The sequence below is a fragment of the Pseudochaenichthys georgianus genome, chromosome 6, assembly GCF_902827115.2.
Source record: "Pseudochaenichthys georgianus chromosome 6, fPseGeo1.2, whole genome shotgun sequence".
Taxonomy (NCBI): Eukaryota; Metazoa; Chordata; class Actinopteri; order Perciformes; family Channichthyidae; genus Pseudochaenichthys; species Pseudochaenichthys georgianus.
This window is the reverse complement of record NC_047508.1, coordinates 43747564-43809026: the sequence shown is the minus strand read 5'-3', so window position 1 is coordinate 43809026 and position 61463 is coordinate 43747564. Positions and strand designations below refer to the sequence as shown.

General features: G+C 41.6%; 5 protein-coding genes across 6 annotated transcripts in view; 2 read left to right on the top strand and 3 right to left on the bottom strand.

Annotated features, from left to right (window-relative positions):
* Nucleotides 1-1929: 1929 nt before the first annotated feature.
* LOC117448364 (peroxisomal succinyl-coenzyme A thioesterase-like) lies at nt 1930-31796 on the bottom strand. 2 transcript variants are annotated; one of them, XM_034085649.2, is made up of 12 exons: nt 31581-31796; nt 29829-29928; nt 9626-9827; nt 8234-8333; nt 7964-8154; nt 6711-6880; nt 6357-6476; nt 4879-4961; nt 4655-4748; nt 4056-4136; nt 3314-3458; nt 1930-2767 (listed from the first exon to the last, which is right to left on the bottom strand). In XM_034085649.2, the coding sequence occupies exons 3-12, from the start codon at nt 9819-9821 to the stop codon at nt 2634-2636; spliced, it is 1314 nt and encodes a 437-aa protein (XP_033941540.1). In that variant the 5' UTR covers nt 9822-9827; nt 29829-29928; nt 31581-31796; the 3' UTR covers nt 1930-2633. The 2 variants fall into 2 exon arrangements, with proteins under 2 accessions (XP_033941540.1, XP_033941541.1); XM_034085650.2 differs by lacking the exon at nt 31581-31796 and having other exon boundaries at nt 9626-9822; nt 29829-30036.
* Nucleotides 31797-33405: 1609 nt separating this feature from the next.
* Nucleotides 33406-34707, bottom strand: LOC139434036 (trichohyalin-like). Its single transcript, XM_071203418.1, has one exon. It carries the CDS (start codon nt 34705-34707, stop codon nt 33406-33408), a length of 1302 nt encoding a protein of 433 aa, XP_071059519.1.
* Nucleotides 34708-44510: 9803 nt separating this feature from the next.
* On the bottom strand, nt 44511-48275 carry kbtbd13b (kelch repeat and BTB domain containing 13b). The gene has a single exon (XM_034085647.2). The coding sequence runs from the start codon at nt 48039-48041 to the stop codon at nt 46623-46625; it is 1419 nt and encodes a 472-aa protein (XP_033941538.1). The 5' UTR covers nt 48042-48275; the 3' UTR covers nt 44511-46622.
* A 2532-nt stretch (nt 48276-50807) lies between these two features.
* LOC117448376 (serine/threonine-protein kinase pim-3-like) lies at nt 50808-56538 on the top strand. Its single transcript, XM_034085664.2, has 6 exons — nt 50808-51042; nt 52143-52252; nt 53214-53264; nt 54002-54365; nt 54836-55012; nt 55156-56538. Exons 1-6 carry the CDS (start codon nt 50970-50972, stop codon nt 55329-55331), a joined length of 951 nt encoding a protein of 316 aa, XP_033941555.1. The 5' UTR covers nt 50808-50969; the 3' UTR covers nt 55332-56538.
* A 3330-nt stretch (nt 56539-59868) lies between these two features.
* The window catches only part of ftsj1 (FtsJ RNA 2'-O-methyltransferase 1), a 12245-nt gene continuing 10650 nt past the window's right edge, over nt 59869-61463 (top strand). Inside the window, exons 1-2 of the mRNA XM_034085661.2 lie at nt 59869-59918; nt 60597-60726. Coding sequence (XP_033941552.1) covers nt 60606-60726 — 121 coding nt within the window. The 5' untranslated portion in view covers nt 59869-59918; nt 60597-60605. The remainder of the gene's footprint in view (nt 59919-60596; nt 60727-61463) is intronic.

Below are 61463 nucleotides of genomic sequence, written 5' to 3'. Positions count from 1 at the left end.
ATTACAAAATAATAAACAAAAGACATTTAAGAATAGATACATAAAAAATCAAAGATAATGACTGAAATAAATAAATCAACACAGCAGGTACAGAATACATGAATAAAAGGCATACTGCAGTGTGAGTATGAACAGCTCAATTAAAAGCAGCGGCAAATAGATACGTTTTTAGTCTGGTTTTGAAAATAGGAATTGTTTCAGCGGACGTGCACGATTAGGGCAGTTTGTTCCAGATTGTCGGAGCATAATAACCAAATGCTGCTTTTCCATGTTTATTTCTTATTCTTGGAACAAAGAGCAGACCCGACCCAGAGGACCTGAGACTCCTGGATGGTTCATAGTGATGCAGGAGATCGTTGATATCGCTAGAGAGAGCTTTGCCTTCTGACTTAGCTCTGATTTGCAGATATTACAATAAAAAACAATATCATACAGAAGCCTGTTGTCTTCTTACTTTGCAAAAACTGAATTCTGACTCCAATAGCTTCCGGACAAGTGTTATAATAAAATACAGTATTTACCTCTGAAATGCAGAGCAGTATGAGTGTAAAAGACACTGTGGTTCAGTGAAATCATTTAACTTAAGTATAGTATCCGAATGCTTCCTCTACCACAGTACTTAAGTTTAAAATACTCCATGTTCGGCATAGTGGTCCCCCTTTCAGAAGGGGCAAACGGCTACAATAAAATCAAGATTCTAGAGCTCTGCAGTCACAACTAAAAAGTCCACAAAAAGTGTCATTTCACACTTTCTTAAAACTTAAATAAACACTAACTGACCTTTCAAGCTTGTGTTCAAGTGTGCCGTCTTGGTTGGTTTGATCTCCTCTTGGTTCTGAAGTCATCTAAACATCTGCAAACGAAGCATTTACCTAATCAAACTTTGCAAGAACAGGTTAATATTTTGTGGAACTTGAATCTCCTCCCACAGCAACATCACTCGATCAAAGGTGGAGGGAATGTACCATTTGTAAATAATGGGATGAGGTCAATCATTATGATCCTTGTAATACACTAAACTTTCGCATACTGAATGAAGCATGTGGATTAACACAAGACAATTATAGAATGGTGTAGTGATTTTACTGCCACAGTACTTTGTTAGGGTGTTTTATGAAAATAAACCAGAGCCAGAAAGACAGAGGGGCAGGCTGGAGTTGAGAACTATTTCTAGCAGGATAGAGGCTACCAGGTTTTGTGTTAAATTATGAAATATAAAAAAATCCGTTATCTGCCCAGTTATGGAAATTATTAGACAAGGCTTAGCGTTAGCAAACAAGGGAGATAACGGATCAAACTGTTCCTGTACAAACAGGAGTTGGTCGGATTCTCTGTCACAGTAAGCAGCGCAGGTTGGACACAAATGCAGGAGACAGGAACTGTTAACAGAAAATACCTTATTGCAAGCTAGTTCCAGGCGAGATAAAATAGAACAGAAATTCAATTAATCTACATAAAAAACTGCAAATCCCTCTCTGTCTCTGTTCCCAACGGCGTCCACCAGGGCTCTGTACTTGGTCCACTTGTGTTCACCATCTACATCCACCATCTTGGACAGATTCTCCGTTACAACGACCTCCAGTTTCACTGTTATGCAGACGACACACATCCAGAAGGAGCTCAACGTAGAGCCACTGCTCCGTTGTGTCTGAAGGGGCCAATTGGATCCAGCCTCTGATTAGGCTGCTTCTGGAGGCCCTAAATTGAAGGTTTTTCTTGAGTTTTTTTGTAGTTTGGATGAAAATTGCATGGAATCTCCGCAGCCTACGGCCTGGGGGCACTGCCGATTTTAATGAATCACATGGTTGGACACCATGACCCTGTGGACGACAGGCTTAAGGCTGACCAGACGGGCGAAGACGCTCTGAAGGACGGGTAGGAGGACAAAGGTCGTGACAAGAGGGTGGACCAAAATGCAGGAGACAGGAATTTTAAAACAGAAAATATTTTTATTTTACTCTTGGTCAGAACGAGGCAAAACAGAAAATAACTTCTCGGAAATACAGAAATTCCAACAATGGCTAATAATTATCTGGATTTTACGACGTGTTCATGCACAACAGTAAATTAAAATGTCAGAGAGGATTAATGAGTCAGGTAGATTAAAATATATTAAACTAGAGTCCCCCTCTGCCCCTACTCTCTCTATAATGGAGGTTGTATTTTGGACTCTATTTGAACAAGGGTGATGGAATCCACCCTAAAATCACCCACTGGCTATATAAATAAACTTAAATATTACCACAAGTTATTAATACATTGTACTGATTCAACCAGTAAGCTGTAATCAACTTGATTATAAAGAATAATAATTACAATTAAAGGTAACTTTTCTGGCATGAAAAACAAATGCAGGCATGGAGTCTGTTTCTCTGGCCACCACGGTGACTGAGATAGATGAGCTGTGTTTTCCTGTAAGAAAAACATGAATTCCCCCCATCATGATTAAGCATGAGGAAAAAAACAGAGCGGACTGTTACTTCCTGAATCCAAGGCGCCAGAAGTCCCAGTTAGTGTGATTATTAGTTGTTGTCTTGGTTACAGGGAAAGGGAAGTTTGGGGCTCTCTGCTGGAACTGCTACCCCCGCGACCAGACCACCGATGAGTAGGAGAAGATGGATGGATGGTCTTGGTTACAAGTTGGAAAATGAAGCACCATGTTTCATGCCGCCGTACAGATTCTCCCTCAGAAAGACCAGCGTCTTCCTCCAGGCATCTTCCTGAGCGCGAGAATGTGCCACCAGCTCTCCGCCCCACAGAGCCATCACTGCAAAGACAACAAGCCAAACTATAGCAGTCAAAACTCAAAGTCCTAAATGTAAGCACCCTAACTTTGATTCACTGAGAAATACAGTACTGCAATATCACCTGGTACAAGTGTTAGTCAACAGCTTTAAAATCAAAACAGCTCCACTTGTTAAAAATATGCTCAAAGATTGTTGGTCAACCCTGTCAGAGACTCTATGACTCAGCCTTTCATAACAACTTAATAAGGCTGTCCAACAACATCACCTCGGACCCAAACCATGTTCTGAACAGAGCATATGAACTGCTTCCATCTAATGGGAAATACAGGGTCCCTCAATTCAATAAAGTCAGACTGAAGCATTCTTTTTGCACCAGTCAATCCTCTCAGTAAATACAGAGCCAGATCAAATGCACGCTGAAGGGTCTTTGAGCATGTTTTCTCTCACTGATTGTGCTTTCATGCATTGTGTCTTGATATGTGTCTGTTGATGTGACACATGGAGCTGCTGTGATGCAAGTCACATTTCAGACTTGATCTGACCATTCAAGTATTATCGTATCCTACCCTTGGTTGGTGGGTTAGAGACCGTTTTGAAGGTGCTGGCTCGGGCGAACGGCGTGAATGGAGGTTCGATCAGGTGACCGGCGTTCTTATAGGAGAGGACAGTCAGAAGGTGGCTGTTCCCCGCCCGCTCCATCATCTCTTTCATCTGCAAAACAGGAAGTTAAACACATAATAATCTCATATGTCTTAGATATGTCTTTTACTTCTTCTATTGTTTCTGTTGCCATCATCTGTTAACTGTATATCTCGGGCCACACTGTCTCCAATGACCATCAATAATATAATGATAAGCTTCAAATAAATAAAAAAGTTATTAATATGCGTTTTAGACTGCAAAAAGTTGCATGTGCTCACTGTTAAATAATAATGATGACCCGCAATTAAAAGCAAGTACTATGATAGCGTATAGAGCCGTGCAAGTCCACAAAATAGTCCTGCAAATATTTCAGTCCGCTCACAATGCCCTGTTTTGAACGAGATCTTAGTGAAATATTATGCCAGCTTCATAAGAAAACAAAAAACATTTCGTCCGAGAAGAGAAAAACATAAATGGGTTTAAATTTGGTTGAAAAAAAAGAATAAAAACTATTACACCAGTTTGATCCTTGATATACATATATATGTGTTTTAAAACAGAATGAGATTTAATCAAATGTACATGGCAAGGATACAAAAATGGGTTGTTCATGTATCATGTAGTTATCCATGTTTTCGGTGTTTCATGTCATGTTGAATAACTCACGTCCATTGCAGACTCGTAGGAGGGCCAGTTCTGATCATCCTCACCAACAACGAGCAGCAGAGGACACTGCAGTCGTCCCATCTGCTCAGAGACACACAGCAGCAGCGTTTCAGATTGTAAATATAGAAGTATAACATTATCTACATAGCTTTAGCCCTTTTGTGCTTTCTGGGATTTTCCCTTTCCTGTAGGGTGTTATAAAGGTTTTTGTGCATGTTGATGGTCTGCAAAGGCTACATTCCCAAAGTGTATTTCCCACACACTCCACAGAGCAGACTGGGCTCTGGTTTCAGACAGAGGGTGAAAATAGGTGCTGCAGCACAGGCAGTATGAGAAAAATAAAGAGCTTTTTGAACATTAAAGCATGGAGACATGTCCCAGTAGAGACACTACATACTGATATACACCTGAACATCAGCAGGAGAGGACTCTTTAAAGTAGAGACACTACATACTGATATACACCTGAACATCAGCAGGAGAGGACTCTTTAAAGTAGAGACAATATATACTGATATGAACCTGAAAATGAACACAAAAAGGCCCTTTTATATAGTATACAGTTTGTAAAAAAATAACAGAACAATTGGTGGTACTCACCTCCACTTTTAGTGAGGGGTCTGTGGGGATGGGCAGCATCAAATCTCTCCAGATCACTTGGTTATTCTCGTCAAAGCGAGTCTTATAAGCGTTTCTGATTTAAAAAACAAAATAAGTTGTCTTGATGGTGGCAATATGAAAATATGATAGGCTCATTAAAATCTGCAGGTCATTCTCTAGAGAAAAAGAAAGGCATGAAGATAACAGAAAGCAGATTAACTTACCCGTGAAAGTAAGTCAGTATTTGTTCAACACTTGCACCAATCGGCTGCACATGACTCCCACTGATACACACTGCACAGCTGAGCTAGGAGACAGACATACAGACAGACAGACAGACAGACAGACAGACAGACAGACAGACAGACAGACAGACAGACAGACAGACAGACAGACAGACAGACAGACAGACAGACAGACAGACAGACAGACACACACACACACACACAGACAGACAGACAGACAGACAGACACACACACACACACAGACAGACAGACAGACAGACAGACAGACAGACACACACACACACACACACACACAGGTCAGACAGCTGCACAGAATCAGGAAATCGGTAGGATAATACATGATGGTTCTGATCTCTTGCGGGTACTACGAGAAACTTTTTATCCACGGAGCGACCTCCAGACCTGGTGGACTACATTTTTGTTCGGTCCTTAGGAGGACCCTCTAGGGCAGTGTTTCTCAAACTTTTTCAAACCAAGGACCACTTAACCAATAAAAAAACACTCGCGGACCACCTAACTCCACAAATATCCCAAAACACATCGTTTTTCTAGAACAGATTATAAATCGCCTGCAAATGGTACAAACAAGTGACAACATGTGTGACGAAGGTGTTGCCCTGGGCTTTATCATGCAATAGAAAGTGAAACTTAAGCTCATTCCATTGCGGAGATATTCCCGCGAGAGTGCGGAAAACTTAAATGTATTTATTTATTTCAAATGTGAAATGTTACCAATATACTCACGGACCACTAGGGGGCGCTCACTTTGAGAAGCACTGAGCTAGGCCTTATTCCACCGTACAGTTTTTACTAATTTGTGGCACTTCCATTCAGGTTGTTGTTGAGACGTTGAAGCAGCATATGGACCAAATGGAGCCAGCCTAGCGAAGGGTGCAGTTGGGCAAAGGGGGCTAAGTTATTTGGGCTAGCACATGGGGGGCGGGCAGGTGCAGCCACAGGTTGAAAAGACCTACGGCATATCAGCCTGCCCGATGCTCAAACCAAAAGAAAAGAGGTCAGGATGTTTATAGAGCTGGCTGGCTACTACAGAACACAAACTAGTGTAATTCCAGTGTTTTCTTAACTGACCTCAATGGGTTCCTCAGATCCGGTCAAGTGAACAGAGCTGTGTCAGATGGCATTTGAGAGGGCCTTTTACCCATTTCCCACAAAAATGTGTTCTGTTCCAGTTCCGCGTTGAGGCTAGAGTTAGTTTGCACTTGGTTCAACCCTTAGCTTCAACCATAAAGTCAAAGACCCCATAAAGTGACAAGTGAAGAAAAACGTTTTAAAAGATAGTGTTGTCAAACAATAATCTTAGCATGTCCGTGGTAGAGACAAGCTCTTATGGTTGACGTACATTGATGGTATGCAGTTTCTGTGAAATGAACAGACTAAATACAACAACTTGTAAAGATCTGCACTAATATGATGAAAGTCACTAAGCTGGTCCTACCTTTACAACCTGGGAGTAAACAGCCATTCCCAGAGTGACAGTGGTGCCAAAGGAAAGACCCAACATTGCGATCCTGCTGCCGAGGATCTGAGGGTGTTGCTCCAGAACTCTATAGGCCGTCTGCAGAAGGGAAATATGTCAACAATACATTCATACATTGTTGATGTAGAACTGTATGCTTTAAATGACATGTATATACACGGATTTCCCTCACTGTTGTTGAGGATAAAGCTTTTGTACATCTTATTAAGAGTAAATATAACGTTCAGATGGACACGCAACTGCAATGAGATGTTCATGTTCTTGGGAGTTTAAAAAAAACTGTATTTTACCGTAGAAGCTCATCTGGTTTACCTCAAAGTAATCATTGTCCACAATTTTCCCAGTTTCCTTAGTGATTTGAGGTGTCAGGTAGTCGAGGGCCATCGAGGCGATGCCATGGGAGGCCAGCAGCGCTGCCCGGTACTCCACCAACTTCCCTCCGCCCCCCCAAAGGTCCAAGAGTCCGGGGAAAGGTCCAGGTCCTTCAGACGAGTCAAGACACCAAAGACAAATCAGAATGGATACAATATAATCTTCATTCTTCGGACAATGATACGATATTTGCTGATATCACAAAGACTTCCACGATAGAATTTGATTCAATTCAGGGCCTTGAACCTTGTCCCCTCTAAACTCCCCCCAGAGGACACTTCCCTTAAAGGTCCCCTATTATACTGTTTTTCATCAATATATTATGTGTCTCAGATATATCCAGAACCTGTCTCTGATTGGCTGAAACACCAAACAGATCATTGCAGCATTACCCATAATCCCCTCTGTTTCAGCCCTGTTTCCAAAGTGCTGATTCTCTGTCTGTTACTTTAGATGAAAACAAGGAGCCCCTCCCCACGCCCCTCTGAGAGACATTTGGTTAAAAAGATCTCAATGGTGCTCTAGAGGAGATTCAGGTGATTCATGATTATGACATCATAAAGTGGCCAAAATCTGATCAGCTCATTTTCAGACAGGTTTTTATAGAAATGGATCAAAAAGAGAGAGAATCTTTGTTCCTGAAACTTTCAGAGTCTCTTTCCACAGAGGGGACACATGTTGATGTAGAAGAGACATGAAGAAGAGGGGACACATGTTGATGTAGAAGAGACATGAAGAAGAGGGGACACATGTTGATGTAGAAGAGACATGAAGAAGAGGGGACACATGTTGATGTAGAAGAGACATGAAGAAGAGGGGACACATGTTGATGTAGAAGAGACATGAAGAAGAGGGGACACATGTTGATGTAGAAGAGACATGAAGAAGAGGGGACACATGTTGATGTAGAAGAGACATGAAGAAGAGGGGACACATGTTGATGTAGAAGAGACATGAAGAAGAGGGGACACATGTTGATGTAGAAGAGACATGGAGAAGAGGGGACACATGTTGATGTAGAAGAGACATGAAGAAGATGGGACACATGTTGATGTAGAAGAGACATGAAGAAGAGGGGACACATGTTGATGTAGAAGAGACATGAAGAAGAGGGGACACATGTTGATGTAGAAGAGACATGAAGAAGTGGATTTTGCATAGTAGGTGACCTTTAAACTATCCCCCAGTCCTACCTGAGGGCAGGAAGAGGGTCGCAGTGAGTTTGCTCTCTGTTATCGGGACTCTTCGAACGCCGGGCGCCATGTACCATCGCTCTACCACCACACTGGCCAGCAGCACCTGATCCAAGAAGCCCCCCATCTGGTGACCCTGGTACACCGAGATTGTGACTACCATGGGAGTCTGGACGTTCATCTTTCTCATTCTGAGGGATGAGGAGAAAGAGTCAACTCTAATACTGAGTCTGTATTGATAGGTATTATTTGGTACCAATGTTGGCCTACCGGAGCCCAGATTTGCTGCCTGGAACTGGTCTGAGGCTCCACAGCAGACCCATCTGTTCAACCCCAGAATATGTCCCGTCCAGACTGGGATCCTCTGAAACTGTATCGTAAAAGTGCATTAAATAAACTATAGGGAATGGGAATTTTGATGCATTCTTGGGCGAAATGGCCATCTTTTTAGGGCTTCTGTTTTTCAGAGAATATTAGCAGCCATCAATATCAACCACCTTTCACCGGTCATCTGTCAGCTGTTTTGAATCCAAAACAAATAAAGTAGGCGCCAAAGATAAATACCCTCACAGAAAGAAGCACCCAACAGAGGCAGAGGAGCATTATATTACAGGTAAATTAACGACATTGAGAAGAAAGGTCCGATCACAGTATCTGGTGTTTGGAAATCTTTGGAGGACCATGTCCAATTGACAACAGGTGGGTACAGGACCTACAGACCCAATGACAGCTTTCATCTGTACAAAGATGGCTAATGCTAACCGAATGGTAAAAAAATAGTTTGTTTATCACGCACAAATTATCCATCGGTACATTTGTGTACACTTTGACATTACATGTTTAAAAGCGTATCCCCTGTGTAGTGGTTTTTCCAACTGAGGTTCTGCAATTCATTTTGACACTTGAAGTTAAAAGTCATCAGTTGGCTGCGACCCAACGCATTCAGTGTCTTTTGCTGATGTTTACTACCTCCCCGTCGTTAAGGTTCCATGTTGGAGAAAAAAATGAAATGTAATCTCATGGTACTTTTTATTGTTTAGGTCGTTGGTCTTGGGATTGATTGTAACCTCCATCAACAGTGCTTACTGACCATGGCAAAACGATTTAAGCTGAACTGGTTAACGCTTTTCCGCTCTCCTTACAGGTTAGCACAAAGATAACGGACGCTGAAGTCCTCCAAAGATTGCCGACTCACTGTTGATAACTTCCCATTACACAAACTTGACCAACATTTTTTGAGGGCTGTTAGAAAAATATCACTCATCACTGGCTTGAGCTTCAATCTCAGGATCCATTTATTTGTGATCCTCTCCAGAATGGAAGTAGTCATCACATACAGAGCATCAACTAGTTCCTGAACAGTGTCCTTCACATGCTGATACACAAGAGAGGGAGTCACACAGTCACAAGATGGAGGAATAGAAAGCAGTATTCAATGTTTACTTCAGATTAGCTCCACGTCAGAAATGAGCATGCTTGATGTCTCTCTCCATAGAGGCTGAATCATCATGCTAATCACATAGCTATCATATGCCTCAAACAGTCTCTACTAGCTAATCATACATCCTGTCATGTACACAGCTACAGTTGGGATACCTTTGTTAGCATGTGGACTCTGATATTGGAAGAGTACATTCAGTACTTTCCCAACAAGGGTCTTACCGTTCACAGTCCCGGTGGCGTTGGCAGTGTAGTGAGCAAAAGCCTCCCAGCTGTGTCCGTCTTCACACTGGTGGAGGGCGTGGATGGTCAGCTGGAACCCAGGGAGGAGGTTCTGGACCAAGACGGTGAACTTCTCATCCACAAGCCCTCTGGACGGCTGGACCGACAGCTTCACACGAAGCGGCTTCATGCTCATTCTGAACTGAGCCGACAGACAAAATAACCAGAAAATGTTACTAAAGATGTCAGAAAGGACAGATGCCACTTTTGATTCCAATTATTAATTTGTATCTATGTATATATCTATCTATCTATCCATCCATCCATCCATCTAGCCAGCATATACTTTAAATCCAGATACCTTAACTCCAGTTGTCAATCAAATGTTAAGCTTCTGTTGCAAAAAGGAACAGTATTTATATATTGATTGCATTTGAGTAAGGAAACACTAAAGTGAAGCACAAATACCTCAATTTTAAATAAAGTAAAGATCATTAGGATTATTAATGAGTATGATTTGCAGCATCTGATATTTAAGAAGTGTGTTACATTTGAAATGGCAGAAAGTCTTGTTGCAATTTCCAGATATTAAAAGAGGTCCTTTGAGTTTCTCTGGTAATTATCAATAGTAGCAGTTAAGGGAATACTGTTCAAACAATACTTGTGTTTGTGTTTTATATTGATTTCTCTGTTTTATCCTATCATAAAGGGGAGGACTAAAAGGGCTATAAACAAGGGCTGTTTAGAGTAAACAGGGTTTTATTGCCCTATGGGGGAGGTGTAGGTATGCAGGACAGGCTGCTAGGTGGGGGAAGAGTATATTCTGCTTAAAATCTCTAGCATGTCATGTTTCAGGGAAGTCTACATATCTTGAATAGTATATGTGTGGGTTTAATTACTTTGTATTCTGTGTAACCAGAAGTTGGAGATATGAGAGATGACATATTTGTGTTATCTTTGGAAGCAAAGAAATATCCTTTAAGACACATCTGAGGTATCTGGAATGTGGGGGGGGGGGGGGGTGGAGGCTGAGTAAACTCCACCCCTTCCTGTTTCTGTTGGTATGAAAGCTTATTCAGCTTTTTGTTCTGCCTCTCTCTTCTCGCGCCGCCCGGACCGGAAGGTCGTGGCAGCCCGTGAACAAGGGCCAGGAGTAGGCATATTCCTGACATTACGCATATGATATGATATGGCTTTGTATGGTAATGTATTGATTGTATTGCATTGTTATATTACCATTAAAGTAGATTATTGTTTTAACGGATACTTGTATGTTCTGGATTCCTTCCTGTATGATAACCAGCTTGTTAGGGACGCGCGGAGATTTGGAAAGCGGACCAGTTGTCCCTTAAAATCTCTATCAAATGGTGACCCGACGTGTCTGATAACAAAGCTGAGGAAGAATCCAGACGACCGGAATGGGTCGGGAACAAACGCTTTTAAACATCTCAGACAATCAGCAGGGCCCTGCAACTACAAATAAGGTATAGATGCTAAAACTTTAGGATTGTCTGTAGGCGTTTCACAGTGTTTTTAAAGTTTAAATGGAATATACAATGCATATTTTACTATGTTAGGAAAGTTATATACAAAACGTGAACGTTGATGAACGTTGATCGCCAGGTAGACAGAAAGTCCGGCGTAACGTAAATAGAGCAGTTTGGCGTGGATCCACAGATATACTTATTCCTGAGTGGCGTGGAAACGGTGCAGTTTGTGGGTTGCGAGGTTATATTCCTGCACGACAAAACCTGGAAACTCGATATTTTAGATCGGGTTGCCGTTTAAAACTGGGGTTAAATAACAGACCAAGGCTGAAAGCTAAAAGCCAGAGGTCTGTTATATGTTGAATCGGGGAAAGAGAACGCGAACCTCACCGAAATTGTGACGGGACCGGCTCTCGTTTCCCTTTGTCTGTAAACTTAATTTGAAAAGCTAACGTGTGATATAGGGCTCGCTAAGACCTGGGTTTTATGCCCCATGGAATGGTCACATTCTTCATGGGTGTCGAAGCATCATTCGCGGTCTTGCTTGTCTGTTGAAATAAACATCACATTATCAAGCTGGACAAACTGTACGGGGAATAAATCTGTGTGATTTTTACCTAAAATACCTGTGTGAGCGATTGTCTGTGGAACTCAGACAATGCACTCAGAAGAGTGAAGCTCATTTGTGCTCTGCTGCTGCCATCTAGTGGCTGAAAGGGGGTTACACACCCTGGACATTTTTTACAAGGGAAGCACGTTAATAGTAACAATGACAATAGCCCAGTATATTAATACAAGTGAACACATATTAATTAAATCAGATAAATAAAAGCGAAGTGAATATGGAACGTCAGAATGGTTAAGACAATTCTGAAATTCCAGGGAGTTACCGGGAGCAATGGGAACAGATTAAGAGATTGATTTTAAGTGGAATCAAACCGGGGGCTAAAGAAAAGGCTTGTACATTTAAATAAATAAGAAACATTGCATTGTGAATTTTGTACTATTCGTCATTAACTGATCATTTTACTCAAATATATTTCAGAGGAACTTAATTGCATACAGTAACGTTGAGGGAAAGTAGAAAGTAGTTTGCTAAGTATATGTAGTACATGCAGGTTAAAGATTCAAATTGAATATAATAGTGGATTATTCCACCTACATTACACATAGAAAGATGAGAATTTGTTAAATATTAGATAACGAACTCACTGTAAGAAATATATATTGTAATGTTATTTAGGAGTTGTATTGATCTGTTTCTTGATTGTTCTGTCTGTTGGTTGTCATTGTTGATTAGTAAAGACCTTGTTTTATGTTGGTAAATGTTTTGGTATACCAATAGTTTGTTGATAGTTGTTGAAAGAAGCCCCCCTTCTCTTGAAAAGGCTGAGAGCTCCAGCCGGAGCCAGTATTTGTACTTTCTGATTCTGTAGAAGAGTAGACCCTTTGTTTCAATCAGAAAAAGAGCAAGCTATTCATCATAATTGTATTTTTAGGTTATGAATAAAACAAAAAGTAGTAGCCTAAGTGATAAGCAGAAGGGTTTTTGAACGCTTGTCAGTCAGAAGGAATCTATTAATGTTTATATGACTGTTCACATTACGGTGTATATTTCCGGAACGGCCTTTCACAATAAAAGCCAAAGGCCGCTGTTCGCCAGAGATGCCTTCACAATAAAACAGTAATTAGCTTAACAATATATTTAACTTATATTACGTCCTTAAATATTGATTTTAATTCATTACAGTTTTCAAATACGGCACGGATTGAATACAGTTATTTGTGTATTCTGTAACCTCAGCATGCTTGTAACACAACTTAGATAAACAATTTGAAAATGAATAGAATTAACCAAGTAGATAAAAGATTAGTATAGTGGTTAAGGAGGGTGTCTTTGTTTTGCCTATTAACTTAGAACTGAAGTAATAAAGAATAGGCAGACTACTATCATTAGTTTGTTTTAACATTCACATGTTTCAGCATTCCTGACCTCAGCCGTTTTATTTTGTAACCCGTTGGGAGAGAGATTTAAATTGAGTTTTTCTCAGTAGCTGAATGTGATTACAGCAGCATTGGATAGTTCTGCACCACCTTTTGGGTTCTCTGAATCAGTGTGTTGGTGAAGAGTTGCTCACTGCGAACAGAAGAAGTGTGCAAAGAACGCATCTCTGAGGAGATAATTGACATTATGCTTGTGCCTCGTTGTCAAGGCAACAGTGGTGTGAAGAGGTACTGCGGTTTTGGGGGATTTCTGCCGTACAGAGGACAACGTGTGTCTGCCAAGTGATTCCTTCCCTCATCTCAAAGCCAGGGAGAGTTTCCTTGGAGCCCACTGACCAGGGCCGGTCCTAGCTTTTTGGGGACCCTGCCACTGACTACAGCTGCATCACTGACTGTGCTCATTATGACAAGATCTTGAGACATGCTTGTCTCAGATTGTTCTGGAGGAATGATGCAATGATTTTACGGCATAATTGTGCAAGAGTTTCCCAGGGGGTGGTGTAGAAACCTTAATGCTTAGTGTTTAGATAAGAGGCTGTTTGTTCAAATGATGGTCTGGAATGCTGAAAAGATTAAAGTTGAATATTTTTGGTTAGCAAACAAGACATCTGATTATTATGTCACACATAATAATCTTGTTATAGAAACTAGCTATGGGTAAAACATGTGGTTGTTATACCATTGTTATCATGAACAAAAGATAAATAAGGAAATAGTATCTGCTTAAAGATGAATGGATTTCATATCCTAGAGGGGATTAGTTATTGTGAATACTCCACAAGGTATCTACTAATGTATTGTAAAGAACTTGAATTGACTTGATAAATAAGTGAAGATAAGAAGATGTATTGACCATAAATTAGTCAATTGGTAAATAAAAAATAGCGGTAAAGAGGAAAACTATTAAAGTGAAGTGAAAAATCATCCTAAAACACACTGATGGAAAAGGGGGAAGGCATGATGGAAGTATGCACTAGACTTTTTATTCATGTGTGAATTTGGTAGTGTTTTAATTTGTTACAGTATTGATCAGTTCAAAGGGAGAGTTTTAGTAACAGCTCTATAAGATCAGACAAATATTTATTTATATAGGTCATGTTGAAGGGAAAGCTGGTTCTAAACAAAATATAGTATTTCAATTTGAGGTACTGGTTCCACCATTGTGGCATAGTTATTACCATAGGAGGGCTTTCGGATGGACATACGAAATGACTTCTGTTTTTAAATCCTTGACAAAGTAGGGAGTAATTGTTGCATGTTCGGACACCCAGGGTTCCACGCACTGTTAAAGAGGGTAACATTGTTCTTTAAGTGCACCAGAATTGAAGATAAATTAATAGAATGAGTTATGGAAAACATAGCAGAGCTTTACAGATCCTAGTAATGTTTTGACACAAGATAATAGTGATGTACACAAGTTTCTGAAATAGATCTATTAGTCATTTTAATACTAATTAGGTGTAAATGAATTGCAGTAGTAGTAGTAGTACTCTAAGGAAGTGACATTTTTTTGGCTAGACACTTTTCAGGGAATGTGGGAAACAGCTGTTCCAATGAGGGGTTGGAGATATCTTGAACATTATAGTTGTAATTGTGAATTAATAAATGATGGCGCTCCATATATACAGAGTTTTATAGACGGAGGATGCTGGCCTGTGCTGGAACATCTCTGCAGAGCACGACACATGGCCAAAAAGACTGAGACCAACTGACCTTTGACCCTGACCGACAGGGTAACTTGGGAAGGCACTGTCAATGACTGACTCTGAGGTGTACCTGACCAAACCTGGCTTTACAACCTGACAGTGTGAGTGAGTGTATGTCTGCATCTGATCAGTGCAACTGCATGATTTAAAACAATGACTAATCAAGCATGTTTTTGGACTAACACATTATTTCTGGGACTCTATGTGAAATGAGAGGTTTCCTAACATTCCACAAAAGGGGAAACCGCACATGTGACCCGTTTCTAATCTGCTTGATATTTCACTCCCACAGGAGGTGGCGGTTTGCAGAATGTGAAACTCAAACTAAAACATGAAGATTCTGTTTCTTTTAGGACTGAAAGCGGGAGAGAGACACTTCATTTCACTGAAGTGTTTACTGTGGAAATGAAGGATGTACATTTGGGAAAAATGTTTGGTATTTTCTTATAATCCATTATTACCTGAAGGTTTTCTTCCCATACTGGATTTTGTTTACACATGAGTTAATGTGTAAAAAAGGGGGAGTGTAAACTTCACAATGTACATTTTTCATTTAGGGACTGAAAGGAACCGGCTGCCCCAACTCGATTGTTCAATCTGACCATTGATTGACAGTTTTGGAATTGACCTGCTCCATATCTGGGGATAAGATACTGTTTGATGAATGTTGACATGTCTCTAATATTGATTGAGTTATAGCAGGTAACACAGATAAAGAACCAGTGGCCAAGGGGCTACCAGAGAGATGTAAGTCCAGAATGGAATACTGAAGAAGCTGACCTGTGAGTAATGTTTCAACTAATGTTTCAACTATAAGTACAAACCACAGACTGCCTGTGTCATGGCGAATACAGTCGCTGGTTTATTTATGTTTGTATAGGCCGTTGTTGTGAGCGTGGTCGGTCGGAGAATATACAACGTTAGCTTAGCCGATCTCCATTCGGAAAACACGTATTTTAAAAGGTTTTTCGCCTGCCGTCTGTCTGCAGACTTGTCAAAGCATTAATTCATCGTTTTTACTAACCGGTATCAGTATGTTGTTACTTCGGCATCATTTTGAAACGTGTATTACAATTAAATCACGGTCAAATATGTTCATCTTGTTGTAGTTGTAGCCCCTTTGCCAGCGATTCTCTCTCTAGTTTAGCATACTCAGCCCGACTCAGCCTGGTTGTTGGCCCGCTAAGAACCTCGATTTTATGGGGCCATAAAAACTGTGAAATAGTACCCGCTAGCCGGAACTACGCCAAGTGGAAACACAACCAAAAACGGGCCGGATACGGCACGCTTAAACCGCGCTCCGCGCTGTAGTAGAAATGCACCATTAATGTAGGCTATATAATATCCTTGTAAGAGACATTTAGGCACATTATTTTATGGTAATGAATTATGGTTTTGTGAGCCAATTGAATATTCTTTAATTTAACTTAAATGAGCTGAATAACTATGAATTATTATTATACTGTTTTGTAATGTGTTATCTTGCTTATGGACAGCTCAAGTTTATGTTTTGTTATTATTTATACAAAGCAATTGTAGGGGCGTGCTCAGGTATAAATGACGCTGCCAGCATGACACAGCAAGAAGTCTAGAGAGGAAGTTGGAAAAAGTTTTTGACCGCACACATCCGTAAGACCGAGGGATCTTGTTTGTTTATTTGTTTTAAATACCCTGCAAATGTTGCACGTCGGCAGTGGGCCGCCAGCTGATCTATTGCACCTCTCAAAGCACCTGAATGGAATGAGCAAGTATCTGATTTCTTGAATATACGCAAGTCAATACTCAAACTCGCCTCCTAGACCAAGTGGCCTTTCAATATTGATATTCATGTTGACGATGATAAAAATAACCTTACTGTTGCATTTAACTCTATATTAAATTATGTTGGTTTTTGTCAGAGTGTAAATAAACCAACCCACTGCTATGATCACACTCTCGACCTTGTTCTGACTTATGGTATTGAAATTGAGCAACTATTTGTCGAACCGCATAATCCTGCTTTATCCGACCATTTCTTAGTAACTTTTGAAGTACTGTTACGAGACTACAAAGCATTAGTCAAAAGCTCTTGCAGCAGAAACCTATCTGTTAGTGCTATAGCCAAATTTAAGGAAAAGATTCCACCAATACTTAACTCGATAGCATGTCTGCATGTAGGGGAGGACACTTATACAAAATGTACACCACCCCAAATTGATCATGTTGTTGATAGTGCTATAGATGCGCTGCGAATAAAATTAGACTCTGTTGCTCCTTTGAAAAAGAAGAAAATAAAACATAGATTAGCTCCATGGCATAATGCCGAAACCCGCAAAATAAAGCAAAAGTCTAGACAACTTGAAAGGATATGGCGTTCCACTAAACTTGAAGAATCTCGTTTAATTTGCCATATTACTCTCAATGAATATAAGAAAGCACTGCGTAAAGCGAGAGCAGCCTACTCTTCATTAATAGATGAGAATAAGAATAATGCAAGATTTCTTTTCAGCACTGTAGCCAGGCTGACAGAGAGCCACAGCTCGATTGAGCCTTCTATTCCCATAGCACTCAGTAGTAATGATTTTATGTGCTTTGTTAACGATAAAATTGTTACTCTTAGAAACAAAATTAATGACCTCTTGCCTTTAACCAGTATAGTGTTATCAACAGCTCCCGGAAACGTAAGTTCTATTATTACACTAGATAGTAAACTAGAATGCTTTTCAGCCATAAACCTTGAACAATTACATTCAATGATTCTCTCTTCTAAACCATCAACGTGCATGTTAGACCCAATTCCAACTAAGCTGTTGAAGGAAGTTTTTCCATTAATTAGCACTTCTTTATTAAATATTATGAATATGTCTTTATTATCAGGCTATGTTCCACAATCATTCAAAGTAGCAGTGATGAAACCGCTTCTTAAAAAGCACAACCTCGATCCAGAGGTTTTAGCCAACTATAGACCTATTTCTAATCTTCCGTTCCTCTCAAAAATTCTTGAGAAAGCGGTCGCAAAACAGATGTGTGATTACTTAAAAAACAATGATTTATCTGAAGATTTTCAGTCTGGCTTTAGAACACATCATAGCACAGAGACAGCTCTGGTTAAAGTCACAAATGACATTCTAATAGCCTCAGACAAGGGACTTGTCTCTATTCTCGTTTTGCTCGATCTCAGTGCTGCATTTGATACTATCGACCATGACATCCTATTGCAAAGACTAGAGCACTTAGTTGGCATACAGGGAACTGCTTTAGGCTGGTTTAGGTCCTATCTATCTGAACGCTCTCAGTTTGTACGTGTTAACGATGAATCTTCCACGCAAACCAAAGTTAGCCATGGAGTGCCACAGGGCTCAGTGCTCGGACCTATTTTGTTCACATTATATATGCTTCCGTTAGGCAATATTATAAGGAATCATTCTGTAAACTTTCATTGTTATGCGGATGATACTCAACTATATGTATCAATCAAGCCTGATGAAATTAATCATCTAAATAAAATTCAAGACTGCCTTAAGGACTTAAAAACGTGGATGACCTTTTGTTACGAATGGGTGAAGCAGGTAGGACTCAAATGCAGAATAACGAAAAGCGAGCTTTATTAAATAATAAAGCTGTGGCAAAAACAAGGCAGAATCCAAAATATCCAAAGCAGCACAAGGAACACAGACCGTGGAATAACATGGAGGGGAAACAATGAACCGACATGGAACACAGGGGAAGACAAGACTAAATACACAGAAGGGTAATCACAGAACAAGACACAGCTGGGCAGGGGAGGAGAAACACAAGGACAACAGGTGAACACAATCGGGTAATCAAGGAGGGAAACAGACATAAAGCAGACAGGCAGGAAACGGGGGTGAACACTTTACACAATAAAACCCAAGGACAAGAAAAACACCAACACAGACAAAACTACAAACGTGACAAAACATGAGAATCGTGACAGAACCCCCCCCTCAAGGGACGGATCCCAGACGTCCCAAAAAAAAAAGGTCCAGCAGGGTGGGTGGAGGGGGACCGGAGGGAGGACACATAACTAGGGCCAAGAAAGGGTGGGTGGAGGGGGTCTGGAGGACGGGTCTCGGGCGGACGGCCCGGGGGAAAGGCAGAGACTAAGGAGGGGGTCTCGGGCGGAAGGCCCGGGAGCAAGGCAGAGACCAAGGACGGGGTCTCGGGCGGAAGGCCCGGGGGCAAGGCAGAGACCAAGGAGGGGGTCTCGGGTGGACGGCCTGGGGGCAAGGCAAAGTTCAAAAAGGAGCGAAGGCCACAGCGGGCAAACTCAGGGGGCCGTGCATTAGGGCAAAAGCAGCGGCAGGAAGAGTCAGGGGGCCGGGCTCGAGGGCGAAAACCAGACAGCTCCGGAGGCCGGGCAGAACCCGGTGTCGGCCGAACAGGAACCGGAGCCAGTGGGACAGGCTTCGGCAGGATCCCCCACGGAAGAGGACCAGTAGTTGGCAGGACCCCCGGTGAGACAGGTGATGGTGGGGCCTCCAACGGAACAGGACAAGGGGTTGGCAGGACCCCCGGCAGAAGAGTTGTCGGCGGGACCCCCAGAGGAACAGGACATAGGATTGGCAGGACCCCCGGCAGGAGAGCAGTCGGCGGGACCTCCAACGGCACAGCACATAGGGTTGGCAGGACCCCCGGCAGAAGAGTAGTTGGCAGGACCCCCGGCAGGAGAGTAGTCGACGGGACCTCCAACGGGACAGGACAAGGAGCTGGCAGGACCCCCGGCAGAAGAGCAGTCGGCGGGGCCTCCAATGGCACAGGACAAAGGGTTGGCAGGACCCCCGGCAGGAGAGCAGTCGGTGGGACCTCCAACGAGATGGGACAAGGAGCTGGCAGGACCCCCGGCAGGAGAGCAGACGGCGGGACCTCCAACGGGACGGGACAAAGGGTTGGCAGGACCCCCGGCAGGAGAGTAGTCGGCGGGGCCTCCAACGGCACAGGACATAGGATTGGCAGGGCCCCCGGCAGGAGAGTAGATGGCGGGACCTCCAACGAGACAGGACAAGAAGCTGGCAGGACTCCCGGCAGGAGAGTAGACGGCGGGACCTCCAACGGGACAGACATACGATTGGTAGGACCCCCGGCAGAGGAGTAGTCGACGGGGCCTCCAACGGGACAGGACATGGAGTTGGCAGGACCCCCAGCGGAACCTCCAACAGACCAGGACATTGGGTAGGGACTTGAGACATGACTCGAGAGGGGAACTAGAGATGGAACTCCAGAGGGGACTAGAGGAGGAACAAGAGGAGGGACTAGAGGAGGAACTAGAGGAGGGAACTCGAGAGGGGACTTGAGAGGGGAACTATAGAGGGGACTCGAGGAGGGACTAGAGCAGGGACTAAAGGAGGGACTAGAGGAGGGACCTCGAGAGGGAACTCGAGAGGGGACTGGATAAGTGACTAGAAGAGGGACTAGAGATGGGACTAGGGAATTGACTAGAGGCGGGACTTGAGTAGGAACTAGAGATGGAACTCGAGAGGTGACTGGAGAGGGGACTCGAGAGGGAACTGGAGATGGGACTAGAGAAGGGACTAGATAAGGGACTTGGGAAGGGACTAGAGAGGTGACTAAAAGGGGGACTGGAGAAGGGACTAGGGAAGTGACTAGAGGTGGGACTGGAGAAGGGACTAGGAAAGTGACCTGAGGAGGGACTAGGGAAGGGACTAGAGAAGGGACTAGAGGAGGGACTATGGCAGCTGGGACCAGGACTGGGGCCGGAACCATGGCTGCTGGGGCCAGAACTGGGGCTGTAACCATGGTTGCTGAGGCCGGAACCAGGGCCGGAACCATGGCCGCTGGGGCCAGAACCATGGCTGCTGGGACCGGCACTGGAGCCGGAGCCGCTGGAGTACGGGCTGGAATCCTGGCCTTGCATCTTCCAGAGACCTTTTGGAGGCTCCGTGGACCTCCAAACGTCAGACGGGTTCCTGAGAAAAGGTCTGAGGTTGGAACTGGAGCCGCTGGAACCGGAACCGAGGCCTGGACCATGGCTGTGTGGGCCAGGTAATCGAGCAAGGAAACATAGCTCTGCGGGCCGGTACTGGTGCATGGATCCATGGCTGTGGAAACCGGAACTGAAGCCGGGATCATGGCTGTTGGAGCACGGGCTGGAATCCTGGCCCTGCGTCTCCTAGAGGCTCTTTGGAGACTCCGTGGACCTCCAACAGGACCGTAGTCGGATCCGGGGAAAGGGTTAGATGCGTCGGACCAGTCCTCAGGACAACTTGTGAAAAGCTGTAACCACTCCGGCAACGAACTCCTCAACCAAGGTATTTCGGCCACCTCCATTCGTGCCCTCTCGAGAATAGCCTCTTTGTCCTTTCTAGAAGAAGTTCCTTTCCACTCGGCATGATAACATTGAAGGGAAAAGTCTAGATCGAACAGATCTAACTCAAAATCTTCCATATCCGCTGGGTCCATTTTAGGTCGGTTCATTCTGTTACGAATGGGTGAAGCAGGTAGGACTCAAATGCAGAATAACGAAAAGCGAGCTTTATTAAATAATAAAGCTGTGGCAAAAACAAGGCAGAATCCAAAATATCCAAAGCAGCACAAGGAACACAGACCGTGGAATAACATGGAGGGGAAACAATGAACCGACATGGAACACAGGGGAAGACTAGACTAAATACACAGAAGGGTAATCACAGAACAAGACACAGCTGGGCAGGGGAGGAGAAACACAAGGACAACAGGTGAACACAATCGGGTAATCAGGGAGGGAAACAGACATAAAGCAGACAGGCAGGAAACGGGGGTGAACACTTTACACAATAAAACCCAAGGACAAGAAAAACACCAACACAGACAAAACTACAAACGTGACAAAACATGAGAATCGTGACACCTTTTTGATGTTAAACACGACCAAAACTGAAGTTATTGTACTTGGCCCGAAGAATCTACGAAACAAATTATCTAAAGATATACTAACTATGGATGGCATTCATTTGGCCTCCAGTGAGACTGTAAGGAATCTTGGTGTTATATTTGATCAGGATTTATCCTTTAACGCCCACATAAAATCAATTTCAAGGACCGCCTACTTCCATCTACGTAACATTGCAAAAATCAGGCATATCTTGCCTCAAAACGATGCAGAGAAACTAGTCCATGCATTTGTTACTTCTAGGCTGGATTATTGTAACTCTTTATTATCAGGGTGTACCAAGAAGTCAGTCAAGTCTCTTCAGCTGATTCAAAATGCTGCAGCTCGTGTACTAACCAGAGTTAGGAAAAGGGACCACATTACTCCTGTTCTGGCTGCCTTACACTGGCTCCCTATAGAACACAGGATATAATTTATCATTCTTCTTCTCGCCTACAAAGCCTTTAATGGGCAGGCGCCATTTTACCTTAAAGAACTCATTATACCCCACTGTCCTACTAGGGCATTGCGTTCCAAGAATGCAGGGTTGTTGGTTGTTCCTAGAGTCTCAAAAAGTACAATGGGAGCCAGAGCCTTTTCTTATCAAGCTCCACATTTGTGGAATCAGCTTCCAGTTTGTGTTCGGGCGGCAGACAGCCTATCCGTTTTTAAGAGTGCGCTTAAGACCTTCCTTTTTGATAAAGCTTATAGTTAGGGCTGATTAGATTCAGCCCCTAGTTTTGCTGATATAGGCTTAGTTTATCGGGGGACATCTTACTTCTTCCTTCTCTCTGTCTGTACCTGTGTCCTCTCATGTTCCGATTAACCCAGCTTCCCCAAATGTCTTTCTTTTTGGTGTCTATATACGCCGGGATCCGGAGTCATGGATGATCCTGCGGTCCTGTGTCCTGGATCGCGAGGCCCTGGATCTTGAGTCGTGGCTGTGGTCCTGGATCATAAGTAGGGTTGGGTACCAACATCTCGATTCCTACGGCATCATTTAGACATGTGAATTTCGGTTCCACTTTTCGATGCCTGAAGAAATGTTTCTCGCCGCTCTCCGTAGCCTACTGTATGACTGCGAAGGGGCGGGAAATGTAGCGTTGTACCCATAGATATATAAACACGTGTTTATATATATCTATGGTTGTACCTACACTTCCTACAGCGTAACCTGAGACCAGGGCCGGCGCGTCGCACTGGCGTTATAGATGTTCGCCTAGTGCGCCAGATCTGTGGAGGCGCTGCGCTGACAGCTCTGGGAGAAAAAAAAAGTTTTGACCATTGGTGCTCATCCTAATGTTCGGCCTTGATGTAACAACATTCATAATTAAGTAAATGTAACACCCTTTTTCACCCCGGTTACACTTTTCATTTGCCCTGTACGATGGGCGCTGTAAGTGATGAAAATGGGGGATGTTGGCTTATCTGGCACCCGCAGCTCACAGCCAAAGTGCGAGGGAGCGTGGGAGCGAGCGAGGGAGAAAGGGAGGGTGCACCGGTACGCGCTGTTGTTATTAGCATCTGGTGCTAGCTGCTCTAACGGAAGAAGAAGATGTTTCTACAATCATGTGGAGGGAGAGTCCTCTCCAGTCAGACTGAGAGGCTCAGTGAGGTAAAGGACTCTGAGTGTTTAGATAGTTCACTTTAGTCTAAGTTATCTCAGTGGGTCTCAAACGTTTTGATCACAATTTATGTAAACACATATTTCCAAGGCACTCCTTTATAATTATTGGGATAAAACAGGTTTGAAATCATTCCAATGTATACTATAGGACAGTAAACCAGACATATCGTTTTAAACTGGAGATAAAAACATATGCATAAATAAAATAGTAAAATAAGATATGAATGAACAACAAAAATAAAATACGTTGCATGTATTTGTTATTGGCTATGGGTTATTGGTTATGCTCACATACTTATGTGATTATTAAAATGTAAACCGAACTTTTTCATATGGGTGTTTAGAGTTGTAGGCTACCCCCTAGATCTAGACTCTAGTCATTCTGCTTAAAGTGCACCAGATTGAAGCATTTTACTTTAAAATGTTCAAACATTTCTTCCCGGTATGCCTGAGAGGCAGATATGCTTGTTTTTCTCAACAAGAACTGTTTTTCAATGGGGAGGGGGGGTTTCCTTTAAAAGTTGGACTGTTGTAGCTTCAGTGGTTCTCAGGTTACAGTTACATAATATAAACTATGGGCTCAGAACAGTCTCATAATACACACATGCACACAGAAGGATTCAAACTTGTATTTCCGGATCCATACTTGTGTTTTTCAATGCACACACAAATGTATTCCGTTTCATATACATGTAAATAAAATCCAAATACAGAAAAAAGTTTTACATATGTATTTTTGATCCTCACTTATTAGTTTCCCGTTTAAATCCCCTGAACCTGCAAACACTTGTACTTGTAATTTGTTCTATCTATAGCCAATCAGATGTCTCCTTGAGTAGGGGAAGATTACTTCATATACGCATTTTGCGCAGTCCGGTCAGCTCGCTAAACAGAGGGCGGAGCTTCAGGTGATCACGCAGAGCAGCCTGTCTCCGTCAGACTCAGCAGCTGATCTGATCTCTCTCTCGCGTCCGGTTATACTTCACTCGCGGTTATGTCCATATCGATCAGATCCAGCTCTCCTGATCGGCCTTAATAGAGAGCACCGATCAAACTATTAAGAGTGAATATCGGCCGATAATGACCGGCGGGGCTCCCCCCCCCCTAATTTAAAAAAAGTCACTTTATTTCTGAGAGGGCCCTCATTTACGTTTTAAATCAGGTGACATTAACTCCAGCTGTCAATTAAAAGTGACGCTATAGGGTATTTAAAATTATACTAAGTACAGTAACTGCTGTATACAACCAATTGCATACAGAGGCCTGTTTAGTAAATGATACAATACATTTCAACACAAAAGGTAACCTAGCTTTTTTATTGGTTGTTAGTAACCATGCCAGACCTTTGGCACACAACATTAAACTGTAAAAGCATAAAACAACCCTAGAAATGAACACTTCAAGTTAGCCAAAGCTAATAGAGAACCGCAGTGACGCGTCCTAAAACCCAGATGTAAACTTCTTCCGGTTCCTTCGTCAAAAACGCAATGCAATTTCTCCATAGGATTTTGGAAAATAGCTCGAAATAAGGTCTGTGGTTGACACACATTTAAGAGAGGGATCACGTTTTGTTCAGCCGGATAATCTCCACATGTCTCTCCTACTTTTATAATTTTTGAATCATAAATCTAGTCGCCAAAAGCGAAATGCTAACGTTATGCTATAAACGAACTACAAGCCAGTACAGCAGCAGGGTCGCACGACTTCAACGTCACGCCAACATAAGATCGTTTCAACTGACTTGCACTGAAACTGCACTTTGAACACTTTAAATATATTAACATTTTAAACTGTATACCCCGTTTATCTAGGCCCTTTTTGTTTTGTTTTATGTATAGGCTACATGTCACACTGTGGGAAACGATATTTCTGGACATGTAGATTTTGTTTACAATAAAGCTGACTTTGACTTCCGCGTGCTTGCATATTTTAACAAAGCTTTTCATTTTAGCCACACTGAATTTAACTAGAAGTCATGGCTGTGTCAATTACCAGTCTGATATCGTTTTACAAAGATGACAAGAAGAATGGAGATAGAGGAGAGAACCACTACAAGTCAGGACACGTGCAGCCTCGATGAAGGTGTACTTATCGGTGTTGTCAGGGCTAGCATGAGGGACAAGGTTTATAGTGTCGGTGAGTAGTTATAGCAAGAGTACCGTTAACCTAGAGTTAATTTATTCACATTAATTCCCATCAACAAATCCATTTTATGTGTCACATGAAATCTTTATTAGGCAAGGCAAGTTTATTTATATAGCACTTTTGAACACAAGGCAATTCAAAGTGCTTTACAAAAAATGAAAGACATTAAGAAATGGCATTTAAAACCAGTCATTAAAAAGAAAAGCTAATAAAATAAACATTAAAAGAAAAAATACAGGGATAAAAGTTACAGTGCAGTTTAAGATATGAATAGTTCAATTAAAAGCAGCGACAAAAAGAAAAGTCTTCAGCCTGGATTTAAAAGTAGTCAAGAGTTGCAGCGGACCTGCAGGTTTCTGGGAGTTTGTTCCAGATGTTTGGAGCATAATAACTGAACGCTGCTTCTCCATGTTTAGTTCTGACTCTGGGACAGGAAGCTGACCAGTCCCTGAAGACCTGAGAGATCTGGATGGTTCATCATTTAGCAGGAGGTCAGAAATGTATTTTGGGCCTAAACCATTCAGTGCTTTATAAACCAGCAGCAGTATTTAGAAATCTATTCTTTGACACACAGGAAGCCAGTGTAAAGACTTCAGAGCAGGAGTGATGTGATCCACTTTCTTAGTGTTAGTGAGGACTCGAGCAGCGGCGTTCTGAATCAGCTGCAGCTTCCTAATAGATGTTTTAGTGAGACCTGTGAAGACACCATTGCAGTAGTCCAGTCTACTGAAGATAAAGGGACAAGTTTTTCCAGATCCTGCTGTGACATTAGTCTTTTAATCCTAGATATGTTCTTTAGGTGATAGTAGGCTGATTTAGTACCTGTTTTAATGTGACTGTTGAAGCTCAGGTCAGAGTCCATGACTACACCTAGATTTCTGGCTTTATCTGTTGGTTTGAACATTGCAGACTGAAGCTCAGCGCTAACTTTTAAACGTTCTGCCTTGGCTCCAAAAACCATTACCTCAGTTTTATCTTTGTTTAATTGGAGAAAGTTCTGACACATCCAGTCATTGATTTGTTCAATGCACTTACTCAGTGTTTGAATTGGAGCATCGTCTCCTGGTGAAATGGTTAAGTAAATGTGTGTGTCATCTGCATAGCTATGGTAACTTATTTTGTTGTTCTTCATTATCTGAGCCAGTGGTAGCATGTAGACGTTAAAGAGAAGAGGCCCCAAGATTACACATTTTACACACCAGAAAACACAGAAATATCCATGAAATAAACATACAGTAGGCTATAATTGGGAAGGCATTACAAATGTAAATATATTTTAAATAATAAAACAATCCCACCACCACAGGTATCTACAGGAGAAGAGGGAGTTCTCTCCACAGAATGTGAATGCCCACGTGGAGAATGGAAATGCAGTCATGCGGCTGCATTAGCCATCTTTGCCATCCACACTTTCAGCTGCACTGACACCCCGTCAGTGGAAGAAGCCAAAGGCAGCTAAACGTACGCATTCAGTGGAGGAGCTATTTCCTCCAACCAATAACTCATTCAACCCGCTGACAAGAGAGCCCACCTCCGAAGATCGTGACTGGCTGAGGGACAGACTCTGTGGCAGGTTCTCAGGAATTTCTTGGCTTCTCTCCCCCGAGCCAGAAGAGGAACACTACAGCTTGGAAACACTTACTGTTCCTGAAATTCTCAAATCTGTTGGGCATCAGGGACCTGAGGCAATTGTGGCAAGCATGGCATTGTCTGAGGAGCAACAGAGGGCAATTCAGGTGGCTACCACTGGTCAGCGAACCAACCCAAACTGGCATTTGTTCAGGAAAGGAAGGTTGACTGCCAGCAACTTTAGAGCTGTCCTGAGGTCAAAGCGTGTGACTGCTTCCCTTATTGCCAGGTTGCTAGGGCAACAACAGGCCCTTGATGGTGTTTTGTCTGTAGAGTGGGGGACTATGAATGAATGTGAGGGCGTCAGGGCATTCACCACTGCATCCCAGATGCAGGTCCATGAGTCAGGTTTGTGGCTCTCCCAATCAGGATTGTTGGGGGCATCTCCAGATGGTCTGGTAGGTTCTTCCGCTGTGCTGGAGGTAAAGTGTCCCTACGGAGCCAGGGAAATGACAATTAGTGAAGCATTGCAAATCAAGGGCTTCTGTGTCAGTAAGGACGGAGAAACATTCAGCCTGCGTGAGGAGCATCCTTACTGGCACCAAGTGCAAGGTCAGCTTCACCTCACTGCAAGAAAGAAGAAGACATTAAGAAATTGTGAATCGTTTTTAATTTACATTTACTCGCCTTTGCAATGTTGTGGTTGTTAGAGTGTTAGGCTTCCTGTCAGCTCGTCTGTTGGGAAGATATAAAATATTAGTTTCATGGAAGTCACACCGTCACATATAAGAGCATTAAGAGATACAGTACATAGGCTAAAACAAAACATCTAAAGATATAACCTTGCACTTTGTCTCGTGAACATTTTCACTATTTTGACATTTTTATAGATCAAAATTGAACTAAAGAAATAAAGGTAGATTAATCCATATTGAAAATAGGTGTCAGCTGCTACACTGATTATAATAGTTATATTTCTTAATTAATTAAGATATTACTGTGTTGATCCCAATTGGGGAAATGTTTGTGTTGCAGCAGCATAACAAGAAAAACAAAATATAAGTTATTATATATACAAAAGTATGTTAGGGATGGAATATTAAATTGAATATAAATGTAAAATGTACATGTGATTTTACGTCCAAGAGAAGCTATGGAGCAGAGAGTTCTCTGCCAGCCAGAGGTGATTTGTTATTAGTTCAATATGTCAAACTGATTTCCCTGAATACAATCTTTAGTTACATGGTTAAACGTTATGCTGCTTGTACTAATTAGACTTATCATATAAGCCACACAGGTTTTAATAGGATGTATTCATTATCTTTACTTATGTTGCGGTCTTTTCAGCAGTGCCATCTCTAAAACGGCGATACACTACCCATCATTTACATTTCACCGTGACATGGACAAAAATGTAACGTCAGCTTACCTCATAGCACGAATCCAGACTCTCCTTTGGAAAACATTGGCCGGGAAACGATAGAACGAGCACGTTTCATGCAAAGACCTGTGGCTGCAACCCGGAGCAAAGCAACAAACCATTGCGTAGCTAACTAGTAGCGCTAGCTTTAGCTAACGTTAGCCAACGAAACGAACTGCCGAGTCAAATTGGAAAACACTGGTAATTAATTGTTCTATAATTTGTAAAACTACGGTGTTAAAAATGACCATTTCAAAAATAGAGATTCTAATGGTAAGATATAGATATACAGATACTAAAGATACTACAGATAGGCTACTAAAGATAGGCAGGTACTTGCTTTCAAGCAGAACACAGGGGAAAACAAACTTAGCGGGAGTGTTTACGTGTGTAGGCGTAATGACGTACAACGGCCTCGACAATTTCTGTAGTCCTATTCAGCCACTCGGTAACAACCATCGTTTTTCAGACACGTAAACTCTTCAAAAATCACCAGTGGGGTCACTGCTGATGTATCTACTGTCGTAGAACAAAACGTGATTTATCTCTTAAATTTGTGTCAACCACAGACCTTATTTCGAGCTATTTTCCAAAACCCTATGGAGAAAATACATTGCTTTTTTGACGAAGGAACCGGAAGTGCTAAAAATGCTAACTTACTTCCGGGTTTTAGGACGCGTCACTGCGGTTCTCTATTATGTTCAAGGTTCAAGATTCAAGGCTTTTCTTTGATATACGAACATAGCTTCCGTGTAGTTGTATGAAAATCTGAGTTCACAGGCTCCTCCAACAGAGCAACACAATAAAACTGAAAGACTGAAAAAAAATAGTGGAAGACGTAAATGCAAAAAAAATTGTGAAATAGTGAAAAAAAAGAGTCTATACGTGATTGGAATATGATATATTAGATACATAATGTGTAAACTGCAGCCAGATGAATGTTATGGATGTTCTTTCAAAGTGCAGGTGTTTAACGGTCTTACTAGATGCTTAAGTACAATTTTGAGATACTTGTACTTCACTTGAGTATTTTTTGCTACTCCACTACAATTCAGAGGTAAATGGTGTACTTTTACTTCACTATATTTAATATGTAATACCTTTAGTTACTTTACAGATCTGGATGAATGATGTGAAATCTAATCAAGTGTTAAATCAGACTTTAGTTCCATCTGAGTACTTCTCCTACTTCTGCAAGTACTTATATTCGAGTAATGGATCTATGTACTCCCCCCCCTCCACTGCACAGATGCACTCTCCGTTTGACAGCTAGATAATCGCTGGCACAGTAAATCAGATTTAAACAAACATTAAAGTCGCCTCAAGAGAAGGGACAAACCGCTGAAACACGATGATGATCTGGATCTGTTTACTCACCGTAAAATGTAAAGTCAACACGGTGTCGCTTCAGACCCGCAGCGTGGCTCGATTATTGGCTGCAAACTGACCTTTGGAGCTGCTTCCACGTGTGTTTGATCTTTGGTACAGAACATAACGGTGAACTTTTACAAAGACAGCCTGTTCTTAAGGTTTGATTTAGTTCATGAAGAGGCTGAAGTTCAGTCGGACCGAGTGGAGGTTTAATCTCCTCCAACTACCACTACACCGAGGACGACACCAGGTGGCGCCATCGAGTCAACAAAGGTTTTTTTGTAATCTTTTTTTTAGCTTTATTGGAAAAGGGTATTTACAAACATGGCTTTCAGACTGTTCAACAAAAAAACAAAATCGATAATGGGACAGAAAAAAGTTTTACATATGTATTTTTGATCCTCACTTATTAGTTTCCCGTTTAAATCCCCTGAACCTGCAAACACTTGTACTTGTAATTTGTTCTATCTATAGCCAATCAGATGTCTCCTTGAGTAGGGGAAGATTACTTCATATACGCATTTTGCGCAGTCCGGTCAGCTCGCTAAACAGAGGGCGGAGCTTCAGGTGATCACGCAGAGCAGCCTGTCTCCGTCAGACTCAGCAGCTGATCTGATCTCTCTCTCGCGTCCGGTTATACTTCACTCGCGGTTATGTCCATATCGATCAGATCCAGCTCTCCTGATCGGCCTTAATAGAGAACACCGATCAAACTATTAAGAGTGAATATCGGCCGATAATGACCGGCGGGGCTCCCCCCCCCCCTAATTTAAAAAAAGTCACTTTATTTCTGAGAGGGCCCTCATTTACGTTTTAAATCAGGTGACATTAACTCCAGCTGTCAATTAAAAGTGACGCTATAGGGTATTTAAAATTATACTAAGTACAGTAACTGCTGTATACAACCAATTGCATACAGAGGCCTGTTTAGTAAATGATACAATACATTTCAACACAAAAGGTAACCTAGCTTTTTTATTGGTTGTTAGTAACCATGCCAGACCTTTGGCACACAACATTAAACTGTAAAGGCATAAAACAACCCTAGAAATGAACACTTCAAGTTAGCCAAAGCTAATTATGTTCAAGGTTCAAGATTCAAGGCTTTTCTTTGATATACGAACATAGCTTCCGTGTAGTTGTATGAAAATCTGAGTTCACAGGCTCCTCCAACAGAGCAACACAATAAAACTGAAAGACTGAAAAAAATAGTGGAAGACGTAAATGCAAAAAAAATTGTGAAATAGTGAAAAAAAAGAGTCTATACGTGATTGGAATATGATATATTAGATACATAATGTGTAAACTGCAGCCAGATGAATGTTATGGATGTTCTTTCAAAGTGCAGGTGTTTAACGGTCTTACTAGATGCTTAAGTACAATTTTGAGATACTTGTACTTCACTTGAGTATTTTTTGCTACTCCACTACAATTCAGAGGTAAATGGTGTACTTTTACTTCACTATATTTAATATTTAATACCTTTAGTTACTTTACAGATCTGGATGAATGATGTGAAATCTAATCAAGTGTTAAATCAGACTTTAGTTCCATCTGAGTACTTCTCCTACTTCTGCAAGTACTTATATTCGAGTAATGGATCTATGTACTCCCCCCATCCACTGCACAGATGCACTCTCCGTTTGACAGCTAGATAATCGCTGGCACAGTAAATCAGATTTAAACAAACATTAAAGTCGCCTCAAGAGAAGGGACAAACCGCTGAAACACGATGATGATCTGGATCTGTTTACTCACCGTAAAATGTAAAGTCAACACGGTGTCGCTTCAGACCCGCAGCGTGGCTCGATTATTGGCTGCAAACTGACCTTTGGAGCTGCTTCCACGTGTGTTTGATCTTTGGTACAGAACATAACGGTGAACTTTTACAAAGACAGCCTGTTCTTAAGGTTTGATTTAGTTCATGAAGAGGCTGAAATTCAGTCGGACCGAGTGGAGGTTTAATCTCCTCCAACTACCACTACACCGAGGACGACACCAGGTGGCGCCATCGAGTCAACAAAGGTTTTTTTGTAATCTTTTTTTGAGCTTTATTGGAAAAGGGTATTTACAAACATGGCTTTCAGACTGTTCAACGAAAAAACAAAATCGATAATGGGACAGGTGCACAAACACGGAAGAGGATTAGAGCCACATATTGGGATGTAACCAACATTTTAAAATTAAAATTCTGACTTTAATCTCATAATTCTGGGTTTCAAGTCAGAACTCAAACTGCTATTTAACTTTTGGGAAAAAAAAAAAAAAACTCATGTGGCCCTCAATCCTCTTACAGAAGACAGTATTCAAGACAACAATGTACAAGACATTAAAGTAATAACATTAAGTGAGGTATACACACAACAAAGAGATGTGTTTCATTAACCTGAAAATTAGCATTATCTATAATAAACAAACAGAACTAATAATAACCAAACAAAAAATGTGTCCAATCGGCACTTCTCTTGCCCCGCTTTTACTCTATCTGTGAAGTAACGAACATTTTGTTAATTGCCGTCAATTTTATATCCAACACTTTATTGTTTGTTGACCTAAAATAGCTGATCAGGTACACACATTGCGTCATCGTGATTGGTGGAGGGTTGAGTTTCTTTCTCGGTTCAAATATTATTATGTCGTACAGTATCTTATCTGCATCTTTCCTCATCCACAGAAAGCTCTTCTTCCTGGTGATTGGTTGGCACTAACAAGTGAAAAGAGGAAAGTCAATTAGTAAGACAAAGTGAATATGTCTGAATAATAGATTGTAAACACCAGAACTGACTACATATTAAATAATAGAACAGACCAGATGAAGGACGATGCTGAGGGAAATGAAAGAGTCTCCACACAGCAAGCTCGTGCCCTCTGACCTTTGACCTATGGAGAGAATGGAGAGGGGGGGGGCATCTCACCCAACTGAGCGCACAACAACAATGTGCCGTCGGCTGGTTGTCTGTCTTCCATCTGTCCCTGGGGGCCCCTCGGCTTTTTAAGGGGCCAAAATAATGTAACATGCACCGAGGTTCTTCTGGTTCTTCTGGTTCCTTCCTTTGGTTCCTCTGATTCCTTCCTCTGGTTCCTTCCTTTGGTTCCTCTGATTCCTTCCTCTGGTTCCTTCCTTTGGTTCATCTGGTTCTTCTGGTTCCTTCCTTTGGTTCCTCTGGTTTCTATGATTCTTCTGGTTCTTCTGGTTCCTCTGGTTCCTTCCTCTGGTTCCTTCCTCTGGTTCCTTCCTCTGGTTCCTCTGATTTCTTCCTTTGGTTCTTTCCTCTGGTTCCTTCCTCTGATTCCTTCCTCTGGTTCCTTCCTCTGGTTCCTCTGATTCCTTTCTCTGGTTCATTTATCTGATTCCTTCCTCTGGTTCCTCTGATTCCTTCCTCTGGTTCATTCCTCTGGTTCTTTCCTCTGGTTCATTCCTCTGGTTCTTTCCTCTGGTTCATTCCTCTGATTCCTTTATCTGATTCCTCCCTCTGGTTCCTCTGATTCCTTCCTCTGGTTCATTCCTCTGGTTCATTCCTCTGGTTCTTTCCTCTGGTTCCTTCCTCTGGTTCCTCTGATTCCTTCCTCTGGTTCCTCTGATTCATTCCTCTGGTTCCTTGCTCTGGTTCCTCTGATTCCTTCCTCTGGTTCCTCTCTGGCTCCTCTGGTTCCTTCCTCTGGTTCTTTCCTCTGATTCCTTCCTCTGGTCCCTTCCTCTGGTTCTTTCCTCGGGTTCCTTCCTCTGGTTCCTCTCTGGTTCTTCTTGTTCCTTCCTCTGGTTCCTCTCTGGTTCTTCTGGTTCGTCCCTCTGGTTCGTCCCTCTGGTTCGTCCCTCTGGTTCCTCTGGTTCTTTCCTCTGGTTCCTTCCTCTGGTTCCTCTCTGGTTCTTCTGGTTCTTTCCTCTGGTTCCTTCCTCTGGTTCCTCTGGTCCCTTCCTCTGGTTCCTCTGATTCCTTCCTCTGGTTCCTTGCTCTGGTTCCTCTGATTCCTTCCTCTGGTTCCTCTCTGGCTCCTCTGGTTCCTTCCTCTGGTTCTTTCCTCTGATTCCTTCCTCTGGTTCCTTCCTCTGGTCCCTTCCTCTGGTTCTTTCCTCTGGTTCCTTCCTCTGATTCCTCTCTGGTTCTTCTTGTTCCTTCCTCTGGTTCCTCTCTGGTTCTTCTGGTTCGTCCCTCTGGTTCATCCCTCTGGTTCGTCCCTCTGGTTCGTCCCTCTGGTTCCTCTGGTTCTTTCCTCTGGTTCCTTCCTCTGGTTCCTCTCTGGTTCTTCTGGTTCTTTCCTCTGGTTCCTTCCTCTGGTTCCTCTGGTCCCTTCCTCTGGTTCCTCTGATTCCTTCCTCTGGTTCCTTGCTCTGGTTCCTCTGATTCCTTCCTCTGGTTCCTCTCTGGCTCCTCTGGTTCCTTCCTCTGGTTCTTTCCTCTGGTTCCTTCCTCTGGTTCCTTCCTCTGGTCCCTTCCTCTGGTTCTTTCCTCAGGTTCCTTCCTCTGGTTCCTCTCTGGTTCTTCTTGTTCCTTCCTCTGGTTCTTCTGGTTCGTCCCTCTGGTTCGTCCCTCTGGTTCGTCCCTCTGGTTCGTCCCTCTGGTTCCTCTGGTTCTTTCCTCTGGTTCCTTCCTCTGGTTCCTCTCTGGTTCCTCTGGTTCTTTCCTCTGGTTCCTTTCTCTGGTTCCTCTCTGGTTCCTCTGGTTCTTTCCTCTGGTTCCTTCTTCTGGTTCCTCTCTGGTTCTTCTGGTTCTTTCCTCTGGTTCCTTCCTCTGGTTCCTCTGGTCCCTTCTTCTGGTTCCTCTCTGGTTCCTCTGGTTCTTTCCTCTGGTCCCTTCCTCTGGTTCCTCTCTGGTTCCTCTGGTCCCTTCCTCTGGTTCCTCTGGCTCTTCTGGTTCCTCTGGTTCCTCTGGTTTAAGTCATTCATGCGGTACATCTGCTTGTCAGTTTGGTTTCGGGGGTCCAATACATTTCAAAAAGATCCAATTAGCCGTTTTAAGGCCTTTAATGTTGTAACTCCATTATAAAACTATAATACTAAATGACTACATGGCGTTTAGCTTAGTCTGTTGTGATATATCAGTAGCTGTCGGGAGGTAACAAGGACCCACATGCAGAATAAAAAGAGTAGGCTATAAAAGCGTAAACAAAAAGCAGGCTTCATTAAATAAAAGCTGTTCCAAACAAACAGTACAACAATTGACGAGCAGGCACGATCAACAAAAGGGAAAGCTAGAGGACAGATGAGAGCACAATACAAACAAACCAAGTAAACAACAACAACAACAAACTGACAGAGAAAACTCGGGAAGACCAGACTAAATACACACAAGACTAATCACAAGACACAGCAATCAGGCACAGGAGAGGACTCTTTAAAGTAGAGACACTACATACTGATATACACCTGAACATCAGCAGGAGAGGACTCTTTAAAGTAGAGACACCACGTACTGATATACACCTGAACATCAGCAGGAGAGGACTTTTTAAAGTAAAGACACTACATACTGATATACACCTGAACATCAGCAGGAGAGGACTCTTTCAAGTAAAGACACTACATACTGATATACACCTGAACATCAGCAGGAGAGGACTCTTTAAAGTAAAGACACTACATACTGATATACACCTGAACATTAGCAGGAGAGGACTCTTTAAAGTAGAGACACTACATACTGATATACACCTGAACATCAGCAGGAGAGGACTCTTTAAAGTAGAGACACTACATACTGATATACACCTGAACATCAGCAGGAGAGGACTCTTTAAAGTAGAGTCACTATATACTGATATACACCTGAACATCAGCAGGAGAGGACTCTTTAAAGTAGAGACACTACATACTGATATACACCTGGACATCAGCAGGAGAGGACTCTTTAAAGTAGAGACACCACATACTGATGTACACTGAACATCAGCAGGAGAGGACTCTTTAAAGTAGAGACACAACATACTGATATACACCTGAACATCAGCAGGAGAGGACTCTTTAAAGTAGAGACACTACATACTGATGTACACCTGGACATCAGCAGGAGAGGACTCTTTAAAGTAGAGACACCACATACTGATGTACACTGAACATCAGCAGGAGAGGACTCTTTAAAGTAGAGACACAACATACTGATATACACCTGAACATCAGCAGGAGAGGACTCTTTAAAGTAGAGACACCACATACTGATGTACACTGAACATCAGCAGGAGAGGACTCTTTAAAGTAGAGACACAACATACTGATATACACCTGAACATCAGCAGGAGATGACTCTTTAAAGTAGAGACACTACATACTGATATACACCTGAACATCAACAGGAGAGGACTCTTTAAAGTAGAGACACCACATACTGATATACACCTGAACATCAGCAGGAGAGGACTCTTTAAAGTAGAGACACTACATACTGATATACACCTGAACATCAGCAGGAGAGGACTCTTTAAAGTAGAGACACTACATACTGATATACACCTGAACATCAGCAGGAGAGGACTCTTTAAAGTAGAGACAATACATACTGATATACACCTGAACATCAGCAGGAGAGGACTCTTTAAAGTAGAGACACTACATACTGATATACACCTGAACATCAGCAGGAGAGGACTCTTTAAAGTAGAGACACCACATACTGATATACACCTGAACATCAGCAGGAGAGGACTCTTTAAAGAAGAGACACTACATACTGATATACACCTGAACATCAGCAGGAGAGGACTCTTTAAAGTAGAGACACTACATACTGATATACACCTGGACATCAGCAGGAGATGACTCTTTAAAGTAGAGACACTACATACTGATATACACCTGAACATCAGCAGGAGAGGACTCTTTAAAGTAGAGACACTACATACTGATATACACCTGAACATCAGCAGGAGAGGACTCTTTAAAGTAGAGACACCACATACTGATATACACCTGAACATCAGCAGGAGAGGACTCTTTAAAGTAGAGACACTACATACTGATATACACCTGAACATCAGCAGGAGAGGACTCTTTAAAGTAGAGACACTACATACTGATACACACCTGAACATCAGCAGGAGATGAATGTGCCAGTTCAGTTTGGTAGGAAAATATCACTCGACAGAGTCGACACCGGGTTGAGAATTAATAATCAGGTACTAATTTATTCTTACAAGAAGGAGCAGAGTTAAGTCACATACAAAGGATATGGTTTAACTCACACACACGTTGCTGAACGGAGCAGGAAAAAACATCAGGCTTATATAGTCCAAAACAAAGTCGTAAATCGAGGTGGCGCTAATATCATCCGCGGGTGTCGGAAAGGTGACGGGGACATCTGCGACGTCTTCTGGAAAGAGTCACGTACTTCCTTCACGCCTCATATAAGTGGGATATTTAGGAGACAACAAGTATGTGTCTTCTCATAGATACAGGCCCGGTTCCAGAACAAAATGACTCAGGGTGCATCTGAGATTAGAGAGGGTGCAGGGGTAAAGTGCTATTTCTCTAAGTGGGGAGTGGTCCTAACCTCCTCTAGGGGGGTCCTAACCTCCTCTAGGGGTCCGGGGAGATGGTCCCCTGGGAAGATTTTTTTTTTTAAATATTGAAGTTAAAAGCATCAATCTGGTGCACTTTGAGAGCAACATGAGAGATCTATGGATACATCTCTCAACACCCAGATGAAACAGAACTGGAAACAGATTTATTTTTCTTTATGGATATTTTACAAATCACTCCCCTTTCAAGACCGAAATGTCTACATGCAAAGCAGAAGATGGCATCTTTTTTATATGAATATTCCAGCCAATCTGTTTTGAAACCATGAGCTGCAAAATGAGTGCCCTACCCCACTGTACAGGCGAGTTGGGTACTTTTTTAAATATACCTGGGCAGGCTCTGTTTTGCCGAGGTCCTCTCGCACTTGCGGGCCGCCGAGGGGTGGCGGTGTTTGGGGCAACGAAGACGGCTGCGGCTGCTCCGCCTCCGTGGGCGCGGCGGGAGGACGTTATTGTCCACGACAGTGGCCGCGGGTAACGTAATGTCCCCATGATCTGAACTGTTATTACCTGCAGTAGATGCAGTGTTGCTGCTGGCGATAAGGGCTGGTTGTTTTAACCATGTTCTGATCCATCACTGACTGCTGTGTAAGAACCTTGCAGATGACGAACGTGCAGCGGCACAGGTCACGCGCACCTGACATAATAACGTTACTTACCGTTTAAATTGACCATATAAATGCAGCAGACAATGTTATTTAACCACAATTACAATTTATTTTATTTCAACTAAATTCTTATTATTATTATTACTGATCATTATCGTTATTATATATATATTTTTCACTTTTTATTACAAACATTTTTTTTCACTTTACATTTTTTTTTTTCCACTTTTAATTCAAATGAGGGTGCATAACGACTCACCCTTATGCACCCCCGTAGAACCGGGCCTGCATATATATCAACAACCTGAAATGCCCTGCCTCCTCCTATCACAAGAAGAGGCAGCTGCAGAGTCACACATAGTATCAGTGCATTAAAACCACCCATACAGAGGAGACAACAGTATTTTCTCCAACACCGTTTTAGCGAGATTAGCTTTAAAGTCAACAACGAGGATTCACCGTATTGATCTGTTGACACTTCTCAGCTTCTTGCTAACCTTTACGTATTCAACCCGACTGATCATAAGAAGAGATACACGTGTGTCTATAGATCACTCTGATTTATTGCTACAGCTTGTCTTTAAACGCAACGCGCTCTGATGATGAACGACCCTCCACTCCCAGAAGCCTCCTGGATGCTACGAAGCTAATCATGCTAATAGGTTCAAGGTTCAAGGTTCTTTATTTAGAACAACTCAATGTTAGAAAAACATATTGTGTCGAGTTGAGAGGTCAAAGGTCGGCTGTCTTTGGGACTGTGACAAATGTCTTCGGACACGCCTCCGCCCACCACACACACACACACACACACACACACACACACACACACACACACACACACACACACACACACACACACACACACACACACACACACACACACACACACACACACACACAGACTGACAGACTGTTAAACACCTGAACTTTTGAAAGAACATCCATAACATGCATATTCCAATTACTTGTATAAAGACTATTCTGCACTATTTCTACTATATTTTATTTTATTTACCTGCACTATTTGATCTGTTTTATTGTGTCGCAGTGTTGGAGGAGCCTGGTACCTAAGATTTTCTTTGTCATAACTACACTGTACAAATGACCATAAAAGCCTTGAATCTTGAACACACACACATAACCACACACACACACACACACACACACACACACACACACACACACACACACACACACACACACTAAATCACTACGGCTGGTTAAGGAAGTCAGACGGAAACGCTCGGCTGCTTTAAAATGTATTCATACATTTAGTATTCATGGGGTAGCGTATCTTTGTCTGACGGGGGGTGGGTGTGTCGGAGGTTACGGGGGAGGGGGCGTCTCATTCGAAACAAAGAGACACAAAAGAGAGGACACCTGTTTCCATCAGGACTGAGGTCGTCCGTGTGTGTTTTGGCTGAAGTCATTTGAGGACATTCTTAAGGAATTGTGAAAAACGAATTTTTTTATTTAGCCTGTTTTGAAACCAGTTTGGTTTACGATCCATCATGTATCAGGTGATAGATGGATTCCAACAGTCAGCTTTTCACACAATACTGAGACAATTATTTGGACAAAAGCTTTGTAACAAAACAACATTTTTTAATAGCACTTTAACGTCACAGAAAAACACAGCAAACCAAAACAAAAAAAGGAATTAAGACAAAAACGTTTTTTGAAGGAGAAGACTTTTTGACACTTTCTACCCCAGAGAAATTATGTCTCTGCTTTCAACAAGAGTCTTTAATTCCACTTTTACACAATTCCTTCAACAAACTAAAATCAATCAATCAATCAATCAATGTTTATTTATATAGCCCAATATCACAAATGTTACATTTGTCTCAGTGGACTTCACAGTTTGTAAAGAATATCAGTATGACAATACGACACCCTCTGTCCTTAGACCCTCTGTCCTTAGACCCTCTGTCCTTAGACCCTCTGTCCTCAGACCCTCTGTCTTTAGACCCTCTGTCCTTAGACCCTCTGTCCTCAGACCCTCTGTCCTTAGACCCTCTGTCCTCAGACCCTCTGTCCTTAGACCCTCTGTCCTTAGACCCTCTGTCCTCAGACCCTCTGTCTTTAGACCCTCTGTCCTTAGACCCTCTGTCCTCAGACCCTCTGTCCTTAGACCCTCTGTCCTCAGACCCTCTGTCCTTAGACCCTCTGTCCTTAGACCCTCTGTCCTCAGACCCTCTGTCTTTAGACCCTCTGTCCTTAGACCCTCTGTCCTCAGACCCTCTGTCTTTAGACCCTCTGTCCTCAGACCCTCTGTCCTTAGACCCTCTGTCCTTAGACCCTCTGTCCTCAGACCCTCTGTCTTTAGACCCTCTGTCCTCAGACCCTCTGTCCTTAGACCCTCTGTCCTTAGACCCTCTGTCCTCAGACCCTCTGTCCTTAGACCCTCTGTCCTCAGACCCTCTGTCCTTAGACCCTCTGTCCTCAGACCCTCTGTCCTTAAACCCTCTGTCCTCAGACCCTCTGTCCTTAGACCCTCTGTCCTCAGACCCTCTGTCCTTAGACCCTCTGTCCTTAGACCTTCACATCGTACAAGGAAAAACTTCCAGAGGAAACCCACAGTTTAAGGGAACATGGGAGAAACCTCAGGGAGAGCAGCAGAGGAGGGATCCCTCTCCCAGGACGGACAGACTGCAATAGATGCCGTGTGTAAATCAAGAGATAATACATTTTACAGCATATAGACCGAATGTTAGGAAATGCATGCGTCTGTAATAAGAAGATGAATCCACGAGGATGTCAGCTACAATCCTGTGGAAGCCATGAGGGAAGCAGCATGACGATATATGATATAACAGGGCTGCTAAGTAATGTTGTATCTCCTAGTGTATCTCCATCTCTTGTTTCTTGTATTGATTTACTCGAAAGACTCTCAAACAGAACAAACGCCCTTAAGTCGTCGATGCTGGATTTGTTAAAAGAACCATTTGATAGATTATTTTGCATAAAGGGAACAAGACTGAGTACCTGAAGTGAATGTACTCATTAGCATTGTGATGGGATTGTAAGCGGTTGACACATGAATACACTAATCTACAGTGTGATTAATTTGAGAGGTGACAAAACACCTTAAAGCCACCAGATAGTGTGTTAACATCTTTCAATGTATACCTTAAAATTGCCTTAATTCCGATCAATCAAGGTGAACTTTTGGAACATGTTATGGTTATTTAATACCCCTTACATCCCCTTTAGTCCAATGGATGATCTGCCTAAAGGAAACCGGTGTGTGGGACAAAGCAAGGAAACCAAAAGTCACTTATAAATATAAATGATTTGATTATTAATGGCTAGAGATCTTTTTTGATTAAGCGTTTGAACTCCTTCTATATCTTTAAAATCTACTTTACATTGTTAATAATTTGATTTTGTATCTTAAACATCAATGTGTTAATGAAGGGAAATTCATTATGTATGAGTGTAATTAAGATGATTGAATGTTTCTCTTTCAAATTGAAGGTTTAATTTAGGAGATAATTGGTAGTATCACGGATAAATGATGTAAAGATTAAAGTCTTAATGCATTATGTTCAGACAGTGACGACAGCTCAGCAGATTAGGGCTCGCCCGGGTGTGTGTGTGTGTGTGTGTGTGTGTGTGTGTGTGTGTGTGTGTGTGTGTGTGTGTGTGTGGTGTGTGTGTGTGTGTGTGTGTGTGTGTGTGTGTGTGTGTGTGTGTGTGTGGTGCGTGTGTGTGTGTGTGTGTGTGTGTGTGTGGTGAGTGTGTGTGTGTGTGTGTGTGTGTGTGTGTGTGTGTGGTGCGTGTGTGTGTGTGTGTGTGGTGCGTGTGTGTGTGTGTGTGTGTGTGTGTGTGTGTGTGTGTGTGTGTGTGTGTGTGTTGTGTGTGTGTGTGTGTGTGTGTGTGTGTGTGTGTGTGTGTGTGTGTGTGTGTGTGTGTGTGTGTGGGGCTGGTAAAGAACACACTGTTTGTAAACACAGGGATCGTAAAGCACGTGTCTCATCGCGGACCTGCCTTAAACACAAGGCCGGATTAGTACCTCCAGGGGCCCCTGGGCACTGAGCGCTCATGGCTCGCTAGCTCAACAACATCCTCCATGACCGCCGCCACTGTTCCTTGTGGTTGTTGCTGGCCTATTTAGTCACTTTTTGCTTTTTTGAAAAAGCAATTTATTGTTGGCAAATTTTTTAATGCAGCCGCCACTCTCTTCTTTTTCTTTCTTTTCGCAGCCCCGCTGGGCGTTTGGCTACCAGCACCATCCATGATTTCTGCTCACGTGACAAAATGTGACATGAGTGAGGGTGGGGCTGTGAGTCGGCTATACACCGCCGCCGCGTAGTAATAAAGTTGAGCGCATACATAGTGAGACGGTTTAGAAAATATAGCGAAGAGTGAGTGTCATTTAAAACAATCTATGATGAGTGAGGTTGTGCCCGAAAAAGAAAAAAAAATAATAAGAAAAAAATAAATACATTTTTTTTTTTTTTTTTTTAAATCTTGTCACTGAGGGCCCTCTTTGCTCAAGGGCCCCTGGGCACTTGCCCAGGTTGCCCATATGGTTAATCCGGCCTTGCTTAAACACAGACATGCTGCAAACATGTTTTCTGTTGATGTTATCTAAAGAAGAGCAAAGCGTCTGAGTGAGGAGGGGGTGGAACATTTGATCCGTGTAAACCTAACAACAACAACAACAACAACATCTCATCATAAACATTATCCCGGCATTTGGAAATGCATTTTTCTTTACACATTTTTCCCGTCAACCTCCTATTTTAATTCTGATTGGGAGGAAGTTAACAGCCCCCTTAACGGGGCCTTATTGTGCTCATGTTCAGGTTTATATCAGTGTCTTCCTTCCTCTCATGCTGCCTGTGCTGCAGGGATGTTAGCCATTGCAGACCATTTACATGCACTAAAACCTATAAAACACGCATTATGATGCCCATTTAGGAAACAGATACAGGAGATAAGTAAATGTATTTCATATTAATACTAGTGCTGAAATATAATTTAGTAAATGTACTGAAGTCCTGTATTTAAGTACAGTTTTGAAGTACTTAAATATATCTGTTACCTGGAAGCTAAAGCTATCAGAGAAATGTAGAAACGTAGAAAGAAAAAACTCTGAAATGTTGCCGGGTAGAAAAAAATAAGTATACATTAAAAACAGTATAATGATAATAATGATATTCATAATAATAGCCAAAAGATTAGATAATATTCTTTATTTATAAACATTTTTTTTTTTTAAAAGGGGCTTAACCAGGATTAAAATTATTTCGGACAAAAATGCAACACAAAAAAGATATATGAAAAAAAGAAATAATACAAAAACATAAATAAAATAATATTCAATGTAAAGGAAGAAGCAGATCTGATAGTACGATGGAGCATCCCTCACACGATGTGTTCAGCCCGTGATAACCGGATTAATGTCCGCAGAGAGCAGCTCATCCCTCCCTGAGTCAGAGCTCTGCTTCCTGGCCTCGGTCCAGACTAAAGCTTGGAGGTGGTGGAGGGCTTCGTGTCCCGGTCTGACCCGGCCTCGCTCTTTCCTCCAGGACAGATTCCCCCCGCTGCCTGGCTCTGGCGGTGCCTGGCTCTGCCCGCCGTGGACCTCCATCGACAGGGAGCAGCGGCGGGGAAAGGAGCTCTGTGTGTGAGCGCGAACACTGCCGCTCACATGGAGCCAGCAACAGACACTCTGACTGTGTGAGGGTAATTAGATTCACTTTTATAAAACACAGAGCATAAAGTCATACAGTCTCTTAAGAATCACTCTTAATGACGCATTTATATCCTATGATTCAGAGATTTTTTTTAAGACATTTGAAATAATAAAAAATACCTCTTTTATCTAAATACGATAATACTGACATTTGACGTTGCATCCCTGCAGCTCCATGCGTAACATCAACAGACAAGTATCAAGACACAATACGTTTTAAAATGTTTCCATAACATCACGATCAGTGAGAGAAAGCATGCTCAAAGACCCTTCAGCGTGCATTTGAGCTGGCTCTGTATTTACTGAGAGGATCGACTGGAGCACAAAGGATGCTTCAGTCTGACTTTATTGGATTGAGGGACCCTGGATCTCCCATTAGATCAGGGGTGTCAAACTCAATTTCATCGTGGGCCACATTAGCATTATGGTTGCACTCAAAGGGCCGGTTGTAACTATATAAATATACATATATAAAATACATAATATATATGAAATAATGTATTATATTATATTATTGCCTCTGCATTGGATTTTTATTAGATAGGGTAATAACTTTGTAATTATGTCTGAAAGCAGAAGTCGAGGGCAAATAATTGCAAGTGGGACATGTAGTTTATGGGCAACGTGCTTCTGTAAAATAAGATGGACCTTTATTAATCCCGTGGGGAGATTCAGTAGTTTAACAGCAACAGGGTAAGATTGAAAAACAGGACAGCACAGATTCACACAGATTAATACAATTAAGGATAAATAAAAAATAAAAATAAGAAATTAATTAAAATGAACATATATAGATATACTGTAAAGTAGCATGTAACCGTATAATAAACGTATTATATTCTTTGCAAGCTCTTGCGGGCCACATAAAATGAAGTCGCGGGCCGGATTTGGCCCCCGGGCCTTGAGTTTGACACCCCTGCATTAGATGGTAGCAGTTCATATGCGCTGTTCAGAACATGGTTTGTGTCCGAGGTGATGTTGTTGGACAGCCTTATTAAGTTGTTATGAAAGGGGTTGACCAAAAATCTTTGAGCATATTTGATCTGCAGTATTGAGTCATAAAACCCAGAAATAAATCAGCAATTTAGCACTTGAGGTTCCCTCGACTTCAAGTCAATGGTTTGTTGAACGTGTTGTTGTTAGAGCGAAGCTAAGAACCAACATACACAGTATTTAGCATCACATACATAACAATAAAAAAACAGACTTTTCCTTATTCTTAGTTTCAGGTTAATATTCAATTTTGAAAACTTTATTATGATTATTATATTCAATGTCTTGCCATAGATAACCAAATCCACTGAAAGCAATAGAGGACACTGTCTTTCTCACAAAGCCTCTCCTGACTTTTTTTTCGGAGAACCCAACACACATACACATCTCAGAAAATTACCTTTGGAGTACATGGTTATTATTGCTAAGAGGAATGATGGATAAAGACTCAAATAACTGGTACATGATTTAGTAAAACGACAGGTCTACCTAGCCCTACACGTAGCAACAACAAAAAAAGCACTTTAATCTGATTCACCAGCACTTACTATGGTATGATCTCGCTTGATGGGAATATATCTGCACTTTCCTTGTCGTTCGGAGTTTGATTCTTTATGGTTTTTGCACTTACTGTAAGTCACTTTGGATAAAAGCGTCAGCTATTATATGTAATGTATAAGCCATTATTAACTTTCTTCCATTGAGTTTACCACATGCTACCGCCGGCTCAGATAATGAAGAACAACAAAATAAATTACCATAGCTATGCGGATGACGCACACATTTACGTAACAATTTCACCAGGAGACTATGCTCCAATTCAAACACTGAGTAAGTGCATTGAACAAATCAACGACTGGATGTGTCAGAACTTTCTCCAATTAAACAAAGATAAAACTGAGGTAATGGTTTTTGGAGCCAAGGCAGAACGTTTAAAAGTTAGCGATGAGCTTCAGCCTGCAATGTTCAAACCAACAGATAAAGCCAGAAATCTAGGTGTAGTCATGGACTCTGACCTGAGTTTCAACAGTCACATTAAAACAATTACTAAATCAGCCTACTATCACCTAAAGAACATATCTAGGATTAAAGACTAATGTCACAGCAGGATCTGGAGAAACGTGTCCATGCCTTTATCTTCAGTAGACTGGACTACTGCAATGGTGTCTTCACAGGTCTCACTAACACATCTGTTAGGAAGCTGCAGCTGATTCAGAACGCCGCTGCTCGAGTCCTCACTGACACTAAGAAAGTGGATCACATCACTCCTGCTCTGAAGTCTTCACACTGGCTTCCTGTGTGTCAAAGAATAGATTTCTAAATACTGCTGCTGGTTTATAAAGCACTGAATGGTTTAGGCCCAAAATACATGTCTGACCTCCTGCTAAACTATGAACCATCCAGATCTCTCAGGTCTTCAGGGACTGGTCAGCTTTCTGTCCCCAGAGTCAGAACTAAACATGGAGAAGCAGCGTTCAGTTATTATGCTCCAAACATCTGGAACAAACTCCCAGAAACCTGCAGGTCCGCTGCAACTCTGACTGCTTTCAGATCCAGCAAGAAGACTTGCCGCTGCTTTTAATTGAACTATTCACATCTTAAACTGCACTGTCACTTTTATCCATGTATCTTTTCTTTTAATGTTAATTTTATTAGCTTTTCTTTTTAATGACTGATTTTAAATGCCATTTTCTGAATGTCTTTCATTTTTTGTAAAGCACTTTGAATTGCCTTGTGTTGAAAGGTGCAATATAAATAAACTTGCCTTGCCAAAACTGGGGCACACACCCTTAATGGGGCTTTTTTGACGTCATAACTTTTGCTCTCATGATGCGAACATTGTACCGTTGCTACAACAAATAGAAGCATTGGCTCCAAACCCAAGATGTAACACCACACACACATCCTGCGCGTGTGGAAAATACATGTCGGAGTGTACAAACACATTGACAGTGCAGAAAATCCCAGAGTAAAATGAAACCATTACTGCAGCATTCGGGCGCCTGGCAGCCGGAGCAGAAACGTCCACACAGATCCACTCCTGGGGAAACCCTTCATCTGCCGTCTGGGCTTCCATGTTTTACCGTTGATGGCGAACTCTTGTGTCATGCTCCTGTTGAGCGTGAGCGCAGAGTCGCTTCTCACCAGCGCCGTGAACAGAGAGCCTTTGCTGTTGACGAAATGTCCCGGGAGAGACGACCACTGTCCCGAGGTGAGATTATAACAGTCCATGAGGCATCTGAGGAAGTCGGCCGACGGCCCGTTTCTCACCACGTACAAGTTGTCCCTGTGGCCCACCATGCTGTGTCCGTAGCTCTGCCGCCGGATCAGCGTGGTAACAAGCCGCCATTCGTCTTTCCTTGACATGTATTCGTAGATCTCTGTGGTCTCCATCGGCCTCCATAAACACACAAATATCCGGCTCATGGCTTTGGTGCATGCCGCTCCTGCCACCGGACGAGGTAAATGAGCGGCAAACTCCCATTTCCCGGACTTAACGTCAAATATTTCCACAGAAGATATCACAGTTTGCCCGTGCTCTCCACCAATTGCGTAAAGACGACCATCGAGACCAACGAGGCTGAGGTTGTATCGCAGTTGTGCCGGACTGGATATCCGGCTCCAAGTGTCGTTCTCGACGCTGTAGCAAAAACAGGAATCCACAACTTCTTTGTTGCGTCCATGAACTCCTCCGACGATGTACAGCATGTTGTCTAAAACGGTCACCCCAGCCATGGAGGTGCTGGCTTCGAGTGGAAGATCTGTCAATACTTTCCAGTTGTTGGCAGTTTCATCCAAGTAGCAGACGGTCCTGGAATCGGTGTGTACAGTTTCATCCACGCCACAAGATACATGAGCCCCGACAGCCACGAAAACACTCGGGGTCAAAGACTCCACGTAGGAGATCAGTTCTGAGGGCAAGGATCTCTTCACCTCCGCCTCCAGGTCGGCGTACATGTTTCTGATGAACAGCGCGGCAGCAGAGTAAAGGTCCATGAGGCCGAAGGTGGCAGCGGTGTGAAACATCAGCAAACAGTTGTCAGAGTCGATGAGGTTGATGAGATGCTTGGTGAGAGGCGCCACCTGCAAGAAGGAAGCGCATTCGATGGCTTCGACGATCTCGTCCCCGTCCAGATCGATCATATCCCCTCGTAACACCGCCAGGGCGATGAGGAAACCTCGAGGGTGAAGAGACTTCAGGTGGATTTCCTCCTGTCGACACTCCTTCATCCCAGAGCGATACAAAGCTCGGAAATAGTCGCAACTCTGAACAAGAAACATTTTCTCCTCAGAGAAGTGGGCGCCTCCGATCACAACGGTTAATTTGGCCGAGGAACAACGTGGCAGATTTATTTCGTCACAGCTGCTGCCGTCCTCGGACTCACTTCCCTGCGCTGACATTGCAATTCTCTGAAAGTGACCGTCAAGGCGATATGCTCCATGAAAGTGAAACCAAGCGTTTCCAGAAGTTGAAGAGCGAGAGCAAAGAGACGCCGAGCGAAGCAGCTTCCCTCTCAGTTCATTCACAGCTCTCCAAAATAGATTCAGATAAAAATAGAAAAGAACAAATGACCTGAGTCACATTCCTGTTGTGAGCAACACGTGAACAAAAGGTCAGTGATCCCTCCTGCAAACGTAAAGGTCACTTTGACCTAATCAGGGTTCTGAAAGAGATTACTAAAATACAAAAAGGTGTAAAGGACTTTAGATTATAAGCAACACAATCTGATCAAATCAACGGTCTTTGAAAGGTGCTCTATGCTAAATTCAGAGCATATCTTTTATTGGATGATTGCCTCCCAAGTATTCATACCATATAACTCAAGCCTGAAGGACACTGAGGTCACAGCTTTCACTATCTTAATTTCTGTCATGTTAATGCGTGTCGGAAATTAAAACAGCTGAAAGTTCGATGCAAAATGGTTGTAAAATCAATATAATGGTACATCTCAAGCCAGTTAGCTTAGCTTAGCTTAGCATGAAGACTGTAAACAAGGGCGAAGAGCTCTCGTCCTTTAATATTATAGTATTAGTAATATAGTATTAACGCCATTGTGACATATTCCACATATAAACACCACATTAACACAACTTAAACTAAGTGTGAAGATGGAAAGAAAAAAGGACGATAAACACAAGACTTTTAGCCCAAACTTCTGAAAGGCTAATAAGTAAACAGTGATGTTGTTTGAGAGACAGATCAGATCAGTTTGAAGAACAACAGCAGCTCTTTGTTTGTCTTTACTCAGGTTTCCTGCTGATCTGTCTCTCTTACATTCACTTACAGTGAGGGGGGAGGGGCTGACCTACATTTAGGCTCTCGCTGAAATTCAGAAGGTCACGTGACACCTCAGTCAAAACCGTCTCCAGCTGTTTGTAAGCAGACAGGGGGGATTGTGGGAAATGTTGTACTGCTGCTTGGGTTTCACCAGAACACAGGAAGCGGAGGAAACAATGCCAGGGGACGAAGTTACACAATTGACACACAAATGAGGTGTAAGAAAACATAAAATAACTATATATTATAATATGCGGGTAAAAAGAGGTAATGTACAGATACTTTGGGGTAAAACTTTCTGGTGGCTATTAATGAAATATAAACATAGGGTATTAATAATGTGTGTAATCTGCTTATAGCACTGTATATGTGGTTTTAAGGATGCAAACAAATTAAATATACTCAATGAAAACATTAGCACATTTTAAAGCATTTTAGAATGATTTACAAGGTTCAGTGTTGTACTACTCACTTACATTAATCAAGGTATTAGTAATCCTATAGTTGTAATAGATTATTATATTTTTACAATGCAATATATTTACTTTTATAATGTATTGAAATGGATTTCATTGTTTGCTTGAAGTCGAACTGGAAATGTAAGTGGAACTAGAAACTATTTTAATAATAATAATAATAATAATATATTTAATTTATATAGCGCTTCTCATCTGCCAAGACAAATCTCGAAGTGCTTCACAACAAGGGATACTGATACGCTTTGAGATAATAAAAGACAAATAATTGTAATAATAATAAGAAATCAAAAAATAAAATATAAAATAGAGTACAAAAATAAAAGTCGGAGATAGCGATAAAAATGGCAGTACTCCAGGTGTACCGTGCTCAAAGTTTATTCGAAGGCCTGCCTACTTATTGTTTTAAAATGCACTATACTGTCTTTTGATTATTATATTAAAGTAGTAGGAATGGTTATTTGTAGTTATAAGTGCTATACACCGAGTATAACGCATTATACGTATGTTTGTAGAGACAGGCATCATTTATTTCAATTATCTTTGTTTTTACATTCAGTTTAAACACTGCCTACAAAACATGTAAATTGCAGGTTACAAAAAAATATATATATAAATGATCAATGGACAGCATTTTAAATATGAGTTTGTACCTCGTTGGATGATATAAATACATGCAAATGATTATTAAGGGTTTTATGAAAAAGCATAGAAACTGTATATTGCTGTTGTGGATATATGAACCATATTTGGTGGAAAAGACACATCATTATAATCGGGAGTAATCAGGAAAAAGTGGCAAGTGGCAAGGAGTAAACACTGACATCAGCACAATAAAAACATCAGGTAGTGTCACATTTACCTCGTCTCATGCCTGTTATTTTGGGTGCTGTTGAAATGCATTCTGGGAAATGTAGGAAATCCTTGCTGCTGACGAGTCACGCTGAGGGCACTGGGTTCATCTGAAAGTAAACAATGAGATTTTGTAATACATGTGTTAATAAATGCACTTTTATAATATATAACAGAATAAATACATCGATTGTTTCACTTATATTACTATTTATATCTTTATATTGTAGTCTTTTAATGTTATTTTTCGATAGGTTTTTTTGTCATGTGATTTTTTGAAACCGCTCCATGATGCACCGCAGCACTCCCGGAGTGACGACCTCTGTATCCTTGCGCCAGTCCTACTACGTACAACTAGTCCGTGTATTTAATCATTGATTTCGTGCTCGCTTTTCACCACACCGACTTCAAATTCACCGTGAACCCAAACTAGTCGATACACCTGTTTATCCATGTGTTAGTTTGGGATATGAAGCGATGGTGAATTAAAGTTCAACGGGGTCACGCGGAAGGATCCGTCTGATCTTTTTGTAAACATTGGCAGCAGCAGCGAGGCAGAGTGGCGCGCTTCTCTGGATGCATGGACTTTTTGCACCACAACATTGATGGTTTTTCGCCGTATAAACGTCTCATTTTCCCCGTAAAACGAACCAAGGACTGTGCTGCTATCTGGGATTAAATACGTGAACATTTTTCAGGTATATTTTTTGATTTTGGGGCAGCATGCTGCTCTCTAAACTGGGCTCCTTCTCTCACATCGCGGCCAGCATGGACATGCCGGCGAAGCTGCAGCAAGGTAACGTGTTTGGTAACCCGTGTTACATAGAAAGGTACTTTATTGGTCCCACATTTTGACATTATTTTGCTACAGCAGCAATCTTAAAATCTTTAAGGTGGAAAAAAGTATAAAATAATTAAAAATCAAAACAATAAAGTCTATATTCATATCAGTAGAAATGAAATTTAACACAAAGAATAGTCAATATAACATGTTTTAGATAGATTAAGATTGAAAAAACCCAATATATTACCAGTTGCAGAAAAACATACATTATGATAGTATGTCGTATGTGGCGTGTCGTACTTTAACCCAACCTTTAAAATGGACACGTGGGTTTTTATGGGAGTAGATTTGTCTCAATAACATTTGTGTGAAAATGAAATAAATGAACGTGTACATTGTAAATACAAAGCACCTTCCACAAATGCATTAAAAAGTTTTGCAAATTCACCAAAAAAAAAAATGGAAATGAAAAATAATCCCATAAATAAAAAAGATCTGTGAATACTATTATTAATTTATTATTATTATCTATGTATATATGGTACACACAGGGAAACCGAAATGCTGTTTCCCAAATATTAAAATATAGAAATACTGTGTATGAACATAAATACACTATATTAAATGAAATAGGAACAACAGAAAATGTATAAAAATAGCAGGATATATATCTAAAAATAGATGGATATATGACGACAGTACAAATACAAGTAGTGGAATAACTGTCCATAGCATCATCGTATCTCGTGCTGCAGGTGCCAACATGTGTAGTTGCCTTTAAAATGTCGGCATCATGATGATGCCGACAGTCCACCATTTTTAAACAGCTGACACAGAACAACAACAGGGGTCACCTGAGGACGTCTGTAGGTTTTCAGTGATTTATTTGTGTATTTCAATAACAAATGAATGCTATATATTTTTTAAAAATCACATATTATGAGCTTACATTGAAATGATAGCACACCAGAGACAAACTGTGTCCTTGTGATGTTGTTGTATTGCTCGATGGGGATGGGTGGGGTTACAGATTTTGGCGCAACTCAACCTAAAACGTCCTAATCTTATGAATTATTGCTGATTTTTTAAACTTTGTTTCTGTGTTTTTACAGCTAAAGTGGAGAAGCAGCCGTTTGAGAAGGTGTACCGGCTGGGCTCGGTGCTCGGTAGCGGGGGATTCGGCACGGTTTACTCTGCTGTCCGCCTGGCCGACGGGCTGCCGGTAAGAGCCGCTTTGTTTTGGTCCCGGCAGCACGTGGCCGCGATTCATGGGTGAAGTTACACACTGCGGAAAAAGCGTTTCCGGTGGTTGCCTTCCTTCAAAACAAAAGCATCGCTAAACTCTTTAAATGTACAGCATTTCAGATTGAGTTTGATATTTTATTTGTTTTTACATCTTTTCCATCATAAACAAATAGCTTTGGAAGTAAATACATGTTTACAAGTCAAACCAACACTAGCCTATTATATTTGATTTTATTATATCTACATTATTAAAGAAATATGTCTTCTACAGACCATTCAAACACGTTTACCATAATTAATTACACGTTTCTTTTGTCTCAAATAACATAGTATAAGATATATTTTGGTGAAAGTCTATGAAATAACAAAAATGTCCACATTTAATAGCTTTTTTTTCCTACTGGGCTGACGATCAGATTTCCGGGTGGATTTCTGTGGTCTTTTTTTGGCCCTGATCCGAACACCAACGCACTAGTCCACTGCGCCACAGCCTCCCTAGCTCACAAATTAAACGATATACAATTCTTATTGCCGAACTCAACCTTCATGTATTCTTTGTGCTTTTATTTTGAAGGCAGATTATATTCTTTTCCTGTTTCACTCTTGTCACCTCTCCAGCAGTCCTGCTTTGCATGTGGTCTTTGTTTACACAAAGAAACGCTTTACTTTCATGTTTAAATTGAAACCTAACCTTACTAGTGACCTTATTTTCTTCAGTAACAGGAAATGGTTCAATTTGTCGTTAATCTTTTTCTAAATGAACCCAAAACAAAGAAATACTTAAAAGAAAAACAAAGAGCTGTTACATATGTTTTTTTAATGTTGGCTGCTGTTTCATTATATTTTTCTATTTCAAGACATCATTTATGTTACCGTTTCATGTCCTATATTTTATGTGAAGGCTGTGTGCTAATCATGTTTCCTTTTGTTTAATGCAGGTGGCGGTGAAGCATGTCTGCAGGGACAGAGTGACCGAGTGGGGCTCTCTGGTGAGATTTACCTTCATATTAACACCTGTCACTCAGATTGATTACTACATTTACTGTAACATGATGTGCAATAGCCCTGCCTATACATATTACGCATGTACAATATACCCTTGTGCAATTCCACGCCTCATTTCTTTCCATTTCTTTCTTTCAGTCTTTATTTCGAACAGATTAAAAAATAACAAATGTGAAAAACAGAATACCGTATTGTTATAATACAGTATTTATCCACATTCATGGTAATAATTTGTATATTCAACAAAAAAAAAAAAAAAAAATGTGTCCGAAAGGGAGCAGGAGGAAGCAAATGCTTATTAATTCCCACCCCTTACTTGATCAATGATTGTCCTTTAAATCATTATGCAAGTTATTCCTACATACATTTACATTTATACACATATACAAACTTTTCTCATCATTTCTTTCCAATCTGCAAACCGAACCGGCTGCCTCTTTCATTTGATATGGTCCTTCTTTAAAAATATAGTATATAATATGTATATATTTTTATCATGGTCTACTTATTTGTTTTTGGTGCTTATTGTGTTTTATAATTAATAATAATGTGTGCACACAGTTATTTTTGAATATGTAAGTCTATTCTCTTTATCTGCATTATACTTCTGCGGTTGTAATAATGTAAATATCCAAATAATGGAATTCTGATTCTGATGATATGCTTTGAGATCAAGACCCTTTTTCGTGGCCAGTGAGTTGACGGTATGTTTCCCCCTCAGAGCGGCACAGTGGTTCCTCTGGAGATCGTGCTGCTGAAGAAGGTTGGCGGAGCGTTTGGAGGCGTCGTGCGGCTTCTCGATTGGTGGGAGCGTGCCGACGGATGGCTGATGGTGATGGAGAGTCCAGAATCGGGGCAAGACCTGTTCGATTATATAACCGAGCAGGGCGCATTAGAAGAGGCGGCGGCACGAGGATTCTTCCTGCAGGTGCTAGAGGCCGTGAGGCACTGCTACACCTGTGGGGTCGTCCATCGAGACATCAAGGACGAAAACCTGCTGGTGGACCTGAGGACCGGACAGATCAAACTAATCGACTTCGGATCAGGAGCCCTGCTCAAAGACAGCGCCTACACCGAGTTCGATGGTGAGTCTGATCATGTGATGGGATCTAGTGGCTAACACGGTGGAACTTTATTAATCCCTGTGGGGAAATCCAGTAGTTTAACTGCAACAGGGTAAGAATGAAAAACAGGACAGCACAGATAAATGGACTGTACTTATACTTATACGACAGCACAGATTCATACAGATTGGGGGGTGGGTGCTAGTGGAGCACGCTCATCAACGGGCTTGCTAGTGGAGCAAGCTTGTGAACTGTCGTGCTTGCGGACAGATGCAAAAAGATTAAACCTAAATGGGTTATATATATATACTTTATCTTATTATTATTTTACTTTATTTATTTTATTTTATTATTATTTTACTTTATCTTATTATTTATATTATATAATTATTATTTTATCTATATACTTTGGCGGACGTTAATATACCTGGGCGGCCCGCCGTCTTACATTATTCAATACACAACATACCTACTGCCCTCTTCTCCTCCAGGTACGCGGGTGTACAGTCCTCCCGAGTGGATCCGTTTCCGGCAATACCACGGCCGCTCGGCCACCGTCTGGTCGCTGGGCGTGCTGCTGTACGACATGGTGTGCGGAGACATCCCCTTCGAACAGGACGAGGAGATCCTGAGAGGACTGGTCTACTTCAGACGCCAGATCTCCTCAGGTCGGTCTGAGTGTGACGTGATCGTTTTCTTAAAATAGTTCTCTATCTGTGTTTTTGTTTTATGTATGCACCACGACACCAAGTCAAATGCCTCGTACGTGTCAACCTACCTGTTTCTGATTCTGATTTGTTGTTGTTTACAGAATGCAAGCAGCTGATTGGTTGGTGTCTGAGCCAGCAGCCGTCGGACCGACCAACCCTGGAGCAGATCTTCCTCCACCAATGGGTGACGGGCAGCGAGGTGCAGCACACAGACAGCATCACGCTACACACCATCACAGCAGACTCGTCGTCCTCCTCCTGCCAGGAGAGCTTCTGATTGGTCGACACCAGGCTGTGGGGCGGGGCATAGACATTTGATGCCTTGTGTCCTCGTGTGTTGAGCGGCCGCTACCAGGAAGGGTTTTTCTGCTGAGGGCGGCATGTTGTGGTCATGGTTTTCTCCACAGCGCCCCCTCCTGTTCAAAGACAATAGAGCAGCTCTTATAGAGCCTGTCAGGTGTTTCTGTTTCAGAGTGCCTTACGTTATAATGTGTGGAGCTCTGCAGACGTTCTTTTAGTTTGATAAATACAGGTAGAGTGTAAAATAGCTCAAGGTAAAAGAAGAAACCAGCCAGACAAATGAACTAGATGTGACGTGTTGCTGTCAGGTGGATTTGTCTACCTTTGGACAAAGCAGAATGGAGGTAGAAATAGAACTGGTTACAGGAACAGTCACGTGAATGTAAAGTCATTTCATCACCCAGCAGTATCAGTCATTTGGCCTCTAAAAGCTGTAACTAGTTCTCTTTATACCTCCATGGTGTGCCCCAGTTACAGTCTTTGTGCTAAGCTAACCGAAGAGTTATCTAAAAGTCAAACGTTAATTCAAAGATGGTTTCGTCTTGTCCTCTGAGGAACCCGCCTCCAGCCCCAGAAACACCTCATCATGTCAGCATCAGGACGACCGCTGAATCACTCTGTTGATGGGATACCTGAAACATAAACACACACACACACACACACACACACACACACACACACACACACACACACACCTCTGAGAAGCTGTGCGTCCAGTTCTGATACCAAAACATGACTTTTTGATATTTGCCAAGGACACATGTTGTCTTTGTTTCTTACGTTTGACAGTTCTTCCGGCAAAAGCTTTATTTTTCTACAGTTGATGTTCCTGTAGACGTTGGGATGTTTTTCTTGTTCAAGCGGAGCTGCTTATTGTTTGAAATGTTGGACGTATGTCATCTCTTTGTGTTCTGAAACATGACGTCCTCCCTCAGTGTTCGGGTCTGAGATGCACAGTCAATGCAAATGTTTATATTTTGTATATTCTGTATTTTATTTCATTTTAAAATATATTTTTTACATTTTTGTGTTTATATTTATTAGGTCAGAAACATTCCTTATCGTTTTGGTTATTTATTTGAGTTGTTTAAGAAATCACGCATTCTCGTGTAATCTGTTAATGTTCGTGTTTCGAAATGTACAGTTCTGACAGGAAATATTTTTTCATGGAATTTTTCAAATAAAACCTGTTTGGGATATAAACTGATTTTCTGATGTGTTTGATCCTTTCTTACCCCTGCTTTACTCTCTCCTGTTGTGTGTGCATGGCCCTTTAACGGTCTCCCTTCCTCCCTCTCAGCGCTGATTGAGGGCACCTGGCCGCCGGTACCGGAGGAGTGAAAGGCTAGAGTCTCGTTCACTCTCTCGGTTGGAGGATCTGTTTTTGAGAGCAGCTACCTGACTTGTATGCTTTTGTTTCCTTTCCTCTTAGTTTGGCATTCAACACCTCGCACCACACCTCGTTCACACACCCACACTACTGATCTTACCGATTAACACGTCCCATTGTGGTAGCTTTTTGTTTCAGGGATGGGCAACTTTGATGGTGGTGGGGGCCACATCATTGATGTACTGGCCACCAGGGGGCTGCAGATTCACTTGGAACACACACACACACACACACACACACACAAATGCCATGTGTTGTATGTAATTATTAACAAATATACTAAGTCTGACATCTTCATTGACATTTTACAGTCAAAGGGAACATCCTCTAATAAGCTCACTAAACAAATATCAGTTCACAGAAATGTTATTTAATTGTTACAAGTGGCATGTTTGTATTGAACAGGTTATTAAATAAAGCTATTTTAAACTGTTGGAAAGCACGGAAAATGTGTGTGTATTGAGATTAACTATTAAGATGACATACACATGAAGTCATGAACACTAACCCAGACATTAGTTGTCTAACTTGAACCTAAAACACTTGTAGCCTGTCTCTGCATTCCCCTTATTCCACAATAAGGGGAATGTCAACACGCCCGCACTCTGCTGTTCCTCAGCGCCACTCCCCCTCCTTCCCACTGAAATTATGAATGAAAAGCATAGTAATCATAGATAACACGGCAGGGTCCGTGACAGTTTGTTTATATATTAAACTTTTTTTGCCAAATTCAGATGATAAATACAACTTTTAAGCTTGTAAAGGCATAATTACAAGAGGCAATTTAACGTCCGGGAAACAAACACAATACACACAAATGCATCACAGATTATATTTGCGGTATTTGAAATCATGTACGCAGCTCGCGACGTAACTAGGAGTCTAGTGGACGGTATCAGTACTACAAGTAAAACAAATAATAATAATTAATTTTTTTTCATTAATTACGTTGTTTATAAATTAATCTGAGGGCCGCAAAAAGAGGAGGTGGGGGCCGCCATTTGCCCATCCCTGGTTTAGTTGTTTGGTTTACAATAACTATTTTCCTTATATGGTGTCCGTTCCACGTTTTTGTTATGGCCAAGAGCCAGACCATGACACTTCTCTGAATAATATTTAGCTCTTCATCAAGTCTTTTCAACCTCTCAAAGCCCTTTACATAGGAGTCATTCATTCACACCTCATGCATGCAGAGGAGTAGCCTACCACATGCTAAGCTCACACACACACACACACACACACACACACACACACACACACACACACACACACACACACACACACACACACACACACACACACACACACACACACACACACACACACACACACACACACACACACACACACACACACACACACACACACACACACACACACCGTTGGCCATCGGGAGCAACTCTGGGTTCAGTATCTGGGATCGAACCAACAACCTTCTTTTTGAAAGACGACCGCACTCCCACGCGGCCACAGTTAATGCAACAAAAAAAAATCACATAACTTGAATTATGTCAGATGTATATAGTTGTTTTTGCCTCAAACCGTTATTGTATTGATACAGTGAGTCACTAATAGAGAAACACCAGTTATTTATTTAATACAAATAATCCAAGGAGACAAATTGTCATTAATTAAGTTTGTCGTTGAGTAACTTCTACTAAATAATTGTTCAGTAGTTTTTATTTTTGAGTTGAATTATAATAGACGTTGGCTTTATACCCTTTTAATATATGTCTTAAGTGCGAACGGTGCCCAAAACGTGCAAATTAATCATTTTAAATAGTGTCCTCTTCAATCAATCCAGTTCATCCACCAACAGTTAGAACACAAGTACTTATGTGTGCATACCATAGACTGTATATATAGGTGCATACGCATATGTGAAATGCAACACCCCGATAGTCTATCTAAAGTCTGGGAATAAGGGCACAGTCACTGTACAGATATTTATCCTGGTCGAATGTACTTATTGTAAGTCGCTTTGGATAAAAGCGTCAGCTAAATGTAATGTAATGTAATATTTAACATATATACGTTGCTCAGTATACGTCTAGATCGCATGTGTCAAACTCAAGGCCCGGGGGCCAAATCAGGCCCTTGGTGAATTTCGGCCCGCAGGATAATTTCTATTATATCTGGCCCGCCGGTATATTGCACGCACACCTCCATTCCATCCTGAGGGTCTCCTCCGCTCAGAGCCTGAGCCCAAACATTGATGACCTTGCACCCAAGAGGAGATGCCAAGTGTCTGAGCTATAGCATCACAGAGCAGCACACTGAGTTTAATGGATGTTTCCTTCTGCACCTTGTTTCTTGAGACAGCAGGGCATGTTTGGTTTGTTCTGTGAGGGAAATAGTTTTTCTGAAGCTGTTGTTGGCCTGTGGAGAAATGTACTCATATTGACTCAGGAAAAGCTGCAGATAGAGCAATAAGAAATGAATGCAACTGATTATTTAATGTTTAATGTTGTTTTTATAGGCAATAATTTAAGCTTTGTTAGTTCCAGGTTTAATATGTGCAATAACTTCATTTCAATAAGTTCTGCAAAAAACATTGAATCAGTCCGGCCCTCGACTAGTACACATTTTTTAATTTTGGCCCACTATGTATTTGAGTTTGACACCCCAGGTCTAGAAATTGAAAAGTTCCACGTTTTAAATATAATAGTGTAACATTTACAGCTTACAAAACAGCTAATACTAATCAAAGACCGTTAACACTAACTTATCATACCAGTAACAGTTGTTTTAACTGCAAATCATGTAGGATTTTTTTCCTATTTAATAAAAATCCAAGAAACTGTCTCTTATATATTTTCATTTTTCTTATTGTTTCTGCTTTAATCCAGACAAGTATACGTTTTTTTCGTGGTATATTTTCAATTAAATTCCTTTGAGTGGTGAGTTTATTTATAGCTCAGTTGTATTATAGAACTGCCGCGACACCTTGTGGCCGCTACTGAGAATACATACATCTGTAGACACTGGACAGGAAATAAATGAATTAATAATGGGATATAATGATGAAAGTATTGATTAAAAAAAATACCTGCGTCCATTATTGTAGAGTTGGTTGTTAAAATCTCAGAAATCATTTTTTGAACAGGCGTTTTTGCGACAGCTATCGGCAGAGGTCCTTCCATCGTCAACACCGGAACAACACGTGAACAGAAGGTAAAACAGCAGCTAATGGTTCATAAAACATGAATAAACTAGATTAAATGTGAGTGGTTTTCATGTAATAACGTGTATTTATTCAACCCAAAGACACATAGAGACCTAACTTTGGACTGAATGTTTTTACAGTCCGGAAAATATGTAGTTTCTTGTGCACTCGTCGCCAAACTCCGTTTAATTAGTTAATACAAACAGGTCAAACTGTGTTTTAAAGGACAAGCGTGTTAATTAAATGTGGATTAAATAAAAGTTTACATTTAATAAGAGGTACCCTTCGATTCGGCTTGTATAAAATATACAAAAAAGCGATAATTGTCTTAGTTGGTTTATACTTATTTCTGCTACTGTAGTATAAGTCCATATCTATCTATCTATCTATCAATCTATCTATCCATCCATCCATCCATCCATCCATCCATCCATCCATCTATCTATCTATCTATCTATCTATCCATCCATCCATCTATCTATCTATCTATCTATCTATCTATCTATCTATCTGGGTAATTTTGGAACTACTTTTTGCATTAAACTAAACTAAACAACAACAACTCTCAGTGGTTCCACTGAGAGAAACCAGTCATACTGTGTCACTACTACGCTGTAGCTATGTGTACAAATGACAATAAAAGCCTTGAAACTTGAATCACTTCACATGTGTGTTTTTCCCATCAGAGGGTCAGGATGGGTCGCTCCTCAAAAGACAAGCGGGACATTTACTATCGCCTGGCCAAAGAGGAGGGCTGGAGAGCGAGGAGCGCCTTCAAGCTGCTGCAGCTAGACCAGGAGTTCAACTTGTTCACAGGTGAGACCCACACCTGAGGAGGGGCTTCTGACAACTTCCATATAGTTATATCCTAACACTGGGGAAATGCTGCTCCAAAAACAAGTTAAACAATAATGAGAACAAGGTGTTTTCACTAGAAATAAGTTCTGCCAGTAGAACAAGTGAACATGTGCTTGGTTAGATGTCTTGAAATAAGAAGGGATGTTTAGATAAATCTGATCCTGTAATTATCTGGGAGAACTTATTTTGAACTATATTTGACCAGAATCAGGAAATGTTACAATATAAGCAGCAAATGCTCAAAGGTTTTCTGTTTTCTGATGTTAGTTGGTGATTTTCTAATAAATATGTAAACAAATATGTGTTTCATCTGAGAAACGACTCAAAGTAAGATTTTTTGACTCAACAAGATGATGCATTGTCTAAAAACAAGACCTGATATCTCACTGCAGTGTTACTTCTGAACTTATGTCTTATAGCAAGTGTAGAGACATATTCTGAATAGAAATTAGACAAATATACTGGGCCAGATTTAGAGTTGTAGTGAAATGGGTATAACTGAGCCTTGTAATTGTCTTTGGGATGTTCTGGACTCCTCTGGTACACATCCAAGTAGGGCTGTGCAATTAATCGTATTTTAATCGCGATTACGATTTTGGCTTGCAACGATTACGAAAACAACGTAATCGAAATAAAACTATTATTATTTAAAAAATTTTTTTTTTAATTATTATTATTTTTTTTTATTTTTTTTC

Excerpts from the sequence above, each read along its gene's own strand:
- LOC139434036 (XM_071203418.1), bottom strand. The coding sequence starts at position 34,707 with ATGAATGACTTAAACCAGAGGAACCAGAGGAACCAGAAGAGCCAGAGG.
- LOC117448364 (XM_034085649.2), bottom strand. The coding sequence starts at position 9,821 with ATGAGCATGAAGCCGCTTCGTGTGAAGCTGTCGGTCCAGCCGTCCAGA. Across the intron at positions 8,155-8,233 it reads GGCAGCAAATCTGGGCTCCG|AATGAGAAAGATGAACGTCC; the intron begins GTAGGCCAACAT and ends CTCATCCCTCAG. Across the intron at positions 6,477-6,710 it reads TGGACAATGATTACTTTGAG|ACGGCCTATAGAGTTCTGGA; the intron begins GTAAACCAGATG and ends TCCCTTCTGCAG.
- kbtbd13b (XM_034085647.2), bottom strand. The coding sequence starts at position 48,041 with ATGTCAGCGCAGGGAAGTGAGTCCGAGGACGGCAGCAGCTGTGACGAA.
- LOC117448376 (XM_034085664.2), top strand. The coding sequence starts at position 50,970 with ATGCTGCTCTCTAAACTGGGCTCCTTCTCTCACATCGCGGCCAGCATG. Across the intron at positions 54,366-54,835 it reads CGCCTACACCGAGTTCGATG|GTACGCGGGTGTACAGTCCT; the intron begins GTGAGTCTGATC and ends CTTCTCCTCCAG. Across the intron at positions 55,013-55,155 it reads CAGACGCCAGATCTCCTCAG|AATGCAAGCAGCTGATTGGT; the intron begins GTCGGTCTGAGT and ends TGTTGTTTACAG.